Source organism: Lissotriton vulgaris, chromosome 5 (genome assembly GCF_964263255.1).
Source record: "Lissotriton vulgaris chromosome 5, aLisVul1.2, whole genome shotgun sequence".
Taxonomy (NCBI): domain Eukaryota; kingdom Metazoa; phylum Chordata; class Amphibia; order Caudata; family Salamandridae; genus Lissotriton; species Lissotriton vulgaris.
Genome location: NC_141693.1, coordinates 423679484 through 423751572, shown reverse-complemented (window position 1 = coordinate 423751572; position 72089 = coordinate 423679484). Strand labels below are relative to the sequence as shown.

The following is a 72089-nucleotide window of genomic DNA, read 5'->3' as shown; positions in this document are numbered from 1 at the left end:
CTCACCATGCCTCCCCAGTTGAGATCCAGCCATATGCAAATCAGTCTTGACCCTGTGTCTCATGGGGAGAGTCCAACCCGAACTGCCAAACAAGGTCCTCCCTGGACCGGAAAGAAGCACCCTGGTACCAGTTTCAGGGAATCACCCTTCATCAGTGTTGCCACATTTTGCAACCCATCCCAAAAACGCTCAAGTATAAGCTCAAATTCAACCCAACGCAGAGCAGTGTCAGCTTAAAGTCAAAACTCTCAGATTTTACAAAAGTAGTATTCAGAAGGTATTTTGAGGATGTATCTAAATTCTATTCAATATATAGATAGTCGGAGTAGGTTAACTGGGCACCTGTTTAAATAAATACTCATTTTCGAGATCAGTCACCACTTTGACCTTTTATCTTGTAGTTCTGTCACCACACAATCAAACCTGAACCTGGCATTCATTAATTACCTCTACAAAAGCAGATTATAAACTATTTTATGTCTATGGATAGGAATTTCAATGCTATCTCAACAATGTGGCTCAAAAAAGAATACTGGAAAGGTTATGCAGAATTAACATTACACAATAATCTACATATTAAGAAACATCCCCATGTATTAAAGTAATTGCAACACAACTTGTTTGCCACTGCCTAACATTCTATGTAATTGTAAGAAGATATTCAACAACAAAAAACTCCTTCACAATGCTGTATGGGACAACAGCAAAAATAAACATTGCAGCAGACAAATCTGAAACACAGTTTTCGTGCAAAACAAGTGCACGTAAATGTGAAGCAACAGTGTGAAGACTAAGGGTTGCTACAGTAAGACGAGAGTTCCACACTTTTCCAGATAAAATGTAAGGAAAGGCCACAAAAGAGACAGTCACCTACTCTGACGGATACCCTGCCCTCCGATCTAAAGTCCTTCACCATGACCACTTACTCTGGCACTGAATAGTATAGAGGACATTGTTCTTTCCATTGTGTTGCAGCAAGCGCTCGACTAAAGTTCCTAGTCTTGGCAAGCAGCAGATGGATTTGTTTGGGGTACAGATGAACGCAAGGCTGTTGGATCAGAAAGGAAAATGACCCAATTTACCAGACGTTTTGGCGACACCCTCAACCCCAACACTCCCTCAACTCTACTGATACTGTCATACTGTTCATGTCCCATCCCACTCCATTCCCCTACATCATTAGCACTGTCTCATTCCCAAACCACCATTCGTCTGGGCCCTTTCATGAGGCTCCTTTACTCCTATCGCCCAGCCAGGGCTTTAATTATTCTTGCTCTTAACTTCAAATTACAGCAAATTGCCATGAATGAATGCTCATGTGCAGTAAGGTGTCCCTTCCTGCACATAAACAATCATTTAACAAATGATGATTTGCAACTTCTATATGTGCTGCACAGTGCAGCACACAGAAGTTACAATTCTCCGTTCTGGATTCTTTATGTGCAGGAAGGGAGACCTTCCTGCACATAAACAATCATTCTCTTAACGCTGGCACCCTTGCAGTATGGTGCAAGGTTACCTACATTGGCGATACGCAGCCGAGTTTAGAGCCAGCGCTAGGGACATTGCAGGGATATGCTGCATCATTGTAAATACGGTGCATCCGTGCATTTTCAGAATAGCGGAGCGTGGCATTAGCATTGTTTGCTTAACGCCACACTTCGCTATTCCCTTGCAAATATGCCCCTTAGTTTGGTGTGCGTGCAAGTCCTTCATTGCCGATCTCTGATGAGTTGCACTACTCCTGCATAAACAAGACTAATGGAGGTGAGGCGGACTGGCCTTGAGGGACCTGTGACTTCAGTGACAGAGTCACTATTGCTCTAGGGTATGCTGCTTCATAGGCCTACCTGCAAGACTGGAGGTGAACTTCAGTATGGATTGTGGTGGACAGAGCTTCAAGGTGCTATGACACCAGGGCTTCTAAGGTGTTTCTGTGGTCTAGCATGGGAATGTGCTTCCTCAGAAGAGTGGTATGGTGGACTGGTCATGAAGGCTGAACCTGGTTCCCCAGTACCAAATTTGGCAGCTCTGGCCATAGTGTCACATCCTTTCCTCCACTGAACACCATACTGTCCGACTGAGAGAAACTAGCACTGCCTTCAGCTACATCCCAAATATGCCCAGCTACAAACACCTGTATGCTACTCATTTCAAATTATGCACAAGAGTAATATGCTACCTGAAAAAAAAGTAACAACATCCTGGAAAAAGCAAACCCTCATAGGGAATGCAAAATTAAGTAAAGCATGTGAAATGTAAGCAGAACAACATGGTTATTACCGTAACACTTTATACTCATTATTCAGAAATCAATGAGTGTTTTTGCCTGAAATGTTAAGCACATGACTACAGGGCCATGAAGGGACCCGTTTCAATGTCTATTGCTCAAATCCTTACAAAACATAAGAAGTATGGTTTAAAAAGACGACATCCCTGAACAAAGAGCAGCAGTACACATTTTATAAACTAAAATAAGGAAAAGAGCTGATAAGGATCACAATAAACATGTTCCACTCCAGTCATCAACCAGGTATTGCAGAACCTCCTGGAATTGTGCACTACCACACCCAGGGAAAACAATGTTGCTCAAGGAACGACGCGAAAACAAACGTAGCGAATCAATGGCAAACTCTGTAAAAGTGGCGCTAATGTGTTTGTGTGAGAATAAAACTAATCTGGCCACTTTGCAACTGCTGTGTAATGCGTTAGTCAGTTATTTATGTTTCCTATTTTGCACCTGTTTTTTTCTCTTGGTCCCAAGGTTGCACTTTGGAACAGAAATATGTAAGAAAAAGACGACATTTTCAACAAAAGTGTTTCTTTCTTTTTTAGATCCATTCCACATGGGGGAATGAAGGAAAGTAGAATGTAACAGAGGGTAAGAGACGTTTATTGAAGCACGCGTTTCAGCAAGTGAGGAGCTGAGAGAGAGATAGAAAGAGAGGGGATTAAAGGAAGGGGCGCAGCTGACAGCAGCAGCGCAGAAAAAGTGGACACTTCGTACATAATCTCACCTTAAAACACCTGCTGGGCACCAAGGGACATCCACAATCAACAGAAGCAGGCTGTAGTGTAGGCAAACCAGCCTCGTGACTCCTGCTCTCTCGAGCTCCAAACTGGAATCAAGTATGCTGCGCGCCCGCGCTTCGAGAGGCGAATGGAAAAGTAAAACAAAAATGATGACAGGCCTGCCCCTCGCAAGATGATTGGTCCATTTTCTCTGGGGGCAGGCCATCAACAAGAAGCATGGCCGTCATAAGTAGCACATTCACACTATGAATGATTGACAGCCCTGAATATATCAGATTCTCTGTGGGCGCCGCAGGAACCACCAATTTTGTGCACACTAGGGTAAATGTCGCCTAACTTTCGCATCCCGCCAGGGTAGTTTTTACCCGCACAAAGTGAGCCCAGGCCCATGTCTGGCCATTCCCGGGGCACTTAGGGCAAGAAAGCAAAAGACACACAGATGATGGACGCAATGCAGAGCAAATCAAACATTCACCCCCAGTCAATAGATCTGGGTTAAATCCATCGTTCTTTTGCTCACCATGCCACCCCATTTGAGACCCAGCCATATGAAAATCATTCTTGACCCTGTGCCTCATGAGAACAGTCCAGCCCGAACTGCCAAGCCAAGTCCTCCCTGGACCGGAAACAAGCATGATGGGACTGGTTTTGAGGCATCACCCCTCATCAGCTAGGCTAGCTTGAATCCAGTGACACAGTGAGCCCGGGACCCTTGTCTGTGCATACCCAGCGCACTTAGGGTGAGAAAGCAAAAGACACACAGATGATGGACGGAATGCAGAGCAAATCGAACATTCACCCCCAGTCAATAGATCTGGGTTAAATCCATCGTTCTTTTGCTCACCATGCCACCCCAGTTGAGACCCGGCCACATTGAGATCAGTCTTGACCCTGTGCCTCATGGGAACAGTCCAGCCACAACTGCCAAGCCAGGTCCTCCCTAGACCGGAAACAAGCATCCTGGGACCTGTTTCAGGGCATCAACCCTCATCAGCCAGGCTAGCTTGAATCCAGGGACAGTGATCCCAGGACCCACGTCTGTGCATACCGATTGCACTTAGGGCGAGAAAGCATTAGACACACAGATGATGGACGGGAAAGGAAAATCAGGCGGGAAATCAAACATTAAATTACATAATGTGAGGTAGTAGCTCACTACATGCACAGTCATTACAAGCTAAAGTGGAAATTCATTCGGAAGAGCTAAAGCCTAAAAAGTCAAACCTAAGAATAGTGATAGACAACTCTTTATTAGAGCAAGAGCGAATCGTCAATGAAGAGTATATAAGACGCTATCTGCAATCCTGGATCTTGTCCCGCTCCCTTTTTTAATTGCAAACATAGGCACAGACAAATGGTAAGTGAGAAGTTCCAAAAAGAAGAGGCCGAACAGGAAGAAATTTTAAGTACCGAACAGCAAACAAGTTGCTCCAACTGGCAAAGATCTGGGCCCAGATTTATCATTACTTCACCCAGTGCAACACAGCAAAATAACTCTATTAAGATATGACATTTTTGCTCTCTCTGGCACCCTGTGTGCTGCCCAGTGCCAACGTAGGCACCCTCTTGCCATTGAGCAATGGTACTTACTGCACATAAACAATCCTTAGAGGTTTTTTCTCTTTGTAAGTGTGCTGCAGAATGCACAGTGAGGAATAATAAAGACATTTTACCTCATTGTGCCGCCATCGGAAAGGCCTTCGAATTTGACGCATTCCGAGATTAACAAGTCTTCAGGCGCAGCTCATCCACTAGGGCAGAGGAGTGTCGCCCCACTGCTTTCTCCAGTGTGAGAAGCAGAAATATAAAATGGTAATAGCGTTCTGTTATTACCATTTTATGTTTGGTTGCGGGTGGGTGGGCGGGACTACTCTACGAGCAGCCAGATTGATAATCTCAATGGGGTAATCCAGTAACGCGCAGAACCTGGGGATAAGTACGTTATGTGAACAGTGGTTCTGCCACCTCAATGCATTTCATTTCATGTCCTCCAAGGGGTGGGACTATTAACAAATGATTTCATAAAACAACACTGAAATAGAAAGACAATCGATTTGAAAATATGTAAATGTATTGAAAAAATCATGTATTTAAAGATAATGACATAACCAGACACATATCAAACATACACAACAAACATAGGTGATTATGTACAATAGTGACATACGAAAGTGATAAACTGTGACTGTACACATCTCAACAATACAAAGTTTACATAGAGAACACAATACATGGAACATCAATTTATATTTTTAGTAGCGTTGTATTCATAGTAACAAAAACCCTAGCAAGACTTCCTTGTATGGGTCTGGTTGGGCAACACCGCTAGATCATGAACGTTGACGTTTTGACCCCTAAAAACGTGTGTTTATCAATAACATCACTGTAGGGTCTTTTTCAGGACAAAAAATCAGTTGTGTATGGCCTTCTGATGTGACTAATGAAGCTCAACCTAATGGGCAGCTTACAACCTGCACCATCTGTCGCAGGACTTAATTATTACGGAGCTCACTGGGCTAACCGGGGCTTCAAATATGCTGGAGGTGAAAGGATGTTCCTCCTGTAGAACCACATGTCTCAATAATTCGATAACGTATTCAGTTATCAAGAAGTATCAGTGGCACACCTGCTCCCCGCAAATCTCTGGCGTAACACGTTCGAAGAGCGTTAATTGCTATTTATACCTACAATGCTGTACCCATCACATATCACCCAGACACGGTCAGTGCCAGTGTCTGTATTTAACAGACAACTTTAAGGTTAATCCCATCCATCTCTCCGGTGTCTTGCGCACGGAGGCCACTGTGAGAGCAACCAGGGCAGGGCACTCCTGAGTGCGCAATGACTGTTTGGTTGGTTCTCTGGGAACGTCCAAACAAGTCATGCACACTCTGCCCTTTCTCAATGCAGACTGCAATGCAGCCGGCATGGAGAACATGGCCTCCCCGTAAGCTCCTGGCTGAGTGGCGTCCCCACCAATCAGAACGCTGCCATTGCAGCGTTGTGATTGCCTATGGGGAGGGAGCCTGGCTGCATGCTTCCCGTTCCTGCCAGAGACAGGAGAGCGGGAGCAGCAGCCTGGAAGACACAGGACCCAACCGGCTGCAAGGTAAGTTTGATTTAAAAAGGATAACCCCCCACCCTGCGCCTGCCCATCCCCCCACCCCCCCCCCCCCCACCGTGAGCCTTGCCGGCTGCGACTGCAAGTCTTGGTAAATCTGGAAATGCACTAAAAAGCATGGATAGATATGTGGGAGCACTCATGCTACAGCCATGTAATGCCTTCTAGGCGCAGAGCAATATAACACAGTGGCTTGCGCTGCCTTGCATTGCTTCAGATTTACCAAGCAACGCAGGGCCACCTTGAGAGGCTTGCTAGATCTAACGTAAGGACTGCATTGCCCTTGAATAACCTCGTACGACTTAAGGTCAGCACAATCCTTTTATAAATCTGGACCGTGGTCTAGACACAAGGAATCGTGGCTGGCCCTCATGAAACCAGAAGGCTGGATGTAACCCTTGTTCAGCATTGTATAGCTTTTGAAAAGGTCCCCGCTATTTGTTTGCCCATCTCTCCTACAGATCCTAGTCACTATGAATTTCTAATCATTCTTTTAAGCAATCTGTTTGCATTTACTTTCTTTATTATTACAGTAGAAATTTTTTAAATAGTGTGTCTTGTGTTCGTTATCACCAAAAACTGATGCCGAAACAGAAGATTCGCTAAATTATGCCTTCCACTAGAGCCTTAGCAGTGATCTAATAGATCCCAAAGCCGGTATTGGTGTTGCAATTACTGGTCCTGCTGCATTGATTTAATTGGTTCATCAGATTGAACCGACATAGAAGGAAGAGATGCAGGAAGAAGTAGTGATGTTCGATATTAGCATTCTTTTGCTCAATCCCGATTGTTTCTCAGAAACGAATGATCTGAAATTGAAATTCTAACTTTGTGGAAGTGAATGAGAAGACAACAGAATATGTGTGTGTGTGTACTACGCCCCGCTTGGCTAATCTGCCCTCTAAATCCTCTATATTCATTCAATAATAAAGCTGGAAACTTTTGATTCTAAAATTTGCCTCCAAGGATTTTGGTTGCCACAAGTATAATTAAGAAACCATTAATGTTTTTGTACAGGAGAGTCAGTATATTCGAATGAACCACAATCAGCATATTCTGATTCTGGAGACATAATATTTAAATGGGGCTCCATATAATATTCATGATTGCTCTATATATATGTTACCTTTTAGCAAAATGCTGCAAAAAAACTATACATTTTCTGTGAAGAAAGTTGAGGAACTGAAAGATATATTATTGGAAACACAACGGACGGTTTTATTCAGAATTCTACAAGGGACCCCATTGATTGTTGTGACCTTGTACGGATTATAGAAAGTGCAGCATATTACAATAAGGAGCCATTATCCCCGTGCCCCGCTGCAAAATGCCTCGGTTTTACGCTAAATTAGATCTAAGAAGTGTATCACTCAAGCTTTATTTAACAACTGTATCAATTTTTTTTTTGTAAATATCTTTTTATTGCAGCAAAATCAGAGAGGCATACAGTATATTCAATCCATTCCCCTTGGCACTCAATTGAAGCGCCGCTCCCTCACCCCTGCATCACACAGCCATTCAGCTCACACCCCGGAGGTTGAGCGGCAATATCACGGGGGAAAAAGAAACTGCGCTGGAGCATTCTGTACAGGCCTATAGCCACCAGGTGGGTGGGGAATGGCAGAGCTGCTTTTCGGTCCTAGCGCTCCCTCTTCCATGCCCCAAGTCTAGTTGAACCACTTTTCACCCTCCTTGAACAAACCCCCCCCTCCCCCGCAACACCCTCATCCCCACCTACCCCTCCACCCTCGTCCAGAACCACCCCTAACCGCCCTCCCGCCCAGTCCCCCCACCCCCCCAGGCGTGCCAGAGTATCACCTAACCGAGTTCTCAACCCTTCCAACAAGACCAGATCCGAAGCATAGCACCAGGATTTATCAGCAACCATCCGTGAGTCCTCACATTGGAACGCAAAGGTAGGGAAGCAGCAAAGTGGGCCTAAGCCGTCCCCCCATCAGGCGGGCGCCCCGCCGGAGCCGGACTATGCACCGGGGAGTCCTCCTCTTCCATGTCCAGGAGCGTGAGATCTAGGACCAGCCCCTCCCACGCCCTGGCTCTCTCCAGTACCATGTCATTGTCTATCCTGAGCGCGGACTGCAGGCGAAGCTCACCCTCACATCTAGCCCATTTATGCAGCTCAGCCTTCCAGCGCTCTACCACGGGGCCCCTGGACGCCTTCCATTGGGACGTAATGGCCCGCTTCGCCAGAAGGAGCCCCAAGTCCAGAAACTTGCTAGTGACTTTGTTTTTTGATGTGTGTGGGAACCAGTGTAGTATGCAATGCGCCATGGTGAGTTGCAGATCCCTCTCCGTCACCTCCCTCAGAACCTCCACTACTTCCTTCCAAAAGGGCCCCAGCTCAGGACAGGACCAGAACATGTGCTGGAAATCGGCGGGATCTGCCGGGCAACGCGGGCAGGACGCCGGGTGGGCCGGGAAGTACTTATGCAATTTGTCAGGGGTCAGGTAGGCCCTATGTAGGACATAAAAGTGCACCAGCTGGAACCTCGCGTTGCGCGTGCCATTCCGGGCCCCCTCCAGTATGCCATTCCATGCCTCCTCGGGGATCTCAGTCGCCAAATCAGCTTCCCATTTGGCCTTCAAGGCCAGCAGTGGAGCGACGGATTCCGAGACCATGCGTCGAGATAGGCACGTGACAGCCTTGACCGTCCCCGCCATCATCACGACGTACTGGCAGCCCAGGGACAATGGCGGCTCCGACATGCCCGCCCCCCAGTGTTTGCGGATCGCCGCCGTTAAAGCCGCGTGAAGGAGGAAGTCCCCACCCGCCAGCTCAAAGCGGTCCTGCAGGATGTCGAATGGCAACATCGCCCCGTTTTCGTACAGATCACCCATGGATGACAGCCCCTGCTGATCCCAACCGCCCAGTCCGCGCCACGAGCCCCCGTGCGGAAGTGCCCCGCAGAGTCTAAGCGGGATCTCAGGTGCGTACGGAATCGTAATACCGCATCTCCGGCGATACCTGTTCCAGCATTTTCGGGCCGTCGCAAACTCCTGAGTGAGGTGGAAATCCCCCATCGGAAGTCCCAGGACAATCCGGGACAACACCTGGACCGGACCCGCCGGCTCTCCCGATCCGTCCGCCCCTCTCCTGGCCCGCGCTACCCACTGTGTCATCCATTGCAGCTGCGCCGCCAAGTAGTAGAGCTCGTAGTCTGGTACTGCTAGTCCTCCATCCGCCCGAGGGCGGAGAAGTGTGGCATGGGCCACCCTGCGCCTGCCCGCCCCCCACAGAAAGCCGATGACCATCGATCGCAGCCGTCGAAAGTAGCTCGCCGGGATCCAGATCGGGAGGGTCCCGAAGAAGTAAAGCAGCCGCGGTAGGGTCACCATCTTGAGTAGCGCCACCCTCCCCATGAGTGATAATGGGAGCGTGCCCCAAAAGTCGAAGTTCCCTTTAGTGAGCCTGATTGCCGACCCGATGTTCCCCTCAAGGATATCGGCCCTGTCATGGAAGATCGAGGTGCCAAGGTATCGTAGGCTCCTCTCCTCCCAAGTCACGCCCTCCGTAGTTTGCGGGCATGCTCTCCGTGGGCGGGACGGGAATAGGTGGGACTTCGCCCAGTTCACTCGGAGGCCCGAGATTCTACTCAGCGATTGCAGGAGAGTCTTAGCTCCACGCAGGGAGTCCGCCGAGTCCGCCAGGAACATCAGCAGATCATCTGCGTATAATGCGATGTGGTGTACTTGGCCATAGACGTCCAGGCCCTGATACGCCTGGCCCATCCGGGCTCGCGCTGCAAGGGGTTCGACGGCCAAGGCAAACAGCAAGGGGGAAAGAGGGCATCCCTGACGGGTGCCCCTGCCCACCCTGCACATCTCAGAGATAACCCTCCCTGTTCTGACTCTCGCCGTCGCGTTCTGGTAGAGCAGCCTCGTCCAATCTACGAAGCCTTCGCCAAGGCCCAGCGTTCGTAGAACATGAAAGAGATAAGGCCATTCCAGGCTGTCAAAGGCCTTCTCCATATCGACAGCAAACACCACTGCCTCGTCGCCGTCATAGGTGTCAGCCTCTAGAATATGCAGGAGTCGCCGTACATTAAGCGCCGTATTGCGGGCTGGGATGAAACCCGACTGGTCCGCATGTACCAGCATGGGCATGTGAGGGAGCAATCGCGTTGCCAAGATCTTGCTCAGAATCTTGTAGTCCAGGTTAAGCATGGACAGTGGGCGGTACGCCGTTCTGTCCCACGGTTGCTTACCCGGCTTTAGTAGGGGGACAATCAGCGCCTCCCTCGTAGTCGCAGGGAGACAGCCCAGCCGCTTCGACTCGTTGTACAGCCACGTCAGCCGGGGCGCAAGGAGATCCGCGTAGGTGAGATAGAATTCCGTGGGGAATCCGTCGGTGCCCGGCGTCTTATTCCTCGCCATGCTCTTGATGGCGACCCGCACCTCTCTCTCCTCGATCTTGTCCCCGAGCCGTTTCGCGTCCTCCTCTCCCAGTTCCGGCAGATCAAGACCCTCCATAAAGGTCTGGAACTCCTCCAACGAAGGGAGGACCTTGCTGCGGTAGAGTTCCGTGTAGTAGTCGTAGAACAACGCGTTGATCCCCTGCTGATCAAATCTCGCCGCCCCCGCGTGGTCTCTAAGCTCAAGGATGACCGAGCTCCGACGGGCCGGGTTGGCCAGCCAGGCATGGAGAGCCCCCGATTTGTCGCGTTCCGAGTGCGCTCGCGTGAGGTAGGCCTTGTAGTCAAAGCACCGGAGGCGCTCCACCGTCGCCGCCACCGTCTCTCGCGCCCCCAGCAGGGCCTCGTGAGTGTCCGGCCGTTCAGGCCTCGCTCTCTCCAGCCTCCGCAGGGTCTCGTCCTCTTTCTCAATTTCCTCCAGTAACGTTCTCCGCACCCCCGATGACGTCGCAATGCACTGGCCCCGTAGCACAGATTTGAAGGCGTCCAATTCCGTCGCGGCCGAACCCGCCGTGCCCGCGTTCACTTGGAAATACGCTTCGATGCCCGAGGCAATTGTGGTACGGAAGAGCTGATCGTCTAATGTCTCAGGGCGGAGTTTCCAAGCCGGAATCCTCGGGCGGATTTGCGACCAGCGCAGCCGCACGAGAAGCGGGTTGTGGTCAGAGATCGAGCGCGTGAGATACTCACTGTGGCACACTTCCGCGTGCACGTCCTGTGAGCCCAGGAAGGCATCAATGCGGACGTGTAGTTCGTGGAGAGCGGAGAAGAATGAGTAGTCCCTGTCCGATGGGTGGTTAGCCCTCCAGGAGTCGACCAGCCCCCACTGGCGTTGCCAGGCGGAGCGCGCGAGTGCAAGTCTACCAGCTGGTGCATTCGGTAGGGGGGGGGTGGGATCTGTCCAGGGCAACGTCGGCCACACTGTTAAAGTCGCCGCCCAGGAGCAAGGGCTCCACTAAGAACTGGGCTAGTTTATTGGACAGTAGTGAGAGGAATGCAGGTTGGTCCACATTCGGGGCGTACAAGCAACCCAGGTTAAGGTCCCTCCCATCCAGCTTGCCTCGCACCATTATGTACCTCCCCTCTGGGTCAATTACCTGTTGTGTACACTGGAAGGGTACCCCCGCCCGTATCCAGATGGCCACCCCCCGAGCATAAGCAGAGTAGCCAGTGTGAAAGACCTGCCCCCTCCAGCGCCGCTGCAGTGCCTTCCCTTCCTTATCCAGCAGATGTGTTTCCTGAAGGAAGGCGATGTGTATGCCCCGCCTGACCAGATAGGAGTGGATCTTATGACGCCTATGCATCGAGTGCATCCCCCTTACGTTCCATGTGAGACATTTGTAGCCTAAGTCAGATCCCATGGTAGAGTCCTCCATGTCCTATCCACCCTCTCAGCAACCCCCCCAGCACGCCCAGGCCCCACTCTCGTCCCCCCCCCACCAACTTGCATAATCAAACTACCCCAACTCCCACACCCCCAGCGATGCCGGCCCCAGACAGGCCCGAAGCCCCCCGTCCCCGCCCCACCTCCCCCAACAACAAACAGGAGAGGTCCCCCGACTCTCCCCATCCCCAAGATCTCAGTAATAAGTCCCGGGGGGCATCCGCACCTCACTGCGTAGCGTCCGGAAGCGCCCCCCCCTCCGCCCGCGTACCCCAGTACCTTACTTATGTGGCCAGTGTCCCACGAACCATCTCAGCCAAGGATACCATCCGCTGTCTGGGGAGTCACCACCGGCAGGTCTGTCTCTGATAGCTCGTGCCCACTGCTGGAGCTAGGGCTGGGAGCACTGGCCTTCGACTGCTCCGATGCGCTACTGGAGGGGCTGGCGTCTCCCTGGCTGATGGCCGCCACTGCCTGCACCGCCTTGGCTCGTTCCTGCTGCCAGCCCGATGGGGAGCCAGATCGTCGTGTCGGCGTCGCTTCCGTGGAGTGTCTCCTGGGAGGGGTCTGTGGCGTGGGGTCCGTGCCCGGCTCCCCCCTTGCATCCAACCAGCTCCAAGCCTCCTGTGGTGTTAGGAAAAAGTGGGTGCGCTCCCCAGCGACCACCCGGAGCCACGCCGGGAACAGCATAGCGTAGGGCAGTTGCAGCGATCTCAATTTCCGCTTGACCGCCAGGAAGGAGGCCCGTTGCTTCTGCACATCCCTGGTGAAGTCCGGAAAGACCATGACCCTGCTGTTGTCGATTCTCAGGTCCGGGATGTCTCTCACCCTCCGCAGTATATGGTCTCTGTCCCTGAAGTGCAGGAGACGAAGTACAATCGGGCGCGGAGGCGCCCCCGGCTTGGGGGGACGCGCAGGGACCCTGTGTGCACGTTCAATGGCAAAGAACGTCGAAAGTTCTTCCGGGGCCACCTCCGATCACAGCCAGCCCTCCAGGTAGGTGACCGCGTCCCGCCCCTCCGTGTTTTCGGGGACCCCCACTAGGCGGAGGTTATTGCGCCGAGAGCGCCCTTCACTGTCCTCAGCTCGGAGCTCTAGCACCCGTACCTTCTGCGCCATTTCCGCCAGTGTTGTCTTTAGCTCCGCCACGTCCCCTGGCAGACTTTTCAGGGTAACCTCGGAGGTCGCCACCCGTTCCTTCAGCTTCCTGTGGTCATCCTTCAGTAGGGTCAGGTCCGACCCAATGGTGTCTATGCGCTTCTCAAGGGCCTCCCGCGACGCTACAATCGCCTGCATAATGTCCCCCAGGGAGGGGTCCCGCGGGTGGGTCGAGCTCCCGGCCCCCGCCCCTGGTGGGACGTCGTCGACGAGGTGCCCCGGGTCGTCCAGCCTCAGGGCCTCGAAGCCCTTCTTCCTGCTGCCACGTACCATTCTGGCGGGCAGCTAGCGTCGCGTGCCCCTGCGGCGGTCGCCGATGTTCCCGCTCTCTGCCCCTGGTCCGCCTCAGGCTCGCCGTCCACTCTTGTCTCTGGGCCCGCGCCTCGTGGGGTCCAGTTCGTGAAGCTGTCCAAGGGCCAGGGCTCGCTCCACCAGGGTCGCGGGGCACCAGTGCCCCGGGTCTGGGCACCAAGCGAGGCTCCCGCGTCTAGAAGGCTCAGGCAGGGCGCGCGCCTATGAGCACCAGTCCCAATGTGGCACACTGTTCTCGGGCGTCCCCGGCCAGGTAGGCGCCTCTTCCCGCCTGTAAATTCAGTGCCTCGTGGGGGTGGGTAGCCAGCACCCCATCCCCTGCTCTCCTCGTTGTCTTCGCTCGTGTGCCATATTCCACCACCAGGAGGCCGGGTCGGGTGATTCACGCAGACCCAGTGCTCCACGCAGTCCCAGCGGCTCCGCAAACGGCCGCCAAGGTGGTCACAGGGTCTCAGATGGCGCCATTTTAGGGTCAGGCGGGCCAGCCGTCCCCCGTCCTCCGGTTCCGCTTGCGAGGGTGCCAGCCAGTACCCCTCACCTGTGCTTGCTCTCCGGGGGTCTCCGCCGGCAAGCGGTCAGCCGCCACAGCGTCAGGGGGCTCCTCTGCACCTCCCGAGCTCCGTCGCCAGGCGCGTCAGAGCAGGACGGCGGCCGCCAGTTTGGGCGCTCTCTTCCCCGGGTGCCGCGCTCGCCGCTCAAAGTACAGCGGGGGCAGTTACAGGGGCCCCCAGTCCTCCAAATTCTCCCTGTGTGTCCCCGATGCCCTCCTGGGCACTTTTGTGGGGTCGGAAAGTGAGTCTGGCGCAGGATATGTGGTGGTGCAAGGCGGGCACAGAGGAGCTCCGGAGTCCCGCTTCCACCTACATCAGTGCCTTAGCCACGCCTCTCTTAACAACTGTATCAATGATATTCTGTGACATAGTTGCTGGAATAAATGTATAGGCTCTTGTGAATTATTTCACAATTTTTCTAGGTTATTTCGTAAATGCAACAACATTCAATTCATGTCAAACATTAAGGACAACACAAACTGATGACATTTTTCAACATAGGAAATACAAAAACAATTAACAAATATGAAACAGCATCTGCAAATGTGTATAATACATTGATAAGTTGTGTGTAATCAAAGGACAATTACAAAAACACCAGTCCATAAATCAAAAACAGCATCAAGGCGGAGTAGCAAGTCACAGCTTATTACCACTATTCATACTCCTGCCTATTTTCACAGCTCTGGGTATCCCATGAATTTGGTTGATGGTGGCTTATGGAGGGAATGAGTTAAGCCTTCTCCTAAATCAATAGGGTTTGCTTTTCCCAGACGCTGTTGTCAACGCATTTCCAACCCCGTCAGCAGTCAGGGGTTTTCGTCAGGACTTGGATGTGGTGTGTTCTTATGTTGTGGAAAGGAAGATGTTCCTACTAATTTGAACATTTCTGGCACTGGAGGTGTTGGTGGGGCCTGCATAAATGGCTATTTTCAGTTGTGCAGGCTGGTGCATCAATTCAGTTGAAGCTGCTTTATTGCAGCATATTACAATAAGGAGCCATTATCCCCGTGCCCTGCCGCTAAATTAGATCTAAGAAGTGTATCACTCAAGCTTTATTTAACAATTGTATCAATGATATTCTGTGACATAGTTGATGTCTATGTGGTAATTCAGGCAGATGACAAACCTACTTTTAGTTCTAACATGAACGAATCTTGGTAACAATATACAAAACACTACTTTTGAGGATTTCGCGATGACATTCTTTAAGTCTGCATCATCTTTGCACAAGAAACTTAACAGCAAACAGCAAACAAAAAATGTTACTCTATGAATCATTACGCATTAGTAAAAGAGATTAGCGATTCTGTGGTTTTACTCATTTTTAGGTCAAGCCTGGGCAGCACATGCGCTGCTCTGTGGCATGCTGTTTTGGAGCATGCCCACTCTTAGCCTATATTTGTCATTGGCCTGTGTCATTGCCCTTCGTAAATGCTGGTATCTGATTTGTTAATAGGCTTGTTAGTCTCTTCTTAGTGCCACCTTGTCTTCATTTGTAACCTCCCATGAGGACTTGCCCTTTTACTTTGGTTGTTACATGGGGCATCTTGTCTGTAAGCACTATTTTATTTAATGAGTTTCTCCTACTGCAGGCACAACATGCTTTCCTGCAACATTCAGCGCGCCATGGGTGCTTTAACTTTCCAAGCAGCTTGGGATAATGGTGGCCGCTTCTTTGAATAGGTCTCGCATTTACAAGAGTTTGAGCTATTGGCATTGTAAATGAGAATGCCTTTTATTTATGTATTAATTAGCAAAACAGATAAATAAAAGGCATTGTCATTTACAGTGCCAATTGCTTAAACTCTTGCAAATGCTATACCTATTGCATTGCAAATGCTTATTATAGATGCATGTGTGCTATTTCTAAACTGCTATAACTTGCTAAACCTAGGAGGGATTTTTACAGTAAAATGTCGTAGCGCAGTGTTATGCCAAAATTGGTAATTCCGCACTCTGACATTTTTTTAAAGGCATGGATGCACCATATTTAGAAAAATATGGCGCACCCCTAAGTTTCCCCTACCGCTGGTGCTAAAAACCTGCCTAGCGCCATCGCAGGCACCCTTGCACCATGTTGCATGCAAGATACTGCGCTGCAGGGGCGATTGTTTATGTGCAGGAAGGGACACCTTCCTGTACATAAATGATCTTGAAATTCGATTTGCTGTTTTTATGTGTGCTGCAGTATGCAACACACATAGAAAGAGCAAAATAGGAGGAGAAATTACTGATTTCTCATCGTATCGCCATCCTAAGACAAGGTTTTACCTGACCTTAAATTTTGGCGCTGCCCCATACTGGCAAATATGGGGCAGCGTTAAAGTGGCCTTATTTACAAGTCCGCATTAAGCCATGTTAAGTGGCTTAATGTCGCTTTGTAAATATGGAGAAGGGGATATCGGCGCCAGAACGTCCCTAAAAGTGACGCTCTGGTGGCGATATCCCCTTGTTAATATGCCCCCTAATTAGCAAGAAAAGAAGTACAGTTAGCTCTTGGACTGAGAGTTCAAAAACATCATAAATGTCTGTGAACCCACCTCTATTCCTCAGTCGTCTGCACTGCTCCATTGTCACTATACAATAATTTGCTGGTTAGTCCACCAGATCCCTGTAAATTTAAATTAAGCATCACTCTCGCACTGAGCAATTGTTGGCAATTATTGAGCCCTGTGACTGCACCTCAATGGCTTAAACCTCCAACTCTGTTTGCTAGATTAGGAGAAATAGCCTGAATAGTTCTATGCTTTTTCTTTGGAATTATTTTGGGAAAAGTATGACGACTAAACCTGGAGAGACTATGGACCTCACTGCTGGTTTCATTAGCAGGCTGTCATTCTGAAGCCTTGAGATTTGGGAGATGGAAGAATCCCTGGAATGAACTGTATAATCCAATTGAGTTTTTTTATTTTTTTATCCCCACTGATCTTACCAACATACCCTAAGGACAAATTTACATGTCCTAAATTTTTCAATAGAATATAAACATGAGTACATTGTTATGTAAATTGATTACATTTTTGTCCTAATTATTTGTTATTTGGGCTCATATACACCACTTACAAGTGCCATGTTTGCAGTCTTTTTCTAGATCCTTGCAGTCATAGAGACAACCATACAACATCAACGGTGAGACAAATGGTTTTCCCACTCAGAAGACACTGGGGGCATATTTAGTAAAATTTCACACAACACACAGGAGCAAGAAAATTTGCTGCTCTGCTTTGGGTGAAAGAAAAACAGCTGAAATGCGCCATATTTACTAAGATATGGTGCATTCCTGTTGTCTCCTAGCGCTGGCGCACTGTGTGCTGCCTAGCGTCAACGCAGGCACCCTTGCATCATTTTGAAGGTTGTCTGCAATACAAGCAGGATTGTTTTTGTACAGAAATGGATACCTTTCGCCACAAAAACAATCCTTAGACGCATGTTTCCTCGTTCTATGTGTGCTGCAGAATTCATGCATAGAAAGGGAAGTAATGTGGAGAAATACAAATATTTTTCATGGTTATGCCTGCTTCGAGGAGGCGTAGCTTTTTGGTGCAATTTCAACTCTACTCACCTTAGTAAATCTGGGATTGCGTCAAAATTCATAGGAGGAAGCATGGGAACACCATTTCTCCACCCATGAAACGCCTCCCACACACAAAGTAATGCAAGGTAGTGCTATGCATTGCCTTGCATTACTTTGTATTTACTTAACGAAGCAAAAGCCACACAAGGTAGCTTTGCGTGGATTAGAAAATGGAAAAAAGTGTTTTGCGTAATGGCTGCATCATAAATGTGATGAAACCATGACGGAAAACTTTAGTAAATATAGGCCTGGCTGCTACAGAAAGTTGGTTTTTCATGCTTCTTGACTCACCTGGTAGCTGCGTACAGACAGTCCAGTCCTAGTTCCATCGAGCGGTGTAAGATTGAGTCTAAGTACAGTACAGAATATCTATTACAGTTGCAGTACAGTTGGGAACATCCACCAGGATGAAGAAGCAAATGTTGATTGCTGACTAATGCAATCTGATACATTGATAGGTATAAAATGGTTGTTTATCCTATTGAAAGGTTGGATTGTTCTTGTTTAACCTCTTCAATGCTAATGACAAGGGTAACTCGTCATGCACTGCCCATTCATTTCAATGGAAATCTCATTATAAGGGGCCTAACTCTAATAGCGTCCAAGTGGTTAAGAGGGGTCATTGGCATTGACAGTGCACACAATATGTAAGGATATTTTTACATTCTTTAAATGTAAAACATTGGGTGAGGCAGTGCTTAATTTGAGGCGGTGGTTTCCGCTGCTCGGAACCGGCACTTAATTATCAACACTGGCACTTGTTACAGTCTGCCACAAGGTGGGCTCTCTGACTCAAGATGACCACAACAAAAGTTAATTATTAATTCAATATACATTAAAAATTAATATTGCCTGCTGCCAGGGCCGGCTCTAGTGCGGTGCGATCAGTGCCACCGCACCGGGTGCTGACTTGGGGTGGGGTTGTAATTTTTGCAAGTTTTGCAAGTATATTATCATTTTAAAAGCACCTGCTGCTGCACCAAGCTATTCTTATAGCTTTGGGAGCCTGCAATAGTCTGAATTGTCACACATTGAAGGGTGTGATGGTTAGTAGTTGTGTTGTTCATTGGCAGCATGGCAGGGGCAGTGTGTGGTGCAAGCTGCAGTGGCCTCAATTAAGCACTGGGGTAAGGAGTCAGGCATCTATAGTCGCAACACGACGAGAAGCTCGGGCGCCCTTTAAATGCCGCAAGGAGCACTGAGAAGTCACTGCTTATGAATTCATACATACAAGAGGAAAGCAATGACAGAGGAACTGTGCAAACTCAGAATTCACAATTAGTTTGTTCCCTTTAGAGTTAATATCAAGTATTTTGAGAAAATAGTAATATTCAACATCAGAAGAATGGCCTTTAAAGCTACACACTTAACTTAATGGAAAACCAATTAAAAATATATCCACGGGCAACTTCAGGCATATGCTTTTATTTATCACTGCTCGGTTAATTACAGCACATCTGGTTATTGCAACAAAGTGTTTTTTATAAATCTGTTATGTACATTTCTCTACAGTCTAGTACATTCTGTGCCACATATATATGCAGGGAAGAGAAGGAATTATTAATCAAGTCAAAGTGCACAGTATTCCCCTATGACAACCTTTATACTCCAATTACTCCACATAGTTTGGAACCCTTGATTCACGTACTGTTGGCACCTCCTACTTGGGAGGGTCATTTCAGGGCAGCCCCTTAATATGGCAGAATCCCAAGCAACATCACATGAGCAAAAAACCATTCAGTCTGTCAGCAACACACTGACCACTGCCCAGTGGCGAGCCATCGGATGGGTTCTGAGTTCCTGCTCCTTAGAAGATGTTGCAGAATTTCCATCGAAACCGCAAGTCCAAGTCAAGGTCCTGTAACTGCTTTAAAAAGCCACGGTTCGGGCAGATGGGCCTATACATGGTCACCTTCTGGATGGCGTCTGCCAATGAGAAGTGTTGATATATCATCAGGTATGCCAGAACCAATGCAGCAGAGCGACTCCTGCCCAGTACACAGTGCACCAGGACCTTACCTGGAAAAGGAGAGGAAAGCGTTAATGACTTGAGAGGAGTACATGGGTCCACAACCAGACCTAGAAATATATCTGACATGGTAGAATGTCTGAAGGGTGACTCAGCACAGCTGGCGGCACGTTTTATGAAATTTCTGACCGCTCTAAAAGCCATTCTGACTTCCGATAAACCTATAGACTCATAACTTTCAACCCACTATCAACTGTCTTAATCCTTCATGTTTTTATCGCTGACAATGTAAAGTCTAAATAAAAAAAAATAATAATAATAGCATGTCACTTTGCCACATTTTCTCTCTAACATTGGAAATTATGCATTTTATTTTGTACCTAATCAAGCAAGATTGCAATGATTTTAATTGTGCAATAAAAATTATCTATCTATCTTTCTATCTGAAATACCTACATCATATAAGTCATTGAGAAGAAATACACCCTCGTCTAAGAGACAGTGGGGGACAGGATCAAGGCACACTGCAAAGGGCCAGACCATCAATCCTATCTCCATGATGAGTTATTACAATTAGGGCTCCCGGTTTTATGGTATTTATATTTTAGCCATTTCCGTCTGTATTTATCCATATTTATTTTTTGGGCATTTTTTCTGTATTTATCCACATTTATTTTTGCTACAAGCAAAAGCTGACGCTACAGCTAGTATTTTGCCACATTTATTTAACACGTTTACTGCTTCGAACGTTCAGCGCCCGTGCTGAACGTTTGAAGAAACGGGTGCGGCTGCGTCGGCCGTTGGACGTGCGCAGCACCAGGGAGGTAGCTCGCGCGACGTTCAACGGCCGACGGCAGCAGCGATAGGGTTAAATTGACAATGCACACATGCTCTCGGTTGTTATTGGTCAACACTGCACATTCATTTGAAGACTTTGCCATTTGCAGAATGTCCCAAATATGCTTAAAAGAGCTATGACAAGCCACTTGTTTCAGAGCCTTGCAGTTTTTATCATCCGCAGAGTGCCATATCCTCTCCCCCACTAAACACCATACTGCCCCACTGACAGAAACTCACACTGCCTTCAGCTACAGCCCAATTGTGCCCCGCGATAAACACCTGGAAGCAGTTCAATTCAAATTATGCACTAGACTACAATAATATGCTGCCTGAAAAAAAAGTAACAACATACTGGAAAGAAGCAAACACTCATAGGGAATACAACTTAACGCTTTTACACTCATTATTCAGAAATCAATGAGTGTTTTGGCTTGTAAAGCAAATGACATGAAAATAAAAGTAGCGCTTCACTGGCAAACTCTATAATGTGGCGCTAATGTGTTGAGTGTAAATAAAACCAATCTGGCCACTTTGTGCCACTCCGTCTTGCTTTCTTTAGTTTTGAATTTATTGTTTGTATTTTCGGGGTGAAGGGCTAATAAAAATTTCCGTGAAGGGGGCTAATTCTTCAGAAAACTGGCATGTTTTTCCCGTCAGCTCGGGATACTTTTCTCTTAGTTTTGTTCAGCAAACCAGGCTCGTTATTACACACAGGAGAGTTTTGGGAGGGCGTGTATTTTAAAGTTCTTGAAAGTTTGCAAGTTTGCAGTCCTTATGGAAATTTAATATCTCACTGGAACTGAATTGTTAATCCTGTTCCTGATCTGTTTGCTTCGACTTCTTGCCACCTGTGTCTGGCGAAGATAGTTCATTTGTTCCTGCTTTGCAAGGATGCTCTGCTAAGACTGTCTCAACCTCTATTTTGCATTAGGTTGTGTGTGGTGTGCCCCCAGGGCGCCTGAGGCCCTCGTTATAAGGTTGGCAGGCTTTTGTGCAGGGATACCTGGGGCCAGACTCTCGGATTCTGGCTGGTGTTCTCCATCCAAAACTATCAATTATGAATTTGTCTGTGGAATGGAGAAAATAAAAATGGACACGGAACGCCATGTCCAATTCCTTATATTGTTATCTGATTTTGAGGAGAAGTATACGAGGGTTTCCTCCTGTTCACAGCAGGTTGAACATGTCGGTGAATGGTCTAGCGGTGGTCGGGCAATCGGCAGAGTGGAGGTGCAAGGGCTCTATGAAGGGGTCAAAATACAACAAAGCATCATTAACAAGTAAATGGACTTTCAAAGACCTGTGAAGTACTCAGGTGCGGCTGTGTGTGGGCCTGGGAAGCTTCTCAGCCCGGGCTGAGACCTCTTAACCCCCTAAGGGGGAGACACCAGATGGTTGGGGGTGTGATTCTATTGATGTCAATGAAAACCTCACTCGAGAGGCGGAGCGGAGCTGGGGCATCAACAAAAGCGTTTTGTGTTACTGTAGGCTGGTCTGCTGGAGCACAGCAGCGCGGCAAAATGTACTAGTATTTTCACGTTTTTAGATATAAATACAGATAAAGGAAAACTTGTATTCTGTCTGTATTTAAATGTAAAAATCTGTTTAAATGGAAAACCGGGAGCCCTAATTACAATCGAACAGCAGTGCCGAGAGGGTTTATATTTATACTACTACATTTCCAAAGTCTTAAATAACTTGATCCTAAAAAAAAAGAAAATAACTCTGTTGAGTATATCCTTACATTTATTGCTTGTTCAACTGAAAATAAAGCCCTCGAGGATCCACGTTGGAAGGATCAACTGAATGAATAAAGGTCATTAATGCTTTTTAAGGAACAAGGGAGATTGTCTTAACTCTTTCCACTTACTGAGAACAACCTTTAGAGGCACTTTCCTAAAGATGTAAACAAGAGGAACCAGGACCTATGTTTTAGCAAGTCCTGCACACAAGCTCTAGGGGAATAATATGTGACAAAGAGGTGTGCAGTTCCTAGGCAAGAAGGGTAAAGGAGGGGAGAGGGATGTCTTTTCTAGAAGTGACCTCACACACCCCGGAGGATGTCATGCTTCATCATAGGGCCTGCTCCTCGTCGGGCCGGCGCTGCAATGCCCGACAGGCACCTGCAAAAGGGGCTCTTTGGCGGAGATCTTTAGATGAAGCAGTTGGGTAAGTGCGGGTGTGTGGACCGGGTAGTGCAGTGAGTGAGTGAGATAAATAAGACTAGGGCAATCCAATTAATGTGTTTATTCTTTTGGGAGCGCTAGCCTAATTAAAATGTATAGGCCCTTAAATGGATTCAAAGGTCCTATAGGGCTAAAGTGGAGTTATGGGTCAACATGTTTCGTGCCTGTTGAGCCCCTAACGGGTCTTGTGGCACTTCATCAGGACCATAAATGTAGTTAAAAAACTGTACAATTCTTGAGAACTACCGCAGGCCTGGTTCAGTGAATTGTTACTGATAGCCAGAAGCAGTAGAAGCCCCCAGATTGAATCATGCCGGGGTGCAAAAGACCTAGGGGAAAGGGAGAGGAACAATAAAAAAGAGAAGACACCAAGGGCTAGTTAAAAACAATACGTAGTGGTGGAAACACTCATATGTAGGTCAAACCAGCGAACATCAATAGCGCTTGTTGTAACAATGTTGGCAACACTGACGCGCTCTGAGAGAGCTTCGTGACTGTTGATGGCATTGTGGCTAGGGCAATCCAGGCATTACAACTCGTGGTGCTGGTATCGTGATCTAGATGAGCATGAGCCCAGCTGGTGCATGGGGGCTGCGCTGCAGAGTGCACCAGGGGGGATCAGGAGAGACCCATATCTTCAAAGATATGGCTCTCTCCTCCCTTTTCCCTAGCGCTGGCGCTGATTTCAGAAGCTGTGCGCCATGCACACACCATAGCGCCATATCGCTAGAGTGTGTCCATGAGTCTAGCATAGGTTTTGTACACCCCAGTCAATAGATCTGGGTTAAATCCATCGTTCTTTTGCTCACCATGCCACCCCAGTTGAGACCCGGCCACATTGAGATCAGTCTTGACCCTGCGCCTCATGGGAACAGTCCAGCCCGAACTGCCAAGCCAGGTCCTCCCTGGACCGGAAACAAGCACCCTGGGACCTGTATCAGGGCATCAACCCTCATCAGCCAGGCTAACTTGAATCCAGCGACAGTGAGCCCAGGACCCACGACTGTGCATACCCATTGCACTTAGGGCGAGAAAGCATTAGACACACAGATGATGGACGGGAAAGGAAAATCAGGCGGGAAATCAAACATTAAAGTACATAATGTGAGGTAGTAGCTCACTACATGCACAGTCATTACAAGCTAAAGTGGAAATTCATTCGGAAGAGCTAAAGCCTAAAAAGTCAAACCTAAGAATAGTGAGAGACAACTCTTTATTAGAGCAAGAGCAAATCGTCATTGAAGAGTATATAAGACGCTATCTGCAATCCTGGATCTTGACCCGCTCCCTTTTTTAATTGCAAACATAGGCACAGACAAATGGTAAGTGAGAAGTCCCAAAAAGAAGAGGCCGAACAGGAAGAAATACTAAGTACCGAACAGCAAACAAGTTGCTCCAACTGGCAAAGATCTGGGCCCAGATTTATCATTACTTTACCCAGTGCAACACAGCAAAAGAACTCTATTAAGATATGACATTCTTGCTCTCTCTGGCACCCTGTGTGCTGCCCAGTGCCAACGTAGGCACCCTCTTGCCATTGAGCAATGGTACTTACTGCACATAAACAATCCTTAGAGGTTTTTTCTCTTTGTAAGTGTGCTGCAGAATGCACAGTGAGGAATAATAAAGACATTTTACCTCATTGTGCCGCCATCGGAAAGGCCTTCGAATTTGACGCATTCCGAGATTAACAAGTCTTCAGGCGCAGCTCATCCACTAGGGCAGAGGAGTGTCGCCCCACTGCTTTCTCCAGTGTGAGAAGCAGAAATATAAAATGGTAATAGCGTTCTGTTATTACCATTTTATGTTTGGTTGCGGGTGGGTGGGCGGGACTACTCTACGAGCAGCCAGATTGATAATCTCAATGGGGTAATCCAGTAACGCGCAGAACCTGGGGATAAGTACGTTATGTGAACAGTGGTTCTGCCACCTCAATGCATTTCATTTCATGTCCTCCAAGGGGTGGGACTATTAACAAATGATTTCATAAAACAACACTGAAATAGAAAGACAATCGATTTGAAAATATGTAAATGTATTGAAAAAATCATGTATTTAAAGATAATGACATAACCAGAAACATATCAAACATACACAACAAACATAGCTGATTATCTACAATAGTGACATACAAAAGTGATAAACTGTGACTGTACACATCTCAACAATACAAAGTTTACATAGAGAACACAATACACGGAACATCAATTTATCTTTTTAGTAGCATTGTATTCATAGTAACAAAAACCCTAGCAAGACTTCCTTGTATGGGTCTGGTTGGGCAACACCGCTAGATCATGAACGTTGGCGTTTTGACCCCTAAAAACGTGTGTTTATCAATGACATCACTGTAGGGTCTTCTTCAGGACAAAAAAATCAGTTGTGTATGGCCTTCTGATGTGACTAATGAAGCTCAACTGAATGGGCAGCTTACAACCTGCACCGACAGTCGCAGGACTTAATTATTACGGAGCTCACTGGGCTAACCGGGGCTTCAAATATGCTGGAGGTGAAAGGGTCTTCCTCCTTAGAGCCACATGTCTCAATAATTCGATAACGTATTCAGTTATCAAGAAGTATCAGGGGCACACCTGCTCCACGCAAATCTCTGGCGTAACACGTTCGGAGAGAAGTAATGGCGATTTATACCTACAATGCTGTACCCATCACATTTCACCCAGACACGGTCAGTGCCAGTGTCTGTATTTAACAGACAACTTCAAGGCTAATTCCATCCATCTCTCCGGGGTCTTGCGCACGGAGGCCACTGTGAGAGCAGCCAGGGCAGGGCAGGAGTGGTGTGCCCACTCCTGAGTGCGCAATGACTGTTTGGTTGGTTCTCTAGGAACGCCCAAACAAGTCATGCACACTCTGCCCTTTCTCAATGCAGACTGCAATGCAGCCGGCATGGAGAACATGGCCTCCCCAAGCCCCTGGCTGGGCGGCGTCCCCACCAATCAGAACGCTGCCATTGCAGCATTGTGATTGCCTATGGGGAGGGAGCCTGGCTGCATGCTTCCTGTTCCTGCCGGAGGCAGGAGAGCTGGAGCAGCAGCCTAGAAGACACAGGACCCAACCGGCTGCAAGGTAAGTTTGATTTAAAAATTATAACCCCCCTCCCCGCGCCTGCCCATCCCCCCAGCCCCCCAACATGAGCCATGCTGGCTGCGACTGCAAGTCTTGGTAAATCTGGAAATGCACGAAAAAGCATGGATAGATATGTGGGAGCACTCATGCTACAGCCATGTAATGCCTTCTAGGCGCAGAGCAATATAACACAGTGGCTTGCGCTGCCTAGCATTGCTTCAGATTTACCAAGCAACGCAGGGCCACCTTGAGAGGCTTGGTAGATCTAACGTAAGGACTGCATTGCCCTTGCATAACCTCGTATGACTTAAGGTCAGCACAATCCTTTCATAAATCTGGACCGTGGTCTAGACACAAGGAATCGTGGCTGGCCCTCATGAAACCAGAAGGCTGGATGTAACCCTTGTTCAGCATTGTATAGCTTTTGAAAAGGTCCCCGCTATTTGTTTGCCCATCTCTCCTACAGATCCTAGTCACTATGAATTTCTAATCATTCTTTTAAGCAATCTGTTTGAATTTACTTTCTTTATTATTACAGTAGATATTTTTTAAATAGTGTGCCTTGTGTTCTTTATCACCAAAAACTGATGCCGAAACAGAAGATTCTCTAAATTCTGCCTTCCACTAGAGCCTTAGCTGTGATCTAATGGATCCCAAAGCCGGTATTGTTGTTGCAAATACTGGTCCTGCTGCATTGATTTAATTGGTTCATCAGATTGAACCGACATAGAAGGAAGAGATGCAGGAAGAAGTAGTGATGTCTGATATTAGCATTCTTTTGCTCAATCCCAAATTGTTTCTGAAATTGAAATTTTAACTTTGTGGAAGTGAATGAGAAGACAAAAGAATATGTGTGTGTGTACTACGCCCAGCTTGGCTAATCCGCCCTCTAAATCCGCTAAATACATTCAATAAAAGCTGAAAACTTTTGATTGGAAAATTTGCCACCAAGGATTTTGGTTGCCACAAGTATATTTAAGAAACCATTAATGTTTTTGTACAGGAGAGTCAGTATATTCGAATGAACCACAATCAGCATATTATGATTCTGTAGACATATTGTTGAAATGAGGCTCCATATAATATTCCTGATTGCTCTATATATATGTTACCTTTTAGCAAAATGCTGCAAAAAAAATGTACATTTTCTGTGAAGACAGTTGAGGAACTGAAAGATATATTATTGAAAACCCAACGGATGGTTTTATTCAGAATTCTACAAGGGACCCCATTGATTGTTGTGACCTTGCACGTTTTATAGAAAGTGCAGCATATTACAATAAGGAGCCATTATCCCCGTGCCCCGCTGCAAAATGCCTCGGTCTTACGCTAAATTAGATCTAAGAAGTGTATCACTCAAGCTTTATTTAACAACTGTATCAATGATATTCTGTGACAAAGTTGATGGAATAAATTTATAGGCTCTTGTGATTTATTTCACAATTTTTCTAGGTTATTTCGTAAATGCAACAACATTCAATTCATGTCAAACATTAAGGACAACACAAACTGATGACATTTTTCAAAATAGGAAATACAAAAACAATTAACAAATATGAAACAGTATCTGCAAATGTGTATAATACATTGATAAGTTGTGTGTAATCAAAGGACAATTACAAAAACACAAAAAAGGGTACATAAAGCACCAGTCCATAAATCAAAAACAGCATCAAGGCGGAGTAGCAAGTCACAGCTTATTACCACTATTCATACTCCTGCCTATATGCACAGCTCTGGTCATCCCATGAATTTGGTTGATAGTGGCTTATGGAGGGAATGAGTTAAGCCTTCTCCTGGACCAATAGGGTTTCCTTTTCCCAGACGCTGTTGTCAACGCATTTCCAACCCCGTCAGCAGTCAGGGGTTTTCGTCAGGACTTGGACGTGGTGTGTTCTTATGTTGTGGAAAGGAGGATGTTCCAACTAATTTGAACATTTCTGGCACTGTAGTTGACGGTGGGGCCTGCATAAATGGCTATTTTCAGTTGTGCAGGTTGGTGCATCAATTCAGTTGAAGCTGCTTTATTGCAGCATATTACAACAAGGAGCCATTATCCCCGTGCCCTGCCGCTAAATTAGATCTAAGAAGTGTATCACTCAAGCTTTATTTAACTGTATCAATGATATTCTGTGACATAGTTGCTGGAATAAATTTATAGGCTCTTGGGATATATTTCACAATTTTTTAGGTTATTTCGTAAATGCAACAACATTCAATTTATGTCAAACATTAAGGACAACACAAACTGATGACATTTTTCAACAAAGGAAATACAAAAACAATTAACAAATAAGAAACAGTATCTGCAAATGTGTATAATACATTGATAAGTTGTGTGTAATCAAAGGACAATTACAAAAACACAAAAAAGGGTACATAAAGCACCAGTCCATAAATCAAAAACAGCATCAAGGCGGAGTAGCAAGTCACAGCTTATTACCACTATTCATACTCCTGCCTATATGCACAGCTCTGGGTATCCAATGAATTTGGTTGATGGTGGCTTATGGAGGGAATGACTTAAGCCTTCTCCTAAACCAATAGGGTTTCCTTTTCCCAGACGCTGTTGTCAACGCATTTCCAACCCCGTCAGCAGTCAGGGGTTTTCGTCAGGACTCGGACGTGGTGTGTTCTTATGTTGTGGAAAGGAAGATGTTCCTACTAATTTGAACATTTCTGGCACTGGAGGTGACGGTGGGGCCTGCATAAATGGCTATTTTCAGTTGTGCAGGCTGGTGCATCAATTCAGTTGAAGCTGCTTTATTGCAGCATATTACAACAAGGAGCCATTATCCCCGTGCCCTGCCGCTAAATTAGATCTAAGAAGTGTTTCACTCAAGCTTTATTTAACAACTGTATCAATGATATTCTGTGACATAGTTGATGTCTATGTGGTTCCACGGCGCGACCGAGCACCGGGACGATTTCCGCAGTTCCATTGAGAACTAAGGATTCCTGCATACAGGCAATCGCGCTTCGCTACTTGGAAGCCGCCGTATCTGAGGTCCGCTGCGGATTCTTGCCGCGTGATCCATATCCAACCCTCGACTTCAGGTGTTACTCGATTCCTGCACCGAGACCCTACTTCCACACAGGAGCCCACCACTGGCTCCCTGCCTTTCTACCAGCTGCCATTCTAGATATCGACAAAGTGATCCTCAGAATACACCCCTGGATGTCTGACGTATATTCGACCCTAGGCTCCTCAACTGAATAGGTGACTCCCCGGACACCTTAACAATAAGGTGCATGGCATCACCCCAACGGGTTACTGCAGCTTTCTGATCGGACCCAGCCCCTCCATAGACAACTAGTGGACAGCGCGTTAGATACACCGCTCTTCGCTTTCATGCTCTAATTCAGGCAGGCAATGGTTGTCCTGATGATGATCCATTATCTTTGACTGGATCGAAACGCCGTCGACATGATATGTGGGCTTAACACTAGTTCACTATTATGTGCCTAAAATGTTCTGTTTCCCACATATGTGAAGCAAACACATTGTAAATACTGCCTTTTGCTCCATTTTTCCTCACATGCCTTAAATACCCTATGTGTATGTATTGTCTAAATGTACGTGTAGCACTGTGGATGCAGGACTGTGTCCCACTGTTTCATTGTTTTCTCCTAAATTAATTTATTTAACTATTGAATAAATTTGTAAGTCCGGCTGGACTTATTTGGTTATTATAGTGCATATTGTGGCCTATAATTATTATGGTTGTTAACTTCCTTCTCAAGGACCTTTGTTTTTTTAGCAATTGATACCCCAGGTCCTGGCTTACCTAGCGGGTTCCCTTGTCCTTTAAAATAGTATGTGGTAATTCAGGCAGATGACAAACCTACTTTTAGTTCTAATACGAACGAATCTTGGTAACAATATACAAAACACTACTTTTGAGGATTTCGCGATGACATTCTTTAAGTCTGCATCATCTTTGCACAAGAAACTTAACAGCAAACAGCAAACAAAAAAATGTTACTCTATGAATCATTCCGCATTAGTAAAAGAGTTTAGCGATTCTGTGGTTTTACTCATTTTTAGGTCAAGCCTGGGCAGCACATGCGCTGCTCTGTGGCATGCTGTTTTGGAGCATGCCCATTCTTAGCCTATATTTGTCATTGGCCTGTGTCATTGCCCTTCGTAAATGCTGGTTTCTGATTTGTTAATAGGCTTGTTAGTCTCTTCTTAGTGCCACCTTGTCTTCATTTGTAACCTCCCATGAGGACTTGCCCTTTTACTTTGGTTGTTACATGGTACATATTGTCTGTAAGCACTATTTTATTTAATGAGTTTCTCCTACTGCAGGCACAACATGCTTTCCTGCAACATTCAGCGCGCCATGTGTGCTTTAACTTTCCAAGCAGCTTGGGATAATGGTGGCCGCTTCTTTGAGTAGGTCTCACATTTACAAGAGTTTGAGCTATTGGCATTGTAAATGAGAATGCCTTTTATTTAGGTGTTAATTAGCAAAACAGATAAATAAAAGGCATTGTCATTTACAGTGCCAATAGCTTAAACTCTTGCAAATGCTATACCTATTGCATTGCAAATGCTTATTATAGATGCATGTGTGCTATTTCTAAACTGCTATAACTCGCTAAACCTAGGAGGGATTTTTACAGTAAAATGTCGTAGCGCAGTGTATGGCAAAATTGGTAATTCCGCACTCTGACAATTTTTTTAAACGCATGGATGCACCATATTTAGAATAATATGGCGCACCCCTATGTTTCCCCTACCGCTGGTGCAAAAAACCTGCCTAGCGCCAGCGCAGGCACCCTTGCACCATGTTGCATGCTAGATACTGCGCTGCAGGGGCGATTGTTTATGTGCAGGAAGGGACACCTTCCTGTACATAAATAATCTTGAAATTCAATTTGCTGTTTTTATGTGTGCTGCAGTATGCAACACACATAGAAAGAGCAAAATAGTAGGGGAAGTTACTGATTTCTCATTGTATCGCCATCCTAAGACCAGGTTTTACCTGACCTTAATTTTTTGGCGCTGCCCCATACTGGCAAATAAGGGGCAGCGTTAAAGTGGCCTTATTTACAAGTCAGGGTGGCTGGACAGGATGATTCGTAAAACAATTCTCAAATCACACAGTCAATGTGTACCATGTGACCGCTGGATTTGTATTCCAAACAAATTTATTTTCTTTTTCACATAATTTCCCAATTTTTTTTTTAAGGAACAGGCACAAACAGAAATACTGTCAGATCAAAAGATTCATATATACAGTATCTACAAACATACACATTTACAAATTTACAAATGTATCACACTTGCAACAACAAATCAAGCAAAGCAGATATTGACACACCAAAAAACAATGGAATATATAATGATCCAATTGAATTGCAATTATATATATTGCCACAGGGTGGTAGTGTCGACGCGTTTCGAACCTGGATGTTGTAGGTTCGCGCAATTGTTGATGGCTGAGTGCAGAAGACGAAGAGTCGAGCGCCTGGTCAATCAATTGACTCGTGGAGTACCGACAGACTTGAAGCTTCTGATTGATTCCTCCATATGACGGGTCGCGGTTAAACCGACTCCGCCTGCCGGCCTGAATTTGGTTCAGTGACCAGGCACTCAACTCTTCGTCTTCTGCACTCAGCCATCAACAATTGCGCCACAAAATGTGAGTTGTTTCCAATCTCGAGTGTTCACCGTGAGGCAGACATCACGTTTCCTGTCCATTTCTGCGTAATTTGTAGGTTTGACTGTGAACCACGATATACCCACACTACGGCAACCTCTGTGCCCCTGTACAGAATCATTGCCCCCAGTCCCTGTCCTGAAGAGAACCTACAACATCCAGGTTCGAAACGCGTCGACACTACCGCCCTGTGGCAATATTAAAGGGTGTCGCTAGGATGTAAATTATATCACTACTCTGGACCCTAGCATTGCAACCCTATAGAAATACTACACCACAGGCCTTTGTAGACAGGCAGGCACATTTTTCGATCTCAATCCCGCCTGTCTCATGGTTTTTTAGTTCCAAGGACTGGATTTCTCCCCTTGTTTATACACTAATTTTGCACTGTATATAATTGCAATTCAATTGGATCATTATATATTCCATTGGTTTTTTTTATGTGAAAAAGAAAATAAATTTGTTTGGAATACAAATCCAGCGGTCACATGGTACATATTGACTGTGTGATTGGAGAATTGTTTTGCGAACCATCCTGTCCAGCCACCCTGTTCTGTTTTTCCCTATTGTTGAGATCCGGGATGGTAAGATGTAGGATCCAATACCTTCACTGTTTCACAGCTTATTTACAAGTCGGCATTAAGCCATGTTAAGTGGCTTAATGTCGCTTTGTAAATATGGAGAAGGGGATAACGCCTCCAGAACGTCCTAAAAGTGACGCTCTGGTGGCGATATCCTCTTGTTAATATTCCCCCTAATTAGCAAGAAAAGAAGTACTGTTAGCTCTTGGACTGAGAGTTCAAAAACATCATAAATGTCTGTGAACCCACCTCTATTCCTCAGTCGTCTGCACTGCTCTATTGTCACTATACAATCATTTGCTGGTTAGTCCACCAGATCCCTGTAAGTTTAAATTAAGCATCACTCTCGCTCTGAGCAATTGTTGGCAATTATTGAGCCCTGTGACTGCACCTCAATGGCTTAAACCTCCAACTCTGTTTGCTAGTTTAGGAGAAATAGCCTGAATAGTTCTATGCTTTTCCCTCGCAATTAATTTGGGAATAGTATGACGACTAAACCTGGAGAGACTATGGACATCACTGCTCGTTTCATTAGCAGGCTGTCATTCTGAAGCCTTGAGATTTGGGAGATGGAAGAATCCCTGGAATGAACTGTATAATCCAATTGAGTTTTTTTTATTTTTTTATCCCCACTGATCTTACCAGCATACCCTAAGGACAAATTTACATGCCCTACATTTTTCAATAGAATATAAACATTAGTACATTGTTATGTAATTTGATTACATTTTTGCCCTAATTATTTCTTATTTGGACAAATATACACCACTTACAGGTGCCATGTTTGCAGTCTTTTTCTAGATCCTTGCAGTCATAGAGACAACCACACAACATCAACGGTGAGACAAATGGTTTTCCCACTAAGAAGACACTGGGGGCATATTTAATAACATTTCACACAACACACAGGAGCAAGTAAATTTGCTGCTCTGCTTTGCATGAAAGAAAAACTGCTGAAATGTGCCATATTTACTAAGATATGGTGCATTTCTGCTGTCTCCTAGCTCTAAAACGTAAGAGAAAATGAGTAACCTAATATACCCTTGTAGGCTTGGGCGATGAACAGTTAAGGTAAAGGGTGTCTACAAGGGATTTGATTCATCTATTTACTAATAGTCAATTGATGAGTTAGTTAGCAAAAAATCTAACTCTAATGTATCCAACGGATAACTGCAAGACTTCACTTTAATGAAAACAATCAATGATGTTTAAAGGGAAGAAGAAGCACACGGAAAAGTAATTTTATCTGAAAAAATATATTGTATTGAATTGATCAGTGAATAAATATAAGGGGATATGATGAAACAATCAAATGCAATCAACAATGTTATGGACAAAAATGTATAAATCAGAAAATCAGTTCATAACAGCTCATCAACTCCTGTAAATCATAAGCAAAAAACCAAGTCAAACAATGTACGATGGTTAATTCTTTGTGCAGCTGAATTGCTTGTGGAGATGATGGGGAGGTCGACGTTTCAGTCTTGGTAGCAGATGTCTATAAGACCATCTTCAGGACGGAAATTTTTTTTGCAAGAAAATGCCCCCTAAGTAAGAACAGTATATCGTAATTACTTATTAAACTAACAGGATAAAATTACTAAATGGGTAAACACAATATTTAAAATTCTACAGACTAGCCGTGTGCTACACATCATAGTGATGTGACCTAAATTATTAACATTCCCTTTGTGACCAAAAAATATACAATCAATTTGTAAATTAGACATCAGTTTAGAACTACGTCTTCATGAAGGCCATAGTTATTTAGGCAAAACATCACATACAAAATCTAGTTTACAAGCAAATACATTTTGAAAAAGAACAAACAAGGCTCATGGAATAAGTCATAATTATTTGATGCAGCCCAGACTAGTTAACTCAAGTGTTTACAAAATTGGTGCATAAAGCATGCAAAATAATGATAGTATTGTCACCAGCATTCCTATGGTGAATCTAAGGATCAGGGACTTACTAAGTTTAGAGGTGAAAAGTTGTTTCGAGAGGGTGAGTCACCGCAGATGAATATCAATGACGTTTTGCCTAAATAACTATGGCCTTCATGAAGACGTAGTTCTAAACTGATGTCTAATTTACAAATTGATTGTATATTTTTTGGTCACAAAGGGAATGTTAATAATTTAGGTCACATCACTATGATGTGTAGCACACGGCTATTCTGTAGAATTTTTAAATATTGTGTTTACCCATTCAGTGATTTTATCCTGTTAGTTTAATAAGTAATTACAATATACTGTTCTTACTTAGGGGGCATTTTCTTGCAAAAATATTTCCGTCCTGAAGATGGTCTTATAGACATCTGATACCAAGACCGAAACGTCAACCTCCCCATCATCTCCACAAGCAATTCAGCTGCACAAAGAATCAACCATCATACATTGTTCGACTTGGTTTCTGCTTATGATTTACAGGAGTTGATGAGCTGTTATGAACTGATTTTCTGATTTATACATTTCTGTCCATAACATTGTTGATTGCATTTGATTGTTTCATCATATCCCCTTATATTTATTCACTGATCAATTCAATACAATATATTTTTTCAGATAAAATTACTTTTCCGTGTGCTTCTTCTTCCCTTCAAACATCATTGATTGTTTTTATTAAAGTGAAGTCTTGCAGTTATCCTTTGGATACATTAGAGTTAGATTTTTTGCTAACTAACTCATCAATTGTCTCCTAGCTCTGGTGCACTGTGTGCTGCCTAGCGTCAACGCAGGCACCCTTGCATCATTTTGTAAGGGTGTCTGCAATACAAGCAGGATTGTTTTCGTTCAGGAAGGGATACCTTCTGCCACAAAAACAATCCTTAGACGCATGTTTCCTCGTTCTGTGTGCTGCAGAATTCATGCATAGAAAGGGAGGTATTGAGGAGAAATAAAAATATTTTTCGTGGTTATGCCTGCTTCGAGGAGGCGTAGCTTTTTGGTGCAATTTTAACTCTACTCACCTTAGTAAATCCGGGATTGCGTCAAAATCCATAGGAGGAAGCATGGGAACACCATTTCTCCACCCATGGAATGCCTCCCACACGCAAGTAATTCAAGGTAGTGTTATGCGTTACCTTGCATTACTTTGTATTTACGTAACCAAGAAAAAGCCACACAAAGTGGCTTTGCGTGGATTAGTAAATGGCAAAAAGGAATTTGTGTCAGGGCTGTGACATAAAAGTGATGAAACCATGACCGAAAACTTTAGTACATATAGGCCTGGCTACTGAAGAAAGTTGCTTTTCCATGCTTCATGACTCACCTGGTAGCTGCGTACGGACGGTCAAGTCCTAGTTCCATTGAACGGTGTAAGATTGAGTCTAGGTACAGTACAGCGTATCTATTACAGTTGCAGTACAGTTGGGAACATCCAGCCAGGACGAAGAAGCAAATGTTGATGGCTGACTAATACAATCTGATGCATTGATGGGTGTTAAACGGTTGTTTATCCTATTGAAAGGTTGGATTGTTATTGTTTAAGAGGGGTCATTGGCATTGACAGTGCACACACTATGTAAGGATATCTGTACATTCTTAAATGTAAAACATAGGGCGAGGCAGTGCTTAATTTGAGGCGGTGGTTTCCGCTGCTCAGAACTGGTGCTTAATTATCAACACTGGCGCTTGCGACAGTCTGCCGCAAGATGGCGCTCTCTGACTCAAGATGACCACAACAAAAGTTAATTATTAATTCAATATACATTAAACATTAATATTGACTGCCAGGGCCGGCTCTAGGGCGGTGCGATCGGTGCCACCTCACCGGGTGCTGACTTGGGGGTGGGGTCGTAATTTTTGCAAGTATATTATCATTTTAAAAGCACCTGCTGCTGCACCAAGCTACTCTTATAGCCTTGGGAGCCTGGAATAGTCTGAATTTTCACACATGTAAGGGTGTGATGGTTAGTAGTTGTGCTGTTACTATCATTGGCAGCATGGCAGGGGCAATGTGTGTTGCAAGCTGCAGTGGCCTCCAGAAGAGACCCCTGGCACTAATATTTTTTAGAAATTAAGCACCGGGGGAAGGATTCAGGTACCTATAGTTGCTATATGACGAGAGGCTCAGGCGCGCCTATTACATGTCGCAAGGAGCCCCGAGAAGTCACTGCTTATGAATTCATACATACAAGAGGAAAGGAATGACAGAGCAACTGTGCAAACGGTGAATTCACAATTAGTTTGTTCCCTTTAGAGTTAAATATCAAGTATTTTGTGAAAATAGTAATATTCAACATCAGAGGAATGGCCTTTAAAGCCTCACACTTAACGTAATGGAAAACCAATTAAAAATATATCCAGGAGCAATTTCAGGCATATGCTTTTATTTATCACTGCTCGGTTAATTACAGCACATCTTGTTGGTGCGACAAAGCGTTTTTTATAAATCTGTTATGTACATTTCTCTACAGTCTAGTACATTCTGTGCCTCATATATATGCAGGGAAGAGAAGGAAGTATTAATCAAGTTAAAGTGCACAGTATTCCTCAATGATAACCCTCATACTCTGATGATGCCAAATAGTTCAGAACCCTTGCTTCACGTACTGTTGGCGCCGCCTACTTGGGAGGGTCATTTCAGTGCAGCCCCTTAATATGGCAGCATCCCAAGCAACAATACATGAGCAAAGACCATTCAGTCTGTCAGCAACACACTGACCACTGCCCAGTGGCGAGACGTCGGATGGGTTCTGAGTTCCTGCTCCTTAGAAGATGTTGCAGAATTTCCATCGAACCCGCAAGTCCAAGTCAAGGTCCTGTAACTGCTTTAAAAAGCCACGGTTCGGGCAGATGGGCCTATACATGGTCACCTTCTGGATGGCATCTGCCAATGAGAAGTGTTGATATATCATCAGGTATGCCAGAACCAATGCTGCTGAGCGACTCCTGCCCAAGACACAGTGCACCAGGACCTTACCTGGAAAAGGAGAGGAAAGCGTTAATGACTTGAGGGGAGTACATCATGGGTCCACATCCAGATGTATAACTATGGGGAACAGCGTTTACAACACAGCTTTTACCACACACTACCTTTACCACGCAACTTTTACAACGCAAGTTGTTACAACGACTTGCGCTGGGGGGCGCTGTAGGATAGGGAATGGTTTAATTTACTATCCAAAACCTTCCTTACTATCCACGGGGACTGGAGTTGGAATAGTAAATTAAAATATTCACTATCCAGCGCCCCCCAACACAAGTCGTTGTAACGACTTGCGTTGTAAAAGTTGCGTGGTAAAGGCATGCGTTATAAAAGCATGCGTAGTAACGACATACATCCTAGAACTATATCTGACATGTAAGGGCACCATGGTAGCATGTCTGAAGGGTAATTAAGCACAGCTGGCGGCACGTATTATGAAATTTCTGACAGCTGTAAAAGCCATTCTGACTTCTGGTAAACCTATACAATCATAACGTTCAACCCACTATCAACTGTCTTAATCCTTCATGCTTTTATCGCTGACAATGTGAAGTTTAAATGTAATTTTTCTAAAAATAATAGGATGTCATTGTGCCACATTTTATCTCTAACATTGGAAATTATGCACCTTATTTTGCACCTAATCAAGCAAGACTGCAATGATTTTAATTAATTGTGCAATACAAACTATCTATCTATCTATCTGAAATACCAACATTATAAGTCATTGAGAAGAAATACAACCTCGTCTAGGAGACTAGTGGGGGACAGGATCAAGCCAGGCCTGCTGCAAAGGTCCAGACCATCAATCCTATCTCCATGATGAGTATATTACAATTACAATCAATCAGCAGTGCTGAGAAGAGTTCATATTTATACTACACATTTCTAAAGTCTTAAATATCTTGATTCTCCAATAAAAAGAAAAAAGCTCTTTTGAGTATATCCTTGTTATGTTATGTTATGTTAGCATTGCTTGCTATAGTGCACATCTCACCCAGGGGCATCTCGGCGCTGATGTAGATTCTCACCAGAAAAGCAGACCAGAAGTTTAGAATAGATGGGCTTTTAAATGTTACCTAAATTTACTGTATGTGGAGGTCTCTTGGAGTGCTATAAGTGGTTTGTTCCAGTACCGTGGGGCAAAATATGAGATAGCTTTGCCCCTGGTGTGGGATTGGTGGATTCGAGGTACGCACAGAAGGGATTGGGTATTTGATTGAAGACTTTGGCTGGGGATGTAAGTGATATATATATTTTTTAAGATATCGTGGGCCTTTGCCTCTCATGGCGCTATACGTGAGGCAGCAGATTTTAAAATGGGAATGCTTCTTCATCGGGAGCCAGTGCAATTCCCTCAGCAGAGGCGCAGAAGAAGTACCCGCTGGACGGTTCATAATCAGTCTTGCAGAGGTGTTCTGGACCACCTGTTGCTTTGTGAGCAGGGTATCACCTACTTCAATTTTGGAAAAGGTGATGGACAGAGTTTCTGAATGATGCAGAATACTCCTACCCAGTCAAGAGATCAGGGCTTGATCCATCACCGTTTTTTAGCTCACTGCACCATCCCAGCTTCAGAACCTGGCTATATGCAAATTAGTCTGTTCCTGTCCCAGTGCATGATGGGAACAGGGCAAACCAAACTACCAAGCCAATTCTTATACTGGGAAGGAGACAAGCTACCGGGGACCGGTTTCTGGCATTTCAGCCTCGTCGGCCCGGCTTGCTTGAATCCTGATGGTGCAATGAGCTAGGGACTCACGTCTGAGTATACCCTCCCACACATAGTGTGGATAAAATCAATTTTGGAAAAGGTGATGGACAGAGTTTCTGATGAGAGGTGTTACCTCGAAACCGGTCCGGTCCTCGGATGCTTGATTCCGTTCTGGGAAGGACATGGCTTTTGTAGTTCGGACTGGACTGTTCCCATGGGGCAACAGGGTCAGAGCTGATTTGCATATCGCCATTGTCTAACCCAGGGTGGTGTGGAGTGCAAAAAAACGATGGATTTGGGCCCAGATCTTTTGACTGGGGGAATGTGTGACATTGATCCACATTCGGTCCATCACTTGTTGTTTTTGCTATCACCTACTTCAGCCAGCAAGGCATTCCCATAGTCCAGTCTAGTAATCACCATAGCCTGGACCAGGGTTCTACGGGCGTCTGTGGGGAGGAGGGGAAATATTCTGCACAAGAGATGCATATTGTAATAGCATGAGCTTGTGGTGGCAGTAATATGGTCTTTTATTGTTAGGGTTTGATCAAATTTTATTCCTGGGTTTTTTACCTTTTGTTTGTGCACGGGGATGGCACCCAATTGATGGGGCCCCCTGTCATCCGATCCAATGGCTGGGGCTTTCCCAAGTAGCATACTCTCAGTTTTTTCTGGGTTGAGCTGGAGACAGTTCTCGGTCATCCAGTTGGAGATTGCTGTCATTCAGGCGAGAAGCGCTTTTTCTCTAATTCTAGTCGTCAGCGTATGAAATGATCTCAAAGCCAAATTGCTCTGCGATCTTTGCCAGCGGGGCCATATATATATTAAACAGCGTCCGGCTTAGGCACGATCCCTGAGGAACACCCTTGTTCAACTGCATTTTGCCTGAAGAGTATGGACCTAAAATGAACGTCTGCTGTCTATCTGACAGAAGGTTCTGCAGCCATTTTAGTGCTGTTCCCTGGATGCCGCTGGCCTGCAGTCTGTTCAGGAGCCTTAGATGTGAGATGGTGTTGAAGGCCGCCGACAGATCCAATAATATCAATACTACCGGGCTTCCTGCATCCATACCCTGTCTAAGTGAGTCAGTCACGGCCAGAAGTGCAGTTTCTGTGCTAAAACTTGGGCAGAACCCCGATTTTGAGGGATCCAGGATATTATTTGTTTCAAGATAAGGCCCCAACTGCCTATTTATTAGGCCTTCCAATTGCTTACCCAAAAGAGGAGATTGGAGGATAGTTGCTGAGTGCTTGAGGGTTCAATGTTTAAATAGAAAGAAGCTCCTTGAGGAATTATTTCCAATATCTCAACAATTTATATTAAGTCTTATATAAGTACTTTACTTCGAAAGAAAACATAAGCAACATGGCATCTTCATGAAATTTTTATATTATTTAGAAAATACTGTTTCAATTTTTCAGGATTCTAAAGGCTCAAATAATAGGCAACAAAAACAACACTACAATTTCTTGTACATTTCCTGTAGTGTAGTACACCGTTGGTACAATATGTAATATACAAATATATACATAGGGTGATCCTGTACATGTAATCAATTAATCCAAAAATACAATATATACAAATCCTTGTTTGGATAATTGTGAACCAAACGGTGTAAATGCGTCGACGTTTCGGTCTCTAATATCTACTTTTCACCGAGACCATCCTCAGGACTAAGTGTTGCACAAGGAATCTACAAAAACATATACAATATATACAATCAATATAAAGGATCCAGTTACTTATGTCCAATATATAATCGTCTGCTCACATTAAAATACCATCACCACACCCAGTGTGTGCCAAAGACTATACAAGATATATACATATGTACAACCATTAACTCCTTAACACCTCAAATAAGGTTCACCTCTACTCACTAGACAAGATGTCTTCCAAAGCCACAATCCACCACTACTTGTCAGTGTTATTGGCCCCACTCCTAGATACAAATTATACAAGATCAGTTTGAAATCCTATCCAACATATAGAGATATTGCACAATATCGGATCTGGAGCTTACCTCCATAGTAACTCCACTTGTTATATATAGGGTTCTCTTGAAATCATGTGCACTAAGGCGGAAATCGGCTCTTCAATAGCCTGCCAACCATACAAACTGCAGAGGGAACAAACGTGAAATATCGAGTCACTCAAACTCATGGACCACGGAGGGAGCCTACTCTCATGTCTTTAATTCAGGGCAAAGGACTTACTTGGAAAGCTTACATCCACAAACGCGACCGTGTTACTCGAGTCTCCGTCAGCGTCTGTACACTTGGTCAATGCGCGTCAATGTACTCCGTCGAGTCTATGCGCATGCGCACATCATAGCGCTTGCATCACCGCGTATGGCGGCCATCTTAGAAAGGAGTCTAATCAATGAAGATACCCGTGTAAATGGGAATAAAATCACCTTAAATAGTGCAATAACCGCTGAATACCGACAATTCAATAAACAGCATGACAAGGTTAAAGATCCTATAAGGGAACCTCACACATTAACTAAAATTAACAAAATTAACAAAAAGAGTGTATATCATGACCAGGACCAGTCAAAGAATACCTACAGCTCGCTATAATCTCACTATAACTACAGGTTGTAAAAAATGTCAGAAAGTGAAGCGTTTCAACCTTATAAAGTTGCCAGATTATGCCATTCAACACATTGGTTTAAACCATGTTCAACTGTCTTTCCAGTCCAAATCCATCTATTCTCTTTTAATGTAAGTAGACGATCCACATTGGTCCTTCTTTTGGAACCTTTAACAATCTCTAATACATACCATTTCATATCTTTAGGACCATGAGATTGTTGTATGTAATGTTCCACTAATGGGGCAGTTAATACTTTGCACCTTATGCGGGACTGGTGTTGGATTATTCTTTTCCTCACTTCTTGGGTGGTTTTGCCTATGTACAATAATTTGCATGGGCATTCTATGCAATAGATGACATTCCTTGTGAGGCAATTCGAATGATGTTTGAAAACAATTTGTTTCTCATTCAATACACAGATTTTAGTTGGTGAAGTAGTGTCACATGCGGCACATAGGCAAAACCACCCAAGAAGTGAGGAAAAGAATAATCCAACACCAGTCCCGCATAAGGTGCAAAGTATTAACTGCCCCATTAGTGGAACATTACATACAACAATCTCATGGTCCTAAAGATATGAAATGGTATGTATTAGAGATTGTTAAAGGTTCCAAAAGAAGGACCAATGTGGATCGTCTACTTACATTAAAAGAGAATAGATGGATTTGGACTGGAAAGACAGTTGAACATGGTTTAAACCAATGTGTTGAATGGCATAATCTGGCAACTTTATAAGGTTGAAACGCTTCACTTTCTGACATTTTTTACAACCTGTAGTTATAGTGAGATTATAGCGAGCTGTAGGTATTCTTTGACTGGTCCTGGTCATGATATACACTCTTTTTGTTAATTTTGTTAATTTTAGTTAATGTGTGAGGTTCCCTTATAGGATCTTTAACCTTGTCATGCTGTTTATTGAATTGTCGGTATTCAGCGGTTATTGCACTATTTAAGGTGATTTTATTCCCATTTACACGGGTATCTTCATTGATTAGACTCCTTTCTAAGATGGCCGCCATACGCGGTGATGCAAGCGCTATGATGTGCGCATGCGCATAGACTCGACGGAGTACATTGACGCGCATTGACCAAGTGTACAGACGCTGACGGAGACTCGAGTAACACGGTCGCGTTTGTGGATGTAAGCTTTCCAAGTAAGTCCTTTGCCCTGAATTAAAGACATGAGAGTAGGCTCCCTCCGTGGTCCATGAGTTTGAGTGACTCGATATTTCACGTTTGTTCCCTCTGCAGTTTGTATGGTTGGCAGGCTATTGAAGAGCCGATTTCCGCCTTAGTGCACATGATTTCAAGAGAACCCTATATATAACAAGTGGAGTTACTATGGAGGTAAGCTCCAGATCCGATATTGTGCAATATCTCTATATGTTGGATAGGATTTCAAACTGATCTTGTATAATTTGTATCTAGGAGTGGGGCCAATAACACTGACAAGTAGTGGTGGATTGTGGCTTTGGAAGACATCTTGTCTAGTGAGTAGAGGTGAACCTTATTTGAGGTGTTAAGGAGTTAATGGTTGTACATATGTATATATCTTGTATAGTCTTTGGCACACACTGGGTGTGGTGATGGTATTTTAATGTGAGCAGACGATTATATATTGGACATAAGTAACTGGATCCTTTATATTGATTGTATATATTGTATATGTTTTTGTAGATTCCTTGTGCAACACTTAGTCCTGAGGATGGTCTCGGTGAAAAGTAGATATTAGAGACCGAAACGTCGACGCATTTACACCGTTTGGTTCACAATTATCCAAACAAGGATTTGTATATATTGTATTTTTGGATTAATTGATTACATGTACAGGATCACCCTATGTATATATTTGTATATTACATATTGTACCAACGGTGTACTACACTACAGGAAATGTACAAGAAATTGTAGTGTTGTTTTTGTTGCCTATTATTTGAGCCTTTAGAATCCTGAAAAATTGAAACAGTATTTTCTAAATAATATAAAAATTTCATGAAGATGCCATGTTGCTTATGTTTTCTTTCGAAGTAAAGTACTTATATAAGACTTAATATAAATTGTTGAGATATTGGAAATAATTCCTCAAGGAACTTCTTTCTATTTAAACTTATGTTACCCAGTTCCTTGGGGACTATTGGGTTGTCCTGTTTCTATTGAATGAGGGTTCAATGTGGCATTTTTTAATATGGGCTTGTTTAACGGACAATAAAGCTCTCAAATTGGAAGGATCAACTGAATGAATAAAGGCCTTTAATGCCTTTTATGGAACGAGGGAGATTGTCCTAACTCTTTTCACTTACTGAGAACAACAACCTTAAGAGGCACTTAACTAAAGTATTGCACAATCTAAAAAATTTAGTGGAGTGCAAATCCTGGTACCTAACAGCCTGATTCATGAAGCTAAAATGAGCTCGCAATAGCTGCGAAAATGCTATTGCAGGCCGCAATTCCCATAATCGGAATTCACCATGAAAAATGCGAATTCGCAAACACAGAATTGCGAAATCGCTAAAAGATTCGCAGAATCCTGGCAGTAGACCATTTGCGAATCGGAAATAGCGAGAAATCACGGATTCTGCGAAAATAATAGCGAATTCGCAAATTCCTCGCAATCGGGATTCATGAAAAATCGCAATTAGCGTAAAAAAACAAAATCGCATTTTGCGAGGCGCAATTTAAGGACAACCCAAAGCAGGTGGTAACCATCAAACCCATAGTAAAACATTTTTTGAAAAACCGTTGGCCTATCAGCAACTGGTGCTGGCCTGCCCAAACACACTTAAGGAGAAGCAGCATCAGCATAAGGAGCGTCACAATGCCAGGAATGTACATGGTGGTCAGGCGGCGATGGCTACAGCGAGCAGCACGGAGGAGACGCAGAATCCAGGCCAGGATCTTCCGCCAGCGGGTCACCCTGCTGGCCCAAACCAGAGAGCAAATTTACGCAAAGTACCGCCTGAATGGGGCAATGATCATCAAGCTAATTCAGGACCTTGACCCCCTGATGCAGCACCCAACAAGGCGGACCAATGCCGTGCCAACACATGTCCAGGTATTGTGTAGCCTGCACCTCCTGGCCTCCGGGAGCTTCCAGGGGATAGTTGCGGCTGCTGGGGGGATATCCCAGCCCACCATGTCCCGCTGCCTAGGGAGTTTCCTTGACGCAATGCTGACCCAGCTACACCACCACATCAAATTTCCAACAAGCCAACAGGAATTGGATGAGACCAAGCTTCAATTCTACAATGTTGCGCATTTCCCACACGTGATAGGATGCATTGACTGTACACAAATCCACATCTGCCCACCAGGTGCAACGGAGTACATGTACCGCAATCGCAAGTCCTACCACTCCCTCAACATCCAGATGGTCTGCAATGCGAAGACATACATCACGGACATAGTGGCACAGTACCCGGGGAGTACACATGACTCATGCATATTCCGGTACAGCGGCCTCCACACACGACTGGCCAGGGGAGACTTCGGGGAAGGACACCTACTTGGTAAGTACACTTTGCCCACAATGTCACACAGCGATGAAGTAGCTGCGCTGCACAGGCACTCACCCTCTGCTCCTCTCATTCAGGTGACAGTGGCTACGCCCTGCGTGAATACCTCCTCACCCCATACCTCAACCCTGCTACACCACAGCAACGGCGTTACAACGTAGCACACATACGCACAAGGAATTGCATTGAGAGAACTTTTGGGCTACTGAAGAGCAGATTCCGCATACTTCACAAGACAGGTGGGGCCATGTACTACAGTCCTGAAGTGTGCTGCCGCATTGTGGCTGTGTGTGCTATACTACACAACATTGCTACCAAGCGCCGGATACCTGTCGACATCTCTGGCAGTGATCGGAAGGGGACGACCGGCCATCTGCACATGCGCGCCATGCACGTGGGGAGAACCCAGCTGAAGGCCACAGACGTTGCAACGACATCACAATGAACAGTTTCTAGTGCACCCTCACCCAACAAATCACAATTGCATGCAAAATTTAATAATGACACAACGCCAATGTCTGATGCTAAATTAAATATTATTGTTTGAATCACAAAAAAGGTTCCAGTTGCCATCCTTCAAATGCAAACAGTATTTCAGCATACTGCTGCGTCCAATACACAGGGCAGGCTTATGTTCAGCCTGTGCCTGTACAAGTACTATTCAGTCAGGTGCGCCTCTGGCGCGAAGCACCCGCGTGCCTCTCTGGCTCCTCCTCAGCCTCCGCACGTGTCCCTGCAGTGGGCCTGGTGCTGCGTCTCAGCGCCCCTACGTGTGAGGCAGAGTGGCTGCTCACTCTTGATGTCCCCTCACTGGCATCATCACCCCCGACAGTGGCAGGTAGAGCAGGGTGAAGTGCCGTCACGGCAGTGGTCAGGTGCTCAAGTACCCTGGCCACATCCTCGCAGCACTGAATGAGCTGCTGCTGCTGCGCCAGGGACCGGCGCGATAGCTGCGAGGTGGCATTGCCAACAACATAGTTTGACCGGGTGTAAGCCGTCAGCCGGGTCAGTAGCTGACGGTGGCGGCAGCGGGCTGTGTTGCACTGCGAAATCATTGCAGCTGTGTTGGCCTCCATGGCTGCAGTCATGCGGGCCATCCCCTCCCCCACACCTGCCATGGCTGCCGTCATGCGGTCCATCCGGTCCCCCACACCTGCCACATTGCGGCCAATGTTATAAAGCTGAAGCTGTATGGCCCCTTGCCGGCGTGCCTGCAGCTGGTGAATCCTGAGCATGCGACGTTCAACACTCATGCTCGACAGCCGCTGTCCATTCCCCCTCCTGGTGCTGGGAGCATTGGTCTGCAGGCGAGCCCTGCCACGCCTGCTCTGCTGGACTGACACAGTGGGTGGCCGCTGTGTCGCTGCTGTCGCGGGACCTGATGATGATGCGCCAGCTGATGGTGGAGTCAAGCTAGGCATTGCTGGTGCGGCAGGGGCTGGAGGCACACTGGTAGTGGACCTGGCTGCAGGGGTTGTTGCTGCGGCAGAGGCTGGAGGCACACTGGTAGTGGACCTGGCTGCAGGGGTTGTTGCTGCGGCAGGGGCTGGAGGCACACTGGTAGTGGACCTGGCTGCAGGGGTTATTGCTGCGGCAGACGCAGGAGGCTGTGTATGTAACGGCACCTCCTCGTCATCCTGTGCTTCCTCATCTATTTGCAGCCTCTCGCTGTCGCTGCTGTCTGCCCCACCTGTGAGGGGTAGTGGACGTTCATTAGTTGCCTGTATCTGTCACACGTGCAGTTACTACATGCATGCTGGGTGACATTCCCAGACTGCCTATGGCTTTGCGTACTTTTGAACCTGTCTGGCTGCATTGGGGTACTTCTACATTGTGGCCACACTACATGTCCCACAATGCTTTAAGGCATTACCTGATGTGCACCGATGGCATGACTATGGAACATTATGGGAGGCTATATGGTCATGGCCATTAATAGGGGACAGGGTCGCAGTCGCATACCACTTACCTTGGATCTCTTGGGTGGGGCGGGATGAGTCCAAACGGGTGACTCCGATGCACGCCTCAGCCTCCAGCGTGTCTTCTACTCGATCCTCCATGGGGGTGTTTGGAGGGACTGTAGGTCCTCCCCCTCCAGTGCCCAGGGACTCTCCAAGCCTCTCAGCTACCTTCTCTTTGGCACGACCTCGGAGGTCGTACCACCGTTTCTTCAGTTCATCGAGTGACTTGTCGGTCACACCCACAGAGTTCACAGCGGCCGCTATGCCCACCCAGATCCTGCGCTTCTCCTGCTCGGGCACCCTCTTTGAATCCTTCCCGAACAGTTTGGAGTGGTTCTCCGCCACCCCTTCAATTAAGTGCTCCAACTCCTGCTCGGAGAACTTTAGCTTTCTCTTGCGCCCGGTGGTATTGCTGGGCCCAGGTACGGCCTCCTCAGACATAGCTGCAGTGTAGTTGGAAAGTGGTAATCCAAGGTGAATTGCAGGAGATGTCTCTGTGGCTGCCTCGAGGTCTGCCTCACTGTGGTGAATGGGGGTGGGAACTGGCTGCTTCCTAGTTGTGATGTCATCACTGTGCTCGAAATGCGACTTCCGTTTTCCCGATCTCGCGATTTTGCGATCTCGCTTTTTGCGATCTCGCAATTAGCGATATCGCTATTTGCGATATCGCAAATCCGACACGGATGTAGCCGGAAATAGCAATTTTTCTGCGATTTTCGATAATCGCAAACGGTTTTTGCGGCCGCGTGAGAATCGCTTTTTTTTATCGCAAAACATCATGAATACCGTTCTGCGATTTCTCAATTGCGATTCGCAGTTAATCGCTAATTGAGAATCGCAGAATCCGGTTTTCATGAATCAGGCTGATAGTCTAAAACATATTTCGTTCACAATATTGTCTTGCCATAATTCTATAATTTGCAATATCTAGAACAAAGGGAAAATGCCTGGTGCTAAAACCTGGAGGGCAGTTTTTGGTCCAATATTCAGATCATTAATCTCTTGGGAAGTCTTCTGATGGGTAATGCCTACCATTATACTTTGATAGGACATTCCTGATGGGGTTTTGTGATGGACAATTCATAGTACAATAATCATTTGTTCTTTCATATTTTTGTTTATTCGCTGTTTATAAAAGCTATATATTATGCAATGATTCTAAAGACTGATTAAACTATCAAAACAATTACTAGACAATTAAGAATACAATTATCCATAAAATTCTACGGATCACTGAACTTAAACACATTAAAAATGCCAAAAAGCTCAGTAGACAAGATACCAAAACATATCTAATTAAGTGTTTGAAATATAAAAACACATTCTCGAGTCATTGTGTGTCTTCAAAGTATACATAAACAATTATAAAAAAAAACTTTTCACCTGTCACCAACAATCTTTAACAGTGGAACATAACTGAATTGAATTTGCATTGTGGAATTTAACCAGACATTTGAATAATTCATTCTGGTTACATGTCATGTTACTAATGTACATACCAGCATTATCACAACAGAACTTAGAGTTTTGCAGAGACCAAAGTTCATTTGTTCTTGCAAATTGGATAGTATCCTGGTATTAGTCTGATTACTAGACTGTTAATATTCTGTTGAGAGTACTGTTGCAGGCCAACTGGATCTAAAGTAACTGTTCCATGCACAATTGAAACACCTTCCTAAAACCCATACATGTAGTTGATAAAAGATTTTTAGATTCTATCGAATGGCATAGTCCATCTAAAATAATTTTGTAATAAAGCTTTAGAGGCAGAAAAAGCATTGAAAGAAACCAATGGACTCCGTTATATAGAGATCCCCTGTCTTATAGATTTCCATCAGACAGCATCTTTCCTCTGCACTGGGACTTTAAAGGCACTAAAATGACATTGATTAAAGAACCTAATTCTTGTGTTCATTTATCCCTTTTAATCTGGTAGCCACAAGCTTCCAGAAATGTTTCAATAGCAGGTTTCGCTAAATGTTGCCCAATTTGTATGATGCACAGTTTGTTTATGGTTAATTACATTTTTAAATGTTATTTCTGTTTTTACAGTGATTAAACGCTAGATTAGTTGACAAAAGTCTGAAAGCCTCCAACTGCTTAATAACTTCCTTAGCTGTGTAAGTTCAATACGAACTTCTTCATTGTACCAAGAATTGTTGTGCAAAGATTTCTCAAGTTAGAATGGTACTGAAGCAACTAAAGAGTCAGATGAAAACTCTGACAAAGATCTGGATAAAAACGCTGATTTAACAATTCCCCAGTCAGGTGCAACGATGCTTAGTGTGATGGCAAGTATGACGGTGAAGAAGCAACAGCTTTATAATAAGTTTTTTAAAACTGTTAAACTGCTAAACAAAACTGCTAAAGAGATTAACAGTACACTACCTCATGCTTCAGAATCTTGGGACTGATGCAAGAATAGCACTGGTCAACAGATTAGGCGGCAAAAAAATTGATACTTGGTATACTTTAATTACCATTTACATCCTTGCATTAAAATCACCAAACCATAGGATGAATGAGTTTGAAATGGAAACAATAGAACAGAATAGGCAAGGGTAAGATCATTGAGTATGTAATATTGCAGTCCCCTTTTTACAATATTGTGAAGGTCCGTTCTTTGGCAGATATATCCTTATTAAAAATTCTAGGTGAAGTTTTCTCTGATGGCCAATATGTGGCTATCGTTTTTACCTTTGTTTGTATACCTTTCATCTACAGTCGTGTGGTATCATTTTCTCCAGGAAGAGGACGGGATTAGGAAGTTGTTACATTCACTGTTGGTCATGGATTTTCTCAATTTTTTCGGACATAAAAGTGTTTTTACTATGTATGCTGCGGCGGCCGGAGATTTTTGGTGAGGAGAAACGTATGTCACCAATACCAATCCCCCTACCTCAGGTACTCTATGATTTCTTCTCTTAAATGAGTGCTGTTACTCAGTTTCCCTGGGTCCAGGATATTTCATGGCAAAAACAGTGAGGATCACACATAGTGATTGATGTAAGTCTGATATACAAACTTAGATCTGATTTGGTTGTAATTGTAATTGCATTTATATAGCTCTTACTACCCCTGATGAGGCGTTGAAGCGCTTTTCGACTAGTAGCACGCTACTCTGGAACCCAAAAAGTATTAGTGGTGAATTAGTATAGGGAAATATGAAATTAATTTGAGCTGTGGACATGTGAGGATAGTGGAGGGATAGAAGAGGGAAGGGTGGTCTAGAAAATGTTTATTTGGAGATCATAGCAGTAGGAGGAGGTTTGGGATGAGTAATGGGGAGGTGGAGACGGGAAGAGTCTCTAGAAATGGTGTTTTCCCTTTTGGCCTTCCCACATCTTTTCGCCTATGTCGACCATCTGTATCAGTGCCATTTTCAAACTGAGTGTGGGAATGTGTTACAAAGTAATATACTTGCTGTTCGTCAAGTATTTCTGTATATTTTCTATCATAAATACAATGAGGAAACCAACCTTTCGAAAGGGCACTGCAGCTATTTGTCAGTAAGGAAAGACGCAAGTAGTTTCAATGAGGATCTCCCACAATGTTAATTTTTTTCCATAAATGTCTAGTGTTATGAGGTTCCCATCGGTCCTGGATTCATCAGACAAAACAATTCCAGGACACTTCGCCACAGGACCCATATGATACACTTTTTACGCCAGTGTTTGTCCCGTTGCAATTTTTCCATCTCTTTTACTCGTAAAGCTTACCTTCCTCATTTCCCAGTGTACCTTTTTTTTGCCTCCCCTCTTACCTGCTCCCCTTAGAAGAGCAGCTCATTTATTTGTATTTTTGTGTAACCAAGACCCAGATGTGATGATGGGCTTCCAGAATCTGTCTTTTCATGTGGGGTGCTCCACATTCTCCCACTTGTTTTATTTTCTTTATCGGGGTGCCTCCCATGCCTCTGTTTCTTTTATGGTGTACCTCCTGTACCCTCTGTGTTCGTGCCACTTCTTCCGACAGTCTGTCACCAGCTACTGCTGGGGTGTATAAGTAGTCGGAGCAGGTCTGGTAGTGGAATGCCCGGCACGCAGTTTGATGAAGCAAAAAGGCTGCATACTAGGTAAAACATTCTATGTTATTTCTGAAATTTGATTGGAAATATTATTTGAAATCCACGTATGGCAAAGTTGTGGTCCACGCCTTGTTGTGCAACATAGCCTACTATGGCCCACATGTGTGACATCGCTTTCACAAGAATGTCAGTGCCATCATATTTCTTGTTAGCACTAAATTGCTTAATGATTTTAGTGATACACTCATTTGAGAAACATCAAATAAAAAATGTTTGTTCTAAAATGACAAAAGCCACAATAGGGGGCTACCAATCAACAAAGATACAAAAAATTGATGTGGCAAATGCTTGAATTAATCTCAGCCTCTGGTAATTACTTGGGCAGCATCCCAGTTCATCATTATTTTGCACACCATGCCACCTCAGTTTGAACTCAGCCATATACAAATCAGCCTTGACCCTGCTCCAATGGGAACAGTCCAGCTCGTACTGCCAGGTCAGGTTCACTATGAACCAGAACACAAGCAACCCAGAACCGGTTTCACCCTAAGTAGGGCTCATCAGCCAGGTATAGCCCCATTCCCCAGAGAGAGTGAATCTGGAATAAAAGCATGCAGTGCTTTGTTAGCACACCAGAAGCTCCAAATCTCTATCAGAGGCATTAAAAACAAGAGGATGCTTGGCATGCCTGCCCAGTTATGGTGCTCAGTAGGATTGGTGCAGCATGCAGTGTCCTCCTGCCTCTGGAGTTTCCTGTCTTGAGCAGGGACAGCTCCACCACTAGGGTGGAGGAGCGCCGCCCTACTGCTTTCTCGCAGAGCGAGAAGCAGAAATATAAAATGGTAATAGCTTTTAGTTATTACCATTTTATGTTTGGTTGCGAGTGGGTAGGTGGGTGGGGCTGCTCTGTGAGCAGGGCATGGCTGGACAGGAGTGGTGTGCCTGTCCACTCCAGAGTGTGAAAAAACTGTGTGGTCGGTTCCCTGGGGCCGCCCAAACCAGTCATACGCACTGCCCTTCTCCATGCAGGCTGCAATGCAGCCTGCATGGAGAAAATGGCCTCCTCATGAGCCTCTGGCTGGGCGGCGGCCCGACCAATCACTACGCTGCTTGCAGCATTGTGATTGACTTAGGGGAAGGAGCCTGGCTGCCTGCTTCTGCTTTTAATATTATTAAATTAACTCCCCCCTGCGCGACCTTCCCGTGTGACAACCCCCTTCCCCGCACAAAGCCCCATCCCACCCACCCGCAAGCCATGCCGGCCATGACTGGTCTTGAGGTGAGATTCATCTCATGAGTAAGGACTAGATGAGTAGGACTAGAAGTATTGAAGACTAGTCATAAGCAATGAAGTCATTCTCCAGCTATCCATGACCGCCCCACTTTAACTGCACGCTTCCATAAGTACAACTTGATTTCTCCTTGCTGGCTCTCTATTATAGTTTCTGCTCATTGTCTTTCTTTGTCCCGCCTCATTTACTTGCTTGGATGGTTTCCAGCTTTACTCCTGCTTTTCCCAGAACCAATCTAACACACAACAACGCACAAACTCTCAACAGTATTCTTTAGAGTGTACACTGCACACACACCCAGCAAAGCACAGATATATCACATAGTTCTTAAGAGCTTTCTTCCCAGAAGGGGTCTCTTTTTTTATGTGTCTAGGGCCCACATTAGGAGTTCCCCTGGATTTAGGTGCAGGGAGGACGCCGGCTGGAGTCTCTCATTCTGGCTGATATCCTTTCATGCAAATATAGGGATAAGTTATTTTCCCCGATCAAGCAATAACACACAGACTAAGGAAACCCACATGCAAATCTGCCTATTTTCCCCCCTTCTAGGGCATAAAGCTATCCTCAAATCAGTATCCATTCACCAACTCCTTGAGGCAGGTGGTAAAAGGAAGAGTGAGCTTTGTTAAGGCCAAGGTGCTGGTGACCAGTGGTAGTGGGTGGTACAGCAGGTCAGGAGAGAGCTCGGGGAGCATTTGCAGGTTTTTCCTTAATGCAGGAGCCGAGCAGGCGTGGATTGGACAAACCAGCTGTCTCCAGTGCCCGCAGCAGTGCACATTTATCTTTATCTGATTTTTCCAGGCCTGAAAATACCAGATTTCCTGTTTTTTGGGCCTAGAATAACTTGGACCGAAATTTGCAGACCCAGTAACTCATGGCCCAGAGACTCTGAGCAAGTTGGCATGGTCAAGAGCAGTTGCAGCTCCTCCTCTAAGGCGGAGGAGCGTCAGCCCACTGCTCAAAAGGAAAAGTAAAATGATAATAACATATTGTTATTATAATTTTATTTTTCCTATTGCAGTCAGTGGGGGGGGGGGGGGCAGGCGGGGCTGGCCAGAGCATGGGAGAAGTGGTTTGAACTCCCTAAGTGTGCATGAACTGTTTGTTCGGCCCTCTTCGGCTGGCCAAACAGTTCATGTGCCACTTTGCATGTTCACCACCGGGCTGCATTACCCAGCCTGGTAAGGAACATGCATAGGCTCCCTATCCCCTTCTAATCATCGAACCACTGTGCTCAAACCAATCACAATGCTGCATTGCAGTGTTGTGATTGGCTCAGGAGTGTCTGTGTGCCTAAATGCTTCCTGCTGCTGGAAGATGAAGACGACAGCAGGGAGATGGCAGCCGGCCGTTAAAGGTAAGTCCTTTTTTCTTTTTTTTCATACCGCCACTCCCCAAACCCCCACCCTCGGCCAGCACCCCATCCAGTAGCAGCTGCTACTGCCAGAGCAGTACTCAGCTGGGCAGCTTCTCCAGGCCACTTATATAAAGGCTTATAATTGGGTATTAGTGTGCTTACAACAGCAGATATCTGTAATCACACATCACATACATAATGCTCAACAGTACATTTTAGCAGTGGCGGCTGGTAACCTTTGAAACAGGTGAGGTGTAAATACTGTTATATGATACGTTGAGTGACTGCAGCAGGCCAGATCATTTACAGTGGATTTAGGTGAGAGCTCAACTCCCCACAAATGTTTTATTATTAATTGGGCTAAAAGATTCAACTTAACGGACAGGGTTTATATGTTCTGAAAGGGGTCTTGCTAACACATTAATATCTCGGGACCTGTCGTGCTACCCAGATTTCTACACCAACGAATCATGCGTGGCTCCTAAAATAGTGGGCAATAGAAAGACATAAAGGTTGCGGATTACATATTCCAGCGATCTGTTCAACATCTGTGGGATCCGAGTCAAGGATACCGATCAGGGATACTGATCTGCAGTGCCAGAACTGCTAAAGATAGAAGCGATGATGTTCAAATCTAAGCCTCTCAATGTGTCAATACACTGAGCCATCTATTTCCCTGAAGTATGTGCTGAAGAAAGTCATCATACCTCTTTACTAATCCACTTAGCCAATATCTACTAATGCTTCCAGCTACCTGAAGCACACACCCTGGTGAAAAGTCATCTATGCTTGTGCCATGGTAAATCTCCTGAAGGGCATACGTTTTAGGAAACACTAGGAAAGTCTCCATAACTATTTATAAACATCTTTAGTCAAACAAACAAACAAAGGACATTGCTTTACTTGCTGATTTCTTTACTTGTCTTTTGAAGATCATTGAAAATTCTGATAAAGAATGTATAATTAAGATATTTTCCGTATCTGATAGTATATGGAACTTGCCAAGAGCCTCTCAGCCCCTGTTTTGCCATAAAACTGATACAAAGCTCTGCTGCAGCATTAGCAATTCTGTCCTGCACCCCTTTCAATTACAGCACTGAAGACCCCACACAGACGCCTCTGCCAGGGCACCTAAACACTTCTTGGTCTGCCCCACTTGTGCTAGTCTTGTACTATGTACCACACTCTGCTTTATCAATGCACATCAATCCATCGTACCTGGCCTGCAGCGTCCATCCAACATACCCCATACACTGAAAACCACCCTGCAACCCCAATAATATCCCATTCTTGTTTCCTGGAAACACAGTAGCACCAATGTACCTCAATCTTTTTCATCTATTGCGCCTGTTCATCTTACCGTACCAAGGTGCACATAGGCACCTTCAAGTTACATCCCTCCTTTCTGGACTGCAACAACTCTGCTATTGCCATACAACTAAATGTATGCTTACTTTTTCTATAAGGAAATGCCTCTTTTTGCATGTTCACCCCAAAGTTTTGGACTGATGCTGCTGGTTTTTTGACTCTAAGAGTGCACTGCCTCAGTGTCGGTTTTCTGACCCTTTAAAAGTGTATGTTTTAATTGGCTTATACCCAATTGGTATAAGTTAGCTTACTTATTATAAGTCCCTAGTATATAGTACCAGTGGTACCCAGGGCCTTTAAGTTAAAGTGTCTCTTGGGCTGCAGCACGTAATGTTCCGCAATGAGTGTGATAAGGTAAACCACACCTTCCTTCCCCAGAGGATTGATTTTGACAGCCTTAAATAAGATTAAAACAACAAAGGGAGAAGACAGTGGGTTTCAATGGGCAGTTTGCGTTCACAACAAAGCAGCAGAAAGGCTTTCATTGTGCTGTTTAAGATTAGGACGGTTTGTGAACATCTTGCCAAGTGACCCTGTGTCTTGCATGACACCTTCATGCACTTCTGGCTATATGGACAGGAAATTGCATCATGGCGCTTGTAGTCACGCTGGTTCAAATGCAAATTAAATATCGCCTGCTAGACATTTTTCATAACATCAGAATGAAAGACTTTTCAAACATTTCACTACAGAAAACATACTTCAAGAGAGTTGAGGTTGGAATTGAGAATTGTGACTCAAAACAGGCAAAAACATATATAAAGCACGCAACAAATTGCAGACACCTCTAAACACGCTCTCACACATACAAACACACATACACACACAGGCTCAAGCAAGCATGCAAAAAGACATATACATGCAGTCACCAACATGCAGACAAACACACACACAGTTGGAGACTCCTCAAAATAAAACATACACCGGACAGCCATTTTCTATCAGTGTTTGCCTGATTTAAATGCATGGGTCACGATTCCCCACTCTCCTGTCTCTCACATCGGCAGACGGCAGCACGCCAGAGCGAGTTCCATGAGCTTTGCCCTATCAGCAGCCAGGATAGAGTTGAAGGTAGACTCTTTTTCTCTATTCCGAATTCTGACAGGGCAGGAGAGAGTATGATTAACAAGCCCTGAAGCTCCATTATCTGACATGCTGCAGTCAGTGACGCTAGTCCATGTCAGATATGTATTTTGACTGTGTGAGGCTGGGCTGTAATAGCCCCTTGTCTGACACATGTTCAGTACAACCAGGAAACTAATTTTCTGCTGCAAACCTGACATTACACATTTTACATGAAAACAAATGATGTATGAGATTGTTTGTTTTCATGTAGAAGTTGTAAAAGCAGAAGCAGCTAGAACAGAGCAAGGTGGTGGGTCAATGGACTGGCACCCCTATGGACGAGCCGCCATTCCATTACTTCCAACACTGTCCAAATATTAAAATTTGGCAATTATGATACCCAAGCGCTTAGAGACCTTTGGTGATTAGCGCTTTATAAATGCAATTTAACATTTGACAACATCATTCACCCCCATCAACTGCATTCTATCCACATACTTCAGAGGAGCAATGGGCCTGTTCTATCATCTTCCAAAATGTGTTAGCACTTCTGTGCAGGCTTCCTGACTCAACCAGCAAACACCAACAATATTCATCAGCCCACATTGAATTTTATACATTTACCTGACATGGAAACATATAATTTCAAAGTAACAATAGCACATCTTGACAAGCTGAACAGAAGTTAGTCTACAAAAGAAAGCCTTTTTTGGAGGACGGTGACCTACTAGACATTTGCTGCAGTTGGGAGGTGTGGCAAACTTGAGGGCGAGATGTTGCGCAGTGGCCAGAACAGCTGAGTCTTGTGTGTGGGAGTCGTGGTTCTATCCAGGCGGCAGCTCAGCTCAGCATCATGTGAATCTGGGCAATAGCTCACTTAATCTACCCAACGGCCCCAAGCACCTAGGAACCCTTAAGGGTGATATGTTTGCGCTTTACAAATAGTAATTATTATATATATATATATTCATGACACCTGCTTTGAGCTGTACATGTATACTCACCACATGGGTCGCTCAGGGCAGAATGGATGAACTCGGCTGCTGTGTGGAAGTAGACGCTGAGGTTGAAGTCGGGGCAGTCTTCTGCAGTAATTCCATAGTAATGGATCCCTTGGCCGTACACCACCTGCTCTCCCTTGCAATCCCAGGAATAGTGGGCTGCGTTCAGCACATGGGTGATGCCCATCTCTTTCAGCACATCCAGGTTGTTTGCGATGACACTGACAATATTAAGAGGAATAGGTCAAAAAATCATACCATACTAGACCACACTAGAGAGGACAAGTGGGAGGCCATCTCTCTTTCCTCCTCAGTACCACTTCAGAACCTCTATCATCATCCGCAACTGCCTGCACTCCATGCTCCCCCTGTAACACATCTCGCCTCCAAACTACCATGTGCATTCTGCTCGCCTTCTGTGACTTCACACCTCTGAGACATTTATCCTTTATCTCCCCACAACAGAAATCACACCTCCCTACTACCAACCAGAGAATCTGCACTCCAACATCCCTCAAACTCTCATTACGAGTTCCCCTTTAAATCTGCAGGGAGATATCGATGCTGGAATTAAAGATTCTATCCGATATATACCTGTGAGTTCATGAGAATTGTAAGTTATTTTCTTCAGAATCAAGAATAACTTTTACTTCAACTGGAGGGAGATTCCTCTTTTCCCGCCATACTAAAATATGAGGATGGGCAGAGGCTGGACAAAGCAGCTGCCCACAGCTCCTCACAAATCTCTGGATCAGGTGTCTCCAGCCCTTGGTTTTAAGACCTGATAATACCCAGCCAGGAGACACACGAAAATATATTGCCTGGAGAATACCAATTCAGCAACTCATAATGGGGTCATCGGCATATAATCATACGATGATCCATGCATCATACTCCCTTGGAAACACCCCATGCCCTCACTGATACCAGCAGTGCTTTCTTTATGGTTGTGTTTCAGAGTATAAAGTTTTTTTATTTCAAGCTACAAAAAATATTGACTCTAGAATATCGACTACCACTGTATCGTCCAGGTAAGTATATATAGGCACGTAAAGATGTACCATTCGTAACACACACACAGACACACACTGGCAGTTGCCATTGTGTAGTTAATGTTAGGTTTGGTTTTTCATAGGAAGAGTGTTTTTGTTTCGCTAAGTACTTTGGCGCCGTGTGACGTACCTTCCCAAACCTTCCCCAAAAACGTTATCCACTTCAACTCCTTCTTAGAAAGTTTTGGGGTGATCTTTCAAGCAGAGCTCGAGAAGGAGGGTAGGGCAACGTTGGATTGGTTACACGGGCATTCCGCCAATGCCCGAGGGACCGGTGTCCGAGTTCTGCTGTGGGCTGCTTTTTTTGAGCAGTCTGGGGGGCCATTTGGCGCTGTGTCTATTGTTCGAATACAGGCTCAGCCAGCGACCCAGTGGGTGTCTGAGTGGCCTTTCTAGAGGCAGATGGGCGATCATTACCTCCGTTTAGCAGCAGGCAGAGGTGTCAGTTTCTTTCTCTCGCTGGCTGGCCCATTAATGTGTGCACATACTGAGCGGGGGCAGAGGGCCTGAGTAGAAGTGGCCTCACTTGTTTCACCAGTGTAAACTAACGCATGCATTTTTTTACCCCCCTCCTAAAGTTTTTTTTATAAGATTACGCCAAAGCAGTGATTTGAGGAGTGATTATGCAAATGTGGGCCGATTTTTGTTTTGGCGTGCCCGGGCCGATTTTCAATCCCAATCCAACCCTGGGGTAGGGTCCCAAAACATAGTTTTACAATGTTAATCTCCAAAGGAAATATTGGAAACCAATACATACAAAAATAGCTAAATGGAATTATACCAAATTTGGCAGAAAGTTTGAACTTTACTCAAAAAATTTACTGTTTGTGATTTGGTATATATCCATTCATACGTTTTCGAGATATTTGTGTTTAAAGCGGTACTCAGGGTGGGCTTGAAAGGGTTAAAAAAAATAGATATCCCTGCATAGTTGGTCCCTTTGGAGTCTCTCAAGTCTCCTGTGGTATCATAAATGAAAAAACATACAGTGATCTAATTGTTAGAGGTAGCTCTTTTCCCCGGCAATCATCTCGGTCGGCCTGGTGAGATGAGTACTAGTGCAGTGCGACCAGTACCAATTCAGCAGGACCAGTCCCGCAGAATGGAGCGATCTGATTGCTTGGACGCAACATATACAGAAATGTTGCAGCCATCATTAACCCCTTGCATGCGGCCGCGATTCTGCGCCTGTGCGGCAAAATCGCAAGTGGGCGGGTTTATGACGGCCCCCAGCCGTCATCAGCACACGAGCGCCGTAGTGCATGACGGCTGGGGGTCGTCATCAGCATGCAAGGGGTTAAAGGGCACAGGGACTTGTTTCCCATGCCCTGAAGTTGAAAAAAAAAGAAACCCTGACCCCCCAGCCACTTCTGTGGTAGGGGGCTCCAGCCTCAAACCCTGCTTCACTAGGTGAAACTTGTATGGTCCTGCGGTACCATGCAGTCAAGACTTGCTCATTGAAGCATAGGAGTACTGTGGTACTGCGAAAAAATACAAAAATGGGAAAAATGTAGGGTTGGATGTCCACTAGATGTTGGCCGTCTGCGTGGGTTGGAATAAATCGCACAATTTTAATTGGCATTATATTAGTCAAATATAAGCTCCACATAGAATAGTACTGAGAGCAAACTAGAAAGTCATTCAAGCAGGACATGTAGACTAAATTGGTTTACAAGTATAGCTGTATTCTGAATTAAAATACATACCAGCATGACGTACAAGGAGTACAGTTAGAAATGCACTTCATTGCATGCATACTAAAAAGAGGATAACTTTATGAAGAGCAGTTTCAAATGGACACAATCTGGTATCTGTGAAATAACAGCAGTCAGTTAAACAAAGACCACTCCAAAAGAAATTGACTAGCCGGAGACAGGAGCTGATAAAACTAGAGTGTGCCCTGTGCTCACATCAAAAACAACTAGTAAAAAACATACTATTATCACATCAGGCTCTTAATACCAAGGCAACACTAATGTAGAAATAATAAAGTAAAAACAAAAACTATGGAACTGAAGGGAACTATTTTGTGTGGATGTGCTACTTGTGAAAGAGTCAAATGCAATAACTCAAAGTAAAGTTATCCAGTGGCTGAAGTAGGCTGACCCATTACCCCAAGCTGCATGCTGTGGTGGGCAGAAAAAAAATGTAAATGGATGAAGAGAGTTGGCTGAATGCCCTTTAAGTACGTATATTATACATAGAATTTTTGTCAAGTAAAAAGATCTTACTAATGCCAGACCTAAAAAGAATGTTTGAACGCCTTTTCTAAATGGGTAATGCCATCCAATGCTCTGATAGGATGGGCTGCCAGCAGAGGGTTGCCAAGGGTAGAGCTTGCTTAGGCTCCACCTCAAGAAACCGGTCAGTTTCCACATCAGTTAAAAAAGGCAGAGGCATGGTGAGTGGGGCGGGGCAGAGATCTGACGACGACCAGAGATTCTCCCGTCTTGCTATTCTTTTTATGACAACCCCCCAACCCTAAGTTCCAACCCCACATGGTATTGATTCTTTAAGCGTATAGTATTGTTTAATTTCCATAAAGAGGGAAACTCCTGATTCTGATTTTACAAATAGATAGTGGAAGAAATTGGAGAGTGCATGGGGTGAATGAAGTCGCGTGAACTTGGGGGTGGGAGGGCGATGGTGAGAAAGGAGTGCCGGAGAGTCATGGGTGAGCATGGATGGGGGAAAGAGTGGGGGCAATGTGTGGAGGGGCATATGTTTGAGGGAGTGGGCAGTGAAGGATGTAAGAGGCTGTAGAGGGGTGAGGGAGTGGATGAGGAGAGAGTGATAGGATCAGAGTCTGCGGGGTTGAGGGAGTGGATGGGGTGATAGAGCCAAGAAGCAAAGGATTGGATGAAGAGAGATTGGATGTGGAGAGAGTGGCACGGCAGAGGCAGGAAGTGATGATTAGAAGAGTGCAGGGTCGGAGTGAAAGGAAGAGGTCAGGGGCATGATGGGTGGGATGAAATGCTGAAAGCCAAGTCAGACTTTGAAATCCAACTGAGCAGACTGCACATGAAGGTTAAAAAAGTGAGTACTGACTTGTTTCTGTTTTTTTTTGCTAACGAAACTGACCACTAACGCTTGTCATATGTTATTATCACTGCTCTAACCTAGTGACTCCTAAAGCCTTGAATAGGTGGGTACAGTGTTTGGCTTGGGAGCCATTGGCTGCTTTGGTACAAAGTCAGTCTGGAGCCTTGCAGAGAATGTATCATCGGTATTCCCTTCTTCTATGTAACACATCACAGTCTCTGCTTCCTGCCATACAAATCCGTACTTCATTCACCCATACAACACAACACAACCCTGCCACATTAATCAGGCGCGTGCTGCATCCGGTGTATCACATCACAGAGATTTCAGCCTTAGGAACATTCTACTCCTTCCTCTTCAATGAGGCTTATTATCTAGGTTTACTTGGAAACATTTACACTGAAAGGATGACGCCAATAGAAAGTCTTAATAACGGCTAAAGAAAGGGGTTTCTCTGATGGTGCAGATTGTTAGGGTGGATGTATCTGTTCTAAAGATGAGAGGTGCGTGGGGGTAATTCTGGTGAGTAAGCCTGCTTATTTGTTGTTTCAACGTTTACTAACTGCATAAATAAGAACTACTGAAACTAAAGTTGAGAGAGGGGTGATGGAGTGGCTCCAGACCATAAAGTAACAAACAATGGTGCCTCCCCCTTCCCCTGAATAATTTTGGGGAGGGACAGCTAAAATGTCGCTAAGGCAGAAACACCTCTCAGTTCCACAAAGACCCTCCTGGGTCCATCGTTATCCCCAGCCCCGTCCTTTTCCCCGTGTTCGGGTCCGCTGACTTCCGGAGCGCAAACAAAGTCAATTCTGCACTAACTCACGTGACAAGTATATGGGGTGATCCTAGTCAAGTCACTTTCTCTCCATGGTTCCGAGACACTCTAATTAACACAACTCGCTCAATAAAAAGTGGGCTTATATTTATACCCTTCACTTGACACCCCAATTAGCCCAATTGTGAGGCACTCACGCGTCTCCCAGGTACAGCCCCGGCCACACTTGGTCCGCGTGCCGCAGGGGCGCCGAGCACTTCTCCATGAACTTCTCCATCTCGGGAATGGAGGGGGGCTGCGCCCGGCCGCCTCTCCCCGCCGGTTTCATCCTCGGGCGCTGCCGGGGCAGTCGCTGGGCGCTGCACTTACGTCAAGGGAGGGTACTTCCGGGCCGCGCTGGCCCCGTTGACAGCTGACGGTCTCGGACAGGTGCGAGGGTGTCCCGTCGTGACGCCGCTGAGGTCCCCGAATCGGACGGTGTCGCCTGGCGGGAGGCTCTGCCAACTTTCCACAGCTGGTAGGATGAGAGCGGCAGAGAGAACAATCAGCTGCGGTCACAACGCTCGCTGGCTGGACCCCGGGAAGAGTGGGATGTCTCCTGTCATCCAGTGTCTCTCAAAGGCAGTCTCTCTAAGCTCGGGCTGGGAGATTCTGGCCGGTACCACTGGACAAAGGTCAGTCACATATCAGACGTGGGCAAAGTCGGTCAATGCTGGCTTGTCGTTAAACCCTATAAGGTGCGGCATGGTCAGTCGTTGTGGCTGGGACAGGGACAGTTACATATTAGTCACTTGCAAAAGTTAGTCTCGCTGACTTTTCCCTGAAAGAGTGTGATGCGTGGATCAGGGTCATCCATTGTCAGGCATGCTTTTTAAAAAGCTGATAGGGTAGTCACAGTGCTTAATTTGTAAAATAAGTGCTGGGACCCAAATTTTTGCTCAGAAACTGTTGCTGGCGCTGCAGAAGATTGGGGTGACGAATACCAAGGCTGGGTGTTCTTGATTCCCCCTCATGCATCTTAAATCCATCACCAGACACTCCCTGATCCTGTGAAAATGTTTTTGGTTAGGCCACAAATCTGTATAAATTGCCATTTTGAGCAATATGGATATTATCCCAGTCACTCACTACTGCACCCCCCCCCAGCCCTCCACACAAATCCCCTCCCCACAGGCTTCGCAGGGCACACTGCTGATGACGTAATGTTTTATTTCCACTGCAGTTGTTGCCTTGCTAGTGTTGAAACTGCTATGGTGCGGACGTAAGATTGCAACAAGTATTAATCTCATTCGGTTTCTCACTGGGTTCATTCACTTGGAGAAAGTTAATAAATGTTTCATATTTGTTCTAGTATCATCGAATGACATTAGCACACGGTGAGTAGAATACATTGTTTGGAATTGGGATGGTGCTTATGTGTTACAGTAATGATGTGTATTATTCTTGTGTTCTGATTTGCTAAAACAATTTTACTTTTGGTCATACCACAATGACTGCATGCTTTTTAGGTCTCACCTGAGCCGGCGCATGTGCTGCCCTGCAAGACATTTAGAAGTGGGCTTTTAAAAGGGCTACCACAGCTTTTGCTGACCGTTGCCAATAAAGAGGCCACCCGAGTCTGCATGATTGGCCCCAGACTGCCGCTGCTTACCGACAACACACTCAAATATTGCCCAGAGAGCAACAAAAGCCCCGACTCATACAATGTTCTACAAGAGCAAACATCCGATTATAGTACAGGAGCTACCTGCTAAGCTCCGAGGCCCCAGTTGACTACTACTGTAATACTTCCAAGGGGTGTAACCTGTTTACCCTACAACATGGACATAATGACACCTGGGGAACCAAAGTGAGACCCAGACCCTAGCAGACTGCCCCCAATGAGCTAACCCTTATACCGGATGGTAGTTCAGTTGCCCCCCCCCCCCCCCAGGGTAGGGCAGTTCTCCAACTCTGTTCCTGTATTGGAGAGAAAAAAGTCCATTAGAAGCCCTGCCCCCCCCCTCATACACTAATCTGTATTACAGCAATGAAAAGGGGCCTGTAGGTGCCCCCGCGCTACCCAGGCGAAGCCTGATTGTCAGTTACAAGTACTAGCACGTCCACCTTACCCTCCGGAAAGGAGATAAGTGGGCAAGTTCTTGCGTATCTCCAGCGCCTGATGCAGAAGTAAGGTAAAGGTGTGGGCCTTCAAACTGACCTAAAAGATCTCCCCCTAGAGAGACACTTCCAATGATACTACATGCCCTCTCCAGTATCTGATGGCAGACCTTACATTCTAGAAAATTCTACTTGCCTTGAGTGTGGAAGTGTCTTCCCAGTGAGTTCTTGTTGTAAGAGAGTCTGTCAACTTGCAGTAATATTCTTCTACCAGTGTCAAGGACTCGTAGTAACATGCACCTATTACTATTCTCTTGTAACACGCTGTGTGCTACCTATGCAATGAGATGGTTACCTGTAAAGCACCAGTGTCACCAACGCCTGCGTAACCTTCATTCCTGGGTGTGCCTGTCTGCCAGCAGGGAGGATTGGGATCACCATGTGGCCCAGGAACCCCTCGGAGAAGTGGCCCACATTCCCAGGCCAACAACTACATATAAAACAGCAAAAGGCTGTTCTCACTGGGCTCATCATTAGGAAATGTTTGATACCTATCAAATTTTTAAAGCTTGTAGGGGCAAACACATAGGAGAAAGCCAACGCACTACTTATTGGCTGATGAAGTGAGGAGAGAAAAGTGGCCGGAAGCCGTGGATGCAAAAGTAGAGCCTGCCAAAACATGCGCTTGAGATAATTAGCAACTTGTATGCAAAAAACGACTCTTAGTACAAGTCAAAGGGACTTGCCCCATCAAACACAGTGTGCTAAGCTATATCCCACCATCTTTGCGATGCCCCTGGTGCAGCCGGGCCCAGGTAATAACATATATTGTTATCCGGGAGGCAGTTACTCCAACCAAGCTCCAATTAACCATGAGTGTATTGCTTGGTCTGAAAAGAAAGTGGAAAAGTATGTTTTAGTGTCCCCCTATCAAGTACAAACTCCTGTTGCAATCCCGTTGCAAAAGACAGAGGCAGCCACTGTCTCCCATATGGGGGACCCCTACAAATCCCCTAAAGCTTACTTGCTGTAGTCCTAACCCAGGTAACCCTACCTGCTGCCCAAGAGTGACCCTTGTTGTTGAACCAACGTGTCCTGGTTCAATAGTAGCCCCCGGAAGTGCTAACCCTTCCGTGGTGTTAAAAAGTGGGCATGCCAGGAACTTGGAGGTACTGGTGTACGTGTGTAGTATGCACTTGTGATGATGTACCCTGCCCCTCCATAAACAAGCATTGTGTTTGCGTGCTGATACAGCAAGGAGCATGCCAGAAGCTGCCCCTTGCATGGAGAATGAGGAGGACGTGCAAACTTGCACTAATGGAATTCGCAGTCAGGGAATGCCAGTGCACTTAGGAGAGTGTGAAAGATACTCACATCTTAACTCGTTCCCATACCATACTACCCAGAACACCTCATCCCAGGCCTTCAAACTGACCTCAACCAAATACAATTAATGCCCTCTAATGAATAAAGGGAAGCCATACATTATAGCTAGAGATATTCCCCTTGACTATGGAAGTGTCTTACACGTGTGTACTTGTGCTTAGGAGTCTGCCAATGAGTGCAGTGGGAACCTACTACCTGCGGTTGGTACTCTTATGTAACATGCACACGTCACGTATCGCTTATAACATAAACATTGCTACCTCTTAACCTAGACTTTGCTTCCAGTACTTGCACACGTGCCACCATTGCCTACGGAATCTTTTGAACATGTTTTTGACTGCCTGCCATGCATTCCTGAAAAAACCTCTACTAGAACATTGAAAGCTTTTGTAGCTTGCATTAGAAGCTCTGGAGATGCCGGGGATAGAACCCGGGGCCTCGTATACGCAAAGCAAGTGCTCTACCAATTAGCTACATTCCCCGAGTCACTTTTCTTCCAGTTAATGCCTTTTGCTACTTCCAGTGTAGCATAAATAAATTAAAGCCATAGTCATCCTAGTACCTCACCAGGTACTACATTCCGAAGGCAGGTGACATAAGTTCACTATAGACTTTTATAATACTCGGGGATATGGATCTTCTTATTTTGGAATTTTGCAGCGTACAGCATCCACGCGTGCGTGCTAGTTCAGCAATATTGACCGCGACACTGAAAGCCAGTCTGTCACCCATAGACCTAATTAGTGAGAGATGCTAATGAATTCTAATGTGGATTACCCCAGAGCACTTTCTATGCTGGGGAAAGGGAGCACGACATGAAGTAAATACGGGTTCGCAAATAATTCCCAATAACCTCCTAGAGCTACTGCGATGAAGAAGCAAAGTTCCTCCTCAGTACCGGTCATACTGCCTGCAATACTCGAGTCTCCTCACTGGCCAGGGCAACGAACCTAAAACGCACACTTTCACCGAATGCCGATCAAACGCCGCGCCCGGTCAGCATAACCCCCGCAAAGTAAACAATGCCACGTTCAGAAGACCGACCTAGTCCTTTCCAAACCTTGTGCAAAAGGCACCGTAACTGATACACTGGCCTCGAGTGGGGCCATAATTCCTTCACCTAACAAGCGCGGTTAAGCTCTCATGGGACAAGGTCGCGCACGAGCCAGCATTCTGCAGTTAAGATGGTGGTGTTGACCTGGCGGGATAGCAACATCAAATTCCCAAGACATAGGTACTAAAATGGCGATGCATAGGGGGGCGAGCGTCATGCCTGCCGAGCCCACAGGAATAATGCGTGGTTTGCAAAGGTTGGCAAGGAGAAAAATACAGACCTTGAAGCATGCGCCGTAACCGCGCATGCGCGAGTGATTAGCGTGGAAGCCTTAAGCCCGCCCTAAACTCACAGGAAACGCTTCGCGTTTAGCCAGTGAGTGTCCCATTTCGTTCCGGGTCATGTTGTGGCGTCCGAGGAGCTAGGTGTTCGTGTTGGCGTTTCTGGGCCGTTAGGCTGTTGGATTGCGCATCTTCGAGTGTTCGTAAGTTGAGGAGCGGCTTGCTTCTCATGCATGATTGCATATCTGATTGTGGCATTTATCATGTTAACTTGGATGTTGGCCGTGGATTTGAACGGTGATCCTCGTTATTGAAAGTTCATTTCGAGGCGCTTTGTCCTTTATTAAGTGCCACCTGGTTGGGTGGTGGAATAGGAGTTTCTTTACCTAAGCTTGCCATTAGGTTGGAGTATTTTTGTTTTAGCATTTTCACGTTGTTGAATTGGTGAGTGTCCCTTCATTAAGAGATAAGATAAGAGTATGGCTTACGTATATCATTCATGAGGTTCATTTCCTTTACAGATACAGTGATTAGTAGCTACCATTTCTACTTCCATTATTCCAGTTAATTTCCTACGTTTCCTAAGTTACAGGCATTCTCCACTTCTCACAAGGTACAGACATTGGGGAGGGCTGTAATTTCCACATTGTAGGAACTAATAGGGAGGCTATAGTGTGCACTTATTTTTCTTGAATATATATATAGCAGTGCTCATATCCAGAAGAGAAACCTCATCTGAAGCAGAGAAGGAGTGTGGAGCGCCATCCTTTCTTTTCCTTTCTTACCCTTGTTTTGTTCCCCTGTGTTCCCCTTGGTTACTTGCTGGGTGTTGGTGTCTCTTCCTGACATTCGGGGGGTGACGAGGGGGAGACAGGATGTCAAGCATCGTGGATCCAGGGTACTTCCGAGACAACAAGGTGCGTGCATTACAGAACGCGAAGCCTCTATAAATTTGTCTCCCGAGTATCATGGATCTCACGTTATAAGACGTAGCAAGCATGGTGGGGAATCTCCAACGGGAAACCCAAGCCATTGCAGATAGATTAGAGGCTTTAAGCCAACACAGAGGAGAAGTAGCTAGTGCAAGTACTCAGTCCCCAGTAGTTCAAGTAGTTACTCCTCATACTATTCCTTTGGCACCTCCTGAAAGGTTCTATGGAGATCCCTCTAAATGCGCTGCATTTCTGACCCCATGTCAATTGCATTTTCTTTGTAAAGCTGCATGTTTTCCCAACGACCAAGCTAAAGTAGCCTTTGTACTATCCTATCCAGGGGGGTCAGCGGCTAACTGGACTATACCTTTGATAGAAAAAGATGACCCCTTATTATTGGACTATGAGGCTTTTCGTAGAGAGTTACGTAAAATGTTTGATAAACATTCCTTCACTCATGCAGCAGATACAGAACTCTTGAACTTAAAACAGGGCTCTAAAGATCTTATCACTTACATATCCACCTTTAATAGATTAGTGGTGGAATCTGACTGGCCAATTAATAAACGCAGTGCCCTATTTTACAGAGGGTTGCGTGAGGAATTGAAAGATGCATTAGCTCATGTAGTGGATCCGCCTGAGACATGCCCTGAATTAATCGATTTAGTGGTCAAATTAGACCATCGGTTAGGTGAAAGACGTAAGGATAGAGGCAAATATGAATACCCAAAATTGATTGGTAAAGAAAAGAAAGCTGAACTTGAAACCAAAACTGACGAGTCTGAACCCATGCAAATAGGTAGTGTTAAAGGACCTTTATCTGAGGCAGAAAAACAACGACGCAGAGAGAACAAATTGTGTCTTTACTGTGGTAAGGCAGGACATTTTTTAAGGGAGTGTCCCATAAAGCCCAAACAATTCCGGAGGTCGGAAAACTAGCTGACCCGAGGGTAACAGAGACCTTACCACCGGGTCCTTTGAAACATATGGTCTCCTCTTTAATGACTGATGAAGGACATTTTTATGTCACTGCTACTTTTTCCTGGTTATCCAATGCTATCACACAACCTGTCATGATAGATTCAGGAGCATCTGGTAATTTTATGGATCTTCATTGGGCCATTGCTCAGAATATCCCTAAAATGCAAAAAAAAGGTACGGAGGAAGTATACACTATTGATGGGAGTCCATTGAAATCTGGACCTATCACACATTCTAGTATCTTGATAAATGTACATATTGAACCTACACACTGGGAAACTCTTGCTTTTGACATTATTGAATCCCCCCAAATTCCTGTAGTGTTGGGTCTTCCGTGGTTACGTCTCCATAATCCTCATATAGATTGGAGAAATAACTGCCTCACCTTTGAGGAGAAAGACAGACAGCACCTCGCTGTTACCGCTTCTAACCTTCATGTTTCCCCAGTGCAGATTAACACATTGTCCTTAACAGACAAGAGTTCTGTGGTTTCCCATACCTCCTTAGATTCCAATACTTGGGACCAACCAGATACCATACTACCCTCTGTGTATCAGGATTCTCCAGTATTACATCTTTCATAGATTCACATGCTTGTATCTTCCCCGTCGTCATGGTGGGAGTCTCACGGTAACAGAATGACCAAGCAGTATCATAGAGAAGAAAAACTGCATAGAAAATCCCCATAGGGGCTGTATTATTTGGTAACCAGACCATTTCCTTGTTTTGGTCCAAAAGCTAGCCAATCAGAATTGCTGCCCTGCCCTCACACTCCCCAGCAGCAGCTTCCTGCCTCAGATTTCCAACCGCCTTCGTGTGAGAAAGGAGTCTCCCTGAGCTCTGCTCAGTTTTCTTCTGTTCCTGTGTGAACTTTTGACCCTTTGGGAATCTGTTTACCACCTTCTACCTTGAGGTATTGTGTGTATTTTTTTTGCTTAAGATGGCTGAAAGCTCTAAAAAGAGGCTGTTCAGGCCATGCAGATCCTGTGGGAAGGCCAGACTCTTCTCGGAGGACCCACATGAGGACTGCCTTTATTGCCTCTACCCTAAACACCTGGTGAAGGCCTGTAAGCTTTGTAGAAAATTTTCTGACAAAACTAAGCGTGACAGAGAGGCAAGATTACTGTTGTGGCTTCAGAAGAAGAAGGCCACATCAGGCACAGATTCTGAGAAAGAATCTTCTCACTCCACTCCCAAGAAAAGGAAGGCCTCTGTTTCTGTGGAGAAAGTGGAGCCTAAAAGGAGTAAATCTGGAGTAAAATCGACATCATCTCTTCCTATTACTCCTCTGGAGAAGCAGGCTAGTCTTAAAGGTCCTGGATCTGCACCTTCTACCAGTTCGATGGTTTCTGCTCATAAGTCTGTGGTGAAGACTTCGATTCAGTCGTCTTCAGCTTCATCTAAGGCTGCGTCGACGACCACGACGTCTACGGCAACGACATCGATGAGTAAGATGTCTCTGTCAGGCCCGTCGACGACTACGACGACGACGACCTCGTCGACGACAGGTTCGATGTCTCGAATGTCGACGGGGGTCCCGTCGACGGGGGTCCCGTCGACGAAGGTCCCGTCGACGAAGGTCCCGTCGACGAAGGTCCCGTCGACGAAGGTCCCGTCGACGAAGGTCCCGTCGACGAAGGTTCCGTCGACGACAGTCCCGTCGACGAAGGGTCCGTCGACGAAGGTCCCGTCGACGAAGGTCTCGTCGACGATGGTCCCGTCGATGGTGGTTCCGTCGACGATGGTCCCGTCGACGATGATCCCGTCGACGGTGGTTCCGGCGACGAAAATCTTACTTTCAACGGCTAAAGCTTACAGTTCTCCTCAATCAAAGACCATGATCTCCATACGCTCTTTTCAGTCGACAAGAGGTTCGGCTACCATCAGTAAGTCTGCGGAATTCACCTCTTGGACAAAGATTTCTCCATTGCCGCCAGCATCGCTGTTGGAGCAGGATTCGGAGGGAGAGGAGTCCTCAGGTGCTGCCTACAGCCCCTCTCAGCTTCAAATAAAAAGCCAAGATACGGATGAGGAGGAGACCTTTTCCTTCAAGGACAGGCCACAATCTGCCAGATATGAATCATTCCAGGAATCTGGTGACTATGAAGATGAAGAAGAGCAGCACGAGGACTCACGGGAGGAAGAACGTCAAGAGACAGTTTCCATACCCCTCACCCTTGTGTCTGACCTTAGATTGATGCTGAACGACTACTATCGTCGCTTCCCGGAGGCGAACTCATCGCAACCAGTTACGCTCACGCCTCCCACGCAGACACCTAAACAGGCACCTGCCCCTCAAGATCAGGGAGTTCAATCTCCGCAGGTGGTTACTATTAGGGACGACCTAACGGACTCGGACGACGATGAAGAGCCCGAAGATGGAGAGCTAGTCCATGATGCCTCGGGGAAAGAATGGGACGAGTACGTTTTACCTTCAGCTGCATCACCTGAACCACTCAAATCTACCTCCCCTCCTCAGGACATCGGAGGCTTCCACGATATCATGGAAAGAGCGGCCAAGAGATTCAGTCTGGATGTGGACGTACAAGAAACGGATTGTTTCTTGTACGATTTCAAGGATGATAACAAGAAGTCACTCCGCTCAATACCTATTATCCCGCATTTATGGGAGGAGGGCCTCAAGATTCTAAAAACACCAGCCTCCATAGCGGTTTCAGTTCCGCGAATTGAAAAGAAATACAGAGCTCCAGAATCTACGGCAGCCTGCCTCATTGGTCATCCCAGGCCGGAATCGGTGGTGACACAGGCGGCGCAAAGAAACTCAAAAAACCCGGTGGCTACGTCACTAGTGCCACCAGACAAGGAAGGGAGGAGAATGGATGGAGCGGGTAAGAGGTTTGCGGTCATGGCAGCCTCTACCATTAAAGCGGCAAATGCGATGGCTCTGCTCGGCCGTTACAACAGGCAGATATGGTCAGACCTGGCCCCCATATTGTCGGCGCTTCCAGAGGATCGAAAGGAAGAAGCGGCAGCCCTTCTCAAGGAAGGAGCAAAATCAGCAGCGGAGTCTATCGACATCGCCATGGATGTTTCGTCTTTAGGCTTCAGGCAAATGGCAGGGGCGGTCTCGCTTCGCAGACAGGGCTGGCTAAAGGCGACTTCTTTTCGACCAGAAGTGCAGGCGAAGATTGTCGATATGCCCTTCGACGGTGAGAACCTGTTTGGGAAACATATCGATGAGGCATTGCAAGGCATAAAGTCAGACACTGATACGGCTAGAGCGCTGGGATCTCTTCAGCAGGGAAGGTTTCAGTCCTTTCGGAAGAGGGGTGCAAGAGGACAATTTAACCAACGATCCTCTTTTCAATCTAACCGATATCAACCATACAGTCAGCAGGGATATCGTCAGTTTAACTCCAACAACCAGTACAGATCCTCCAACTCCTCTTACCAACAACAGTCCAGAGGTAAATCCAACGCCAGGGGGAAAAATCAGCAGTCTAATAGACGTCAATGATTTCAGGCAGGCGCTCCCCACACTACAGATCCCGGACAACGACCACTATCTGTCTCAATACTACACCAACTGGAGGTCCATAACATCGGACAAATGGGTCCTGGACGTCATCAGCAGGGGCCACACACTGGAATTTGTGGAGATACCACCGGACCATCCTCCAGTACTCAGGCCCAACCATCATCGCAAAGAAATGCAGATGGAAGTTCTCTTGCTTCTACAAAAGGGAGCCATAGAGGAAGTTCCACAGCATCTCAGAGGGAGAGGCTTCTATTCACAT

At 45.6% G+C, this 72089-nt stretch overlaps 1 protein-coding gene across 2 annotated transcripts; it reads right to left on the bottom strand.

Moving 5' to 3' along the window:
* Positions 1-18975: 18975 nt before the first annotated feature.
* Positions 18976-62164, bottom strand: LOC147711005 (dual specificity protein phosphatase 26-like). Of its 2 annotated transcripts, none has more exons than XM_086921814.1 (3): positions 61795-62164; positions 56729-56946; positions 18976-19585 (listed from the first exon to the last, which is right to left on the bottom strand). In XM_086921814.1, exons 1-3 carry the CDS (start codon positions 61923-61925, stop codon positions 19374-19376), a joined length of 561 nt encoding a protein of 186 aa, XP_086777940.1. In that variant the 5' UTR covers positions 61926-62164; the 3' UTR covers positions 18976-19373. The 2 variants fall into 2 exon arrangements, with proteins under 2 accessions (XP_086777940.1, XP_086777941.1); XM_086921815.1 differs by lacking the exon at positions 18976-19585 and adding an exon at positions 36216-36824.
* Positions 62165-72089: the final 9925 nt, after the last annotated feature.

Excerpts from the sequence above, each read along its gene's own strand:
- LOC147711005 (XM_086921814.1), bottom strand. The coding sequence starts at position 61,925 with ATGAAACCGGCGGGGAGAGGCGGCCGGGCGCAGCCCCCCTCCATTCCC. Across the intron at positions 56,947-61,794 it reads GGGCTGTACCTGGGAGACGC|TGTCATCGCAAACAACCTGG; the intron begins GTGAGTGCCTCA and ends TAATATTGTCAG. Across the intron at positions 19,586-56,728 it reads TGCCCTGAGCGACCCATGTG|GTAAGGTCCTGGTGCACTGT; the intron begins GTGAGTATACAT and ends CTCCTTTTCCAG.